General features: G+C 37.1%; 1 long non-coding RNA gene across 1 annotated transcript; it reads left to right on the top strand.

Moving 5' to 3' along the window:
- The first annotated feature begins 29,956 nt into the window (after positions 1-29,956).
- On the top strand, positions 29,957-71,500 carry LOC134730516 (uncharacterized). Its single transcript, XR_010112302.1, has 6 exons — positions 29,957-31,862; positions 50,559-50,592; positions 53,301-53,420; positions 66,865-67,131; positions 67,674-67,939; positions 68,855-71,500. It is a non-coding gene; the product is annotated as an uncharacterized LOC134730516 (long non-coding RNA).
- The last annotated feature ends 589 nt before the right edge of the window (positions 71,501-72,089 follow it).

Here is a 72,089-nt window from a genome sequence, read left to right as displayed (position 1 = left end):
CATCCTGGATTCTTGTCTTTGTCTTTTAAAGATGAATACTACAATACAAATGTAAAACTTTTAGTAATCAATAAAATACTGCATTACAATAGGTTTATAAAAAGTAATGAACTTTGAGCAAACAATCTTACTCCAACTTAAATGAGTGCATATGTTCACCAAAAGACACACTGAAGTACGTTTATTGCACCTTCATTCATAATAGCACAAAGCCGGAACCAATTCAAGTGTTCCTTAACTGTAGAATGGATAAATAAATTGTGGCATTTTTAAAAAGCTTTAGTGAAATATAATTTATATGCCATACCATTCACCCAGTTTAAAATGTGCAACTCAATGATTTTTAGAAAATTTACTAAGTTGTGCAACCATCACTGTAGCCTAGTTTTAGAAAACTTTCATTACCCTGATAAGATCCCTCATGTTCCTTTACAGTTAATCCCTTTTCTCACCCTGAGCCCCAGGCAACAACTAATTTATTTTCTGTTTCTATAGATTTGCTTAATTGTGTTATATTCTTACAAAAAGTAAATTGTGTTATATTTTTATAAAGCAAAAATTACAGCTACATTCAATAACAATGATGAATATCTCAGACAAAATATTGAATATAAGTAGCCAAGCCAAAAAAATGCATAGGCTATATGATTCCATTTATGGAAATTTAAGAACAGGCCAACACAAATTCATTACGATAAACATCACAACAGTGGTTATCACTGCGGTGGATACCGACCAGAGGGGAAAAGAGGGAGACTTCTGAAGGTCGAGAAATATTCTGTATGTTCACCTGTGTGGTGCTTACTTGGACACATACACATGTAAAAATTAATAAATTGGTTCTGCTGAAATTTTTGTATTTTATGGTTCAATAAAAATTTTTAAATAAAGCCACACTTATATCGATTGCTTTATATCCTTGCTTATGTCATCATTCTTCTCCTCCTCTTTCACTTCTGTTTCTAACATCATCTTGCCAAGTTGAGTGTGAATTTTCTGAAAAATGTTACTAAAGTCATACTGTTATTTTGTTAAAAGGTGTGGGAAAATGAAAAATCAAACATCAAACTCATCTTCTTACCTCTCTATTGTCTACATTTCTGAAGGATATAATGGATATCTATGATAATGGATATCTCGTGAGAAGAGGAAATGGGTTTATGTGGAGAAAAAGCCGTACCAAAAACTAGAATAAAACTGAAAATAGGAATACAGACAGCACCCCAACCAAACTGTTTCTTAAGGAAAGAAGGAGGAAAGAATGAATGTCATTCGAGCCATTCAATTACTTAAATTTTTGTATAACTTTTTAAAAGTGTGCAATGTATCATGTACTAAGATAACAAAATGGAAGGATTTTTCTTTTTGAGAGCTACATTTAACATCTTAAAGTGGTAACACCTACTTAGTTCTTAAAAGACTGTTGTTTGAATATTATCACCTATCTGGTATTCCCAAGTCAGCAATGCAATGAGGAGTGCCACCTGTGTTTATTGTGCCCTATATAGAATGCTGCAATAGCAAGTCAATCATGATAACAGCAGTAAAAACCCACCTCTAAACACGCTGTTTAAACACAGGCAATGACACCATCTATTACATAGCCATATTCTCTGGGGAATTCCAGCCATTTGAAACCATTTAATCAATCCCTATCACACACCTTTGTTTGACAGTGTGCAGCTTAAATAGCCACTGTTCATTTGCAGGGACTATGGGAGAGTGCTGTTTAGTGACTTACCAAAATTAACTAGTATCACTCCAATATCATTCTTTAATAATGCAGTCATTTTCAGAATTAGGTAGTCAGCCAGTGACAAATCTAAAAATAATTCTCAGGACCCATTTACTAGGAAACCAGAGGATTGTCTAATTGTTCAACCTTATGTTCTTTCACATTCCATACCTGTTTCCAGATTTATAGCAAGAGTAAAATCTAGCAATCAATCTCTACCCAACAGTAATAATCTTACCATTTCTAAGGCTGTGGCTCTATTGAGGTATTAATCAACAATCGTTTAGTTTCAAGTTACAAGAAATAATAATTCAACCTAGCTTTTTAAGAAAGAGAAAGAGTTAGTCCATTAGATAAATACCAAATAGTTGAGAGTTTAGTGCTGATTTTAGGGCTGACTAGGTTCAGGTCTCCACTCCTCATCTCTTTCTCTGCTTCTTTGCATGTTAACCTCAATTTCTTTTATAAAAGAAAAAAAGAACACAACTTCATAATTCCAACTAATGATTTCAATACAATTTGTCATCCAAAAAAATACGTGACTCTCTCTTCCTCTACCCCAAGGAGTGATGTACCAAATTTTAGGAAACTCATCAACCCAGTTTTGGATCACAGGACTGTCCTTGAAAAAATCACAAAGACCAAAAGGAGGAAGATGTGATCGAATTGGCCATTCTGATCATAAAACATGGAGCAGAGAAAAGAGTGCCTAATAACATATAGCCCCACAGGACTACATGAAGTTCAGGAGAGGATATTTCCCAGAAGAAAATCAGTGTGTTGGTTCTAAGAGACAAAGAAATAGTGATCAAGCGAAAGCAATAGATGTCCACTATTGTCGTCACATGTATGAGCTAATTCCATGTACTCAGCAGACATTTCCTAGCAAATAGAATGTATATTTCTAGTGTTCTTCAGAATAGCAGTGCAAAATATTATTGTTGTGGGCTTTCAAGAAAACAGAAAGTCATTTGAAAAATTCAAATGTGGGGTGGTGGGGCAGGCAGAAGATTACACTTAGTGCTTCACAAACTCAATGCTAAAGATTATAAAATTCCCTCAGGAAGAAGGTATTTCTCCATTCGTTCTGACCTAACAATACATCTTGGCAATTGAATTGACCTATCCTTTTAAACATGAGTACTTTGACTTGGCTACACCAAAATGATGACCAAGAGATGTAAAAACGTGATTTTGCTTTTCTTTTAACCAAGTATTAAGTGAAATGAATGTCTCAGTTACCAACTTTGCCCTGGTGAAGCTGAAGGATGACCTGAGAATGTACATTCTATCTATTTTGATTGGTCAAAATATGAGAGATGAAAATCTAGAAAGAAATTTGTGTAAATATTTCTATAAATATAAACTTGGGATGTCAATATAAGGCAAAATATTAATGCCAAAGATTATAAAGGAAAGACGAATAGATTCAACTATCACAATGAAAATAATCAAAAAAAGTTACAATAAAAAGGAAAACTGTAAAAATATTTGGAGCATATACAATGGAAAGAGGATTAATATTTTTAATATAAGAAGAGCTTTTACAAATCAATAAGAAAAAGACAAATACAGTAATAGAAAGCTGATTAAGAAATATGTACAGGTAATTTCAAAAGAAGTAAATGAAAAAATATTGTTTATTGACATGTGAAAAGATGTTCAAATTTATTATTAATCAAATAAATAAAAATCAAACAATATTTGATTTTACTTAGATTGGCAAATATTAAAACACTTAATAACATCCATGCTGTTAGACGGTTAGATTAGTACAGGCTTTCAGGAAGCCATTTGACATTACGTATGATTTTAAATTTTAAGTTTATATTTTCATTGACCCATCAATCCTGCTTCTGAAACTTAACACCAAGGGGAAAAATAATAATAAACCATGTGAAAAGATTGTGAGTGTGTGTAGGTGTGCATGCGAGTGTATGTGTTTGAGTGTATGTTGTATGAAAAGATTTGGGTGTTGTACTATAAATAGTAATGATAAATTATAACACCCTAAATGCCTCATAACTAGGAATTGATTAAATTAAAAATTGTTCTCTAAAATGGATCTAGAAATTTTAAATGATGGTTTCTGTGTGGACACTTTAAAAGACGCTTATGTGTTTTAGGTAATGCTGGCCTTTTCTTTGCCGGCCTAAACTAGTTTTCAAATATACACGACAGTAAGATCAAGATTCAGAGCAAATATTTATTGTGTTTCTCATTCTTCTGTTGGGGAGATTTTTTTTAATCAAAATTCTTAGTAGGGGGAATACACTTCTCTCCACCAGCAGAGTTTCATCCCATAGACAAACTCCATGAACAGCCAGGTCACTGCCATTCTCTAAATAAAAATGTTACAAAATAGCAAGTATTGTAACGCAATTGTCCTGGACAGAGTACAGAGGACATTCATATTTTGCAGAATATGTTATGCTTCTGATCCGTCCTGGTTGTAACTTGTATAAATTACCTCATAAAATAAAACAGTAAAGGCCAAGCTCTATAAACCAAAGAATCAGGTTATCAACCAAACCTTTCCAAAGAAAGGGGTAATGATGGCATGGCTAACAACCCGGAAGTCTCCCCAGTAGGCAAGTCCGGCATCTCCAAGTGTGCCCTGGCACATGGGGTCAGAGTTAAAAGGGTGGGGGATCCAGATCACCAAACAAAATGAATGGTGTGTTCTCATTTTTATTTTTTAAGTGTATATATGTGAAATGTGTTAGCAATTATTATAACTGGGTGGTAGGATTATAGTTAATTTTTATTTTCTCTTCAAATAATTCACAATATTATTTAAGCTAAAAGGCTACGTCAGTGTTACCTGTATTTTTTTTTTTTAATGAGATGGAGTCTCACTATGTTGCCTAGGTGGGTCTCGAACCCCTGAGCTCAAGTGAGCTGCCCATCTCAGCCTCTCAAAGTGCTGGGATTACAGATGGGAGCCATGGCACCCGACCTAGTATTGTCTGGATTTCTTAAAACAAATATGTTCAATTTTTTTGCATCAACAGACTTATTTGCTCTAGCCCAGAATTTCTCCAACTGTGTTCCATGACATTATATGTGCATGTGTGTGTGTGTGTGTGTGTATGTGTGTATAATGTATCTTTATAAACTATATATACACTTATATTTACACTCAACACTAGGATAAGTAAGATTAGGTGAATTTCATTGCTTCAAAACTTCTCAGAATATTAAATATGCTAACACAATATGTATTATTTCCCAAATTTCTTTTGCTCTAAATGTTTTCAAGGAAGCTTCTCACTGTATTAATGCTCCAAGAAATACAGTTAGACAAGTGTTGTGGTCTATTCTGATCTTCCTAAACTCATAACTCTGTTTACAAACGGGCCCCACCTGTAGGTACAGATCACTTCATTTTCTGTAGGTACACTTCACCTTATTTCCTGAGCCAGTCCTCATTAAGCCAAAGATCAATAACAACTTTTGTTGTATAGTTGAAGATGGAACTTGTTTTTTAAGTTCTCATCTTACTGTATCTGTCCTCAGCTTTTGACAAACTGGACCTCTGGATCTTTGAACAGGTCTTATTTATTGGTTTTTCTCTATTTTCTAGGCATTGTTGTTTAGTTTCTCTTGCAGCTTTTCTTGCACTGTTGTTAACTTCCTCTGTTAGTTTTGCTTCTTAAGTGTGGATTTCCCCTGGGGATTCTGTCTGGCAGCCAGTCTTCTGACTCCAAACACTCCCTGGGTGATCTTGTTCTCACCTATTATTTCAATAACCAGCTCTAAAAACTCATCATTCATAAATCATGAAGAATCTTCAGCCCACATCTCCCTTCAAGGTTTGATGTTTATAAAAACTGCCCTCCTTAATATCTCCCCTTGGAAGCCCCACAGGCACATCAAACAGTATATCCTAAATTGAAAAGTATTTTCATCCCTTCCCCATGTGGGATTTTTTTCCTATATCAGCAAACAATGTCACTCATTCATTCAGCTTCCAGTGGCTTCACTTATTTCTTCCTCCTCACACGCCAAGCCCTGTTAATAATCAATTTCTGTTGATTCACTTCCCAGTATCTCTCCAGAGATCCACTTCTCCCCATCCCTACAGCCATTATCTTAGTTTTCAATACGTTCAGTTGTCACTGGAATTACTACAGGTCTCCCAAATTGTACCTAGTTCACAGTTAGCACTAAATAAAAATTTGTTGAATAAATAAACGATCTTTCTTTAGCCTTTCCCCTTTCAGTCCATTCTTCAAACAGCAACACAATAGTCACACTAAAACTCAAATTAGATAGTTTCATCTCATCTTGAAGCGTACTTGGTGCCCTGAGGAAAATGAACAATTGCATTATGCATGTCATTTCTTGAGTTCCTTCTCACTCACCTCTTCAACCTCACTTGTCAAAGTATATCCTCCAGCCTGTCATACTGAACAATGTACAGTTCCTTAAGTAATACCATAATAACTTTTCTCCTATTTCTTTCTTCATTACCCAGTCTTGTCTGTACTTAAGTCTTATTCAGTATTCCGGATTCAACATAGATGTCCCCCTTACAAAGCCTTCTGATTTGCCAATATTGGATTAGGTGTCTTGTCTATAAGATTCTATAGGACCGTATTCTTTCCCCTATTACTACATGGAACACACTGAAGTGGTTTTCTGATGACTGGGCTGTAGTATCCTTAAGATATGCATAATGTATGCATCATGCTGTATTCAAGAATAGCCCAGGACCTGACACACAGGGGGATACTCAGATTCATCTGTATAATGGGGACATTGTCCTACCAACTTTACAGCATTGTCAGAAGGATCAAATACAGGGTGGTCAAATAAAATACAGGATGGCCAGTTAAATTTGAATGCCAAATACACAATGAAAACTTTTTCCAATGTCTTATGCAATATTTGAAACACACTTACACTAAAACAATTATTCATTGTGTACCTAGAATTCAGATTCAACTGGGTATTGTTTTTTTGTAAATCTGACAACTCTGATTAAACAAGACCGTATATGTATGAAAGTGTTTTACCATCTATAAAAGACTAAAAAAAATGTAAGCAAATGTAAGCTCTGTTTTTCTAAAAATCCATTACAACTTTGAAATAAATAATGAGAAGTTTCCATGTCAGGCTTCTGTGATTTTCATCTATTATTGACAAATCTTGCTGTGTGAGTTTATTTGTTCTTCCTAAATTAAACAATATCCTTCTTGAAAATAAAAGTACATTTCTTGGGGACATATGTTTAATTCCAAGCAACTGGACACCAAGATGCATACTGACCATTTAAAATGATCATTACACTAGAAGAAGAATGGAAGGGAGAGAAGAAGGGGGAAAGAAGAAGATTTAAAACTGTGTTTGCAATCAAGTAATTTCAAGAGGAAAAAACCCTGGGGCAACTCCTCTTTTAGTACTGTTTCTATATTAACCTCCCTAAATGTGGAACCCAGTGATCTAGACTTCTCCACACGGACTAATATTTAAAAATTGATGAAATATAAGTTTTCTAATTACTTTCCAATTACTTGATTTAAGACTTAAGAGTCATACATATAAACTAGAAAAATCTCTGGCATAGAGGGAGTCAAGATACCTACTTTTTCAACTAACTCTTGTGTCTTCATGCTGGGCATTTGCATTCTCATCTCTAGAAAAAGACAGTATTGATTCAGGTGATTTCTAAATGTCTACATACCTCTAACACTCTGAAATTTTATGAAATATTCACTTCATATTGTAGACATTAGCAGAAATAAAACATAAAAACTATTTGATTTACATGTGTATTTGAAGTAAACCCTACCAAATGAAGTTCATAACTCCATTTTTGAATCTATTATAATTATGCAAATCTAATCCACTCACAGATATCAGGTAAGCTAACAAAATGCTAGTGGTAGCAGAATCAGTATGCTCAAAATTTCAGTTAAATGACAGACACACATTGGCAATGTTCATCAGATGGAGGAAAAGACACAGAAGCATCATTCCTCCTCCCCCATCTCCTCTTCATTCTCCCTGAAGAGGACAGAAAAGACTAATTTGGAACTAGCTTAAATGTCACAAGTACTAGGACTCAGACATAAGGACAATTACCAGAATCACTGGACTGGAAGAGATTTAAGAAATCATCCCAGACAAACACAAATCACCCCTGGTAAACTGATTCCTTTACAAGCAACAAAGTTAAGGGACAGATGTTCCTGTTTTATACACACCAACACCATGGGAGAGACTCCCCAAAACATAACTAACTTTCAGTATGTTAATGAAGAAAACATTGCTTGCTCTGTTATCCTTCCTATGTCCTTTCTTTCCCCTTCACTCACCAAAAGCTCTCAGGTTCTCGGACAGCTTGGCTGGGGGTAGTGAGAGGCTGGGAAAAGCTTCTAGGGCCCTAGTACCCTGAGGTGAGATCTGGGAAAGTGATGGAGTTAACCAGGAAAGAAAAAGGGACATTCAAAGGGGCTGTTTAATATTTGAGGAATTATTCACATTCCAGAGCTATACCCTGTGTCTTATAGAGCATTGCTTTTTTCCTCTCTAGTGAGGGATGCTCTAACAAGAAACTGCCATCTTCCTAAATGGTGCTACCCTTGGGGCCACAGTGACTGGTCCAGGTGGCAAGTGATCCAAGATGGGCTGGTCAGCATCTTCCTTCTTGGTTTTCTAAATTAGAAGAAAGAAAATAGAGCCTTCAGCTCTCTGGTGGTAAAGCAAGGAAAATGTCAGGCAATAAGCTGTTGGCAGCCATATTCAAGGCCATGTGGAAACAGCAGAACTGCAGAGAAAAAAATGCAGCCAACAGGCAGACAAAAGCAGAGAAAAGGAGCAACTCGGGGGAAGAGTCTTTTCTCTATTCAAGGGCTGGTTCCAGTTGTATTCCTGCCCTTCCCTGGTTTCCTCAGTTTGTGTGAGCCAGTAACTCTTCCTTTTCTTTTCCTAGGTTTTTTCACATATGAGTCTCTGCTAAGAACCCTGAATCATAACATTAAAGACTAAGGGAACATTTGCAAAGGCAAGGAGCAGTGACCTAACTAATAAAATGTCTAAGAAGGGCCCCCAATTTCTGCCTCTCCCTAAAACAATGAAAAAAATAAGCCACATTACAATAATCCAGGCAGAGTGTGCTTTTCTTTGTTTTCTCTGATGATTTACATTGTTAATTTGGGAGAACTTTTTCTTTCTTTCTTTTCTTTTTTTTTTTTGAGACAGGCTCTCATGCTCTCTCCCAGGCTGGAGTGTAGTGACCATGATCACAGCACACTGCAGCTTCGATCTCCCAGGCTCAAGCAATCCTCCCACCTCAGCCTCCCAAGTAGCTGGGACTACGAGCACAGGCCACCACACCTGGCTAATTTTTGTATTTTTTGTAGAGGTGGGGTTTCGCCATGTTGTCCAAGTTGGTCTCAAATTCCTGGGCTCAAGCGATCCTCCTGCCTCAGCCTCCCAGAGTACTAGAATTAGAGTCATGTGCCACCACATGGGGCCAGGAGGAGCTTTTTATTAGCAGAACAGAAAAGTCCACATTATACCAGGAAAACTTCGATAAGCACAATGATGTATTTTAGTATTGATTATATGCTCATAGATATTTGATCTGACATTTATAATTTGGCTATTCAACATTTAAGCCAATTAAAGATCGGGAAGGCAGGGCTTAAATTTCACTGCACAGTAGGCAGAATTATGAACTCCTCCACACGTCATTTGGTAGAGCAGCCTCTCACAGACTGTGTCCTGAGAAGAGATAGGCATGCTCACATAAGCATAGGAAACACTGCCTGATGAAGTCTTCCTCTTGGAGGTTCACAATGCATATTAACACATAAGAAAAGTGTCAGTAAATATATCTGCTTAATTTTGTTTAACAGCTAAACAAATTTACTTATATAGGAATAGATTTATTTTATTTCTCTCACACTTATTCATAAAAAACCAAAGCAATTTGCCCTTGATACCAGCAAGGGCTGTAAACAGTGTAGATATGGACTAAAGATTTCATCTCTTGTCATGGAGACTCAATGGCAAATTAAATTATGTGCTCCATTACCATAAAAATCATAGGCATATTTTGAAGAAGTCCAGACAGATTTCTTTTCTGGTCAAGTACATTGCTGTTTGTATGCTAATTATAACTTATTGGTAGTGGTCAACTGGAAATTTTATCTCACCAGACTTTTTAAAGGCCAGGTGATCAGATGGAATGCATGAGTTGCACTGGCATTAGTTTTCTTTCTGGAAATGAAGAAGGAAATAATACAACTCATTCAGGGAAGCGCAAGTAGCTCTATTTGACAAGAAAGTAAGGTGCAGAGCTAGGCCAGGGAGTGAGGAGGAGGAGGGTCTCAATTTTTGGTATAAGGATGAAGATAAACCATGAACACCAAAGATTAGGTAAGTACCAGCTGGTTGTAGGAGGGAGTAATGGAGAACTGTGGATGATGATGGAGTTTCTGGCTGGGCCCCTGGCGGTGTGGTAGACTAGAGACTAAATGAGCAACTTCTCATTCGTGTCAGAAAGAAATTCAGGATCCTCTCCTTCTTGTTGCACCAGCTTCTTTTTCTAATGCCCTTCTCCTGCAATATGATTCTAGAGCACCAAGGGCATTTAAATCAGCACAAGGTGACAGAAACAAGTGCACACAAGAAACCTGCTTGTTCCTAGATAAGCACATCTATCCAACTGTGAAGAATCATTCAGAGCCATTCGAAAGCAAATGAACTGTCAATACACACTGGAGATAGCTAGGACAGGTAAAAATTGTAAAGTTAGTCTTGCTTAACCTAGGCAGAATAAATACAAAATTAAATCCACTAGAAGTCACTTAAGATGGCTTTAAGTGACGAGTTTGCTTTGATAATGTGGAGGATGAAAGATTAATTTTCCTCTCAAAAAGGTTTTGTCATGTAATAGCCAGTAGTACCAATCATCAGAAATAATTACAAATAGCACACAAATAGATTCAAACAACCGTATAAATAAGGATTTAAAAAATTCATGAGCTGCCACCTCTTACTAAACTGTACATAATTTGGCAATATTTTAATAATTTGACAGTACTATAATACAATCAGGTCTTCTAGAATAAATCATTTTCATTTTTCACTACTGAAGACATAACCCAAACCGTTTCACTAATCCCACTCAAACTATAGGAAATGCTGCATTCAACCATATCCAGAATGTAATAGAATAACTCTAGAATTAACTCTAGGATAAGGATATTTTCTTTATTCTTTCTAAATGAGTCTTATGGATGTGTCTGATAATTATGTCTTTTCTTAAAAGTATATTAATCATTTCATACTGGTCTCAAAATTGCTTATATACTACCATGTTTTATCTCTTTTAGCATTATTTTGAATTCCTGGGATATGAATGAATGAACTAAAAGCAGGTTCTTACATTAATGCCTTCTTCTAAATTAGGCACATGTGTATCTTTTGTTGGAGTTTCAGTTGCTTTTGACTTGTCATTATTGACAATTTATCAGAATAATAAATTCTTTATAAAATAATTCTACTTACTTTGCTAGTAATGCATATTTAGGAATAATCTATTCTTTACCAGTTCCCAATAAAATAAAACATATAATGACATTAAAGAGTAATTTGGATATTTTACTGACTTTATATTTTGGCAATGTTTCATGCCTCATTTGCCCAAAAACTCATTAGATTAGTGCAACACCATGTTTTAATGCAATAAGTTCAGACTTATTTTTCCAACTAAGTTGAGCCCTGCTTATTTTCTGTGCTTTCATGCTTGAGTTAATGAATTGCAAAGTTTCTCTATTTTGTTTGCTCTGTTTTCCTTTATATACCATTTGCTGGAGGTTCTCTATTTTGAAAGACAGGGATGAGATGAAAAGTAAATTATCCCTTTGGGCTTGTGAAATAAAGTTTACCTCTCTACAATCTGCAATAGCAATCATTTCTTTTATATTATTGAGCCTTCAATTTGTGACAAGTATATGCACCTAAAACCAACATATCAATGGGAACGAACCAGAAAACAGTGATTGGAAGAGTGCCAGGTGAAGACAGCAATGGAGATCACATGATCTCAGGAAGTGTAATCTTTGTAGCAGTGAGGGTTTGGAATACTGGTAAGGCAGTTGACTTTATCATGTCCCAGAACGGCCTTGAAGAACTCCACAACCCTATGGAGGGTCTAGTTTACCAAGCACAGATGTTTTTTGACCTTCCTCCTGGTCATCTAGCTTCATCCTGTTTATAATTAAGTTTCACTTCCATGTAACTAAAACATATATTTTCTTAAGGATAAATTATTCAATCCTGATAGATCAAAGCTTCATCTCAATGAGGTCAGTCATCTGGCAAATGGTCTCACTCTCCTGCATTTTGGAGCCATTTGAGAGTCATTTTTGTTATGAAAGTTTACATGAACACACAGACAAATTATGTCTCCTCCCACCTTCTTGCCATATTCTAATCATGACATATAAGTCATTTGTAATACTCCAACAGAAGATGAAACTTGAGGACACTATGTTAAGTGAAATAAGCCAATCACAAAAGGACAATACTGTATCTTACTATTTAATGGGTATACAGCTTCATTTTTACCAACTGAAATGAGCTGTGCTGATGGTTGCCCACCATTATGAATGTATTTAATACCACTGAACTCTACGATCAACAACGGTTAAGGTGATAAATTTTATGTCCTGTGTATTTTACCACAAGGAAATTTTTTTAAGTCAATCACATACCTTCTTAAGTATCTGATCTACTCTCTCATCTTTGTTGACTTTCCAAACCCTATATCATCTCTCTGGCCCTTATCTGTCCCAGCTCTCACTAGAGGCTCTACCATTGCACTCCCAGTTCAATGCTCTCACCTTATCCTGACCACAGTAGGAAGTATCGCCTGACCCTTCTGTTAGCCAGTAATCACATCCCACATCTTTTATTCCTTTTTACATTGCCTGGCTTTCCATGTGGTGTGCTTTAGCTCTCCAATAAGATAGCAAGTACCTACAATATTGCTGTCATATTTTTATACCCAATCGTGCCCTAAAAAGATTGTGTGTGCAATAAATTATTGTTAATTTGTTTACTTCTCATTTTAGAGACACCATACAGACAAAAATAGAGAATGAAGTTTTGTACTTTTTGTCACCACTCTATCTTAAACTCACATCTGTTATACACATTCATAGTCTTTCTCCAAACACATTTTTTCATGAATATATCAAGAATCAAAATTTCAGTTTCACCATATCTCTAAAAACTGAAATTTGACTGTAACTTGACCAGTCTCTAAAGAAAACTTAGAAAATTTCTCTCCTTTTAAATGTTTCAATGACACAGAGAATTCTCTTTTTTCTCTCTGTAGGATTGTCTTCACTAAACTTATAGAAATCTCCAGTCATTTTTATGATATTTTGGTCATTTACAGTTATTTATGCTCCCCCACCCCCCGCGTTGAAAAACCACTATAGTATGGTAAAACAAAATTTCACTCAAAAGTTTATTACTATCAACTTAATATTGTCCTGTCCTGCCTGCTGTAGTTCAGCAGCACAGCACATCAGCAATTAAGATGGGCAGTAGTCAGTCTAGAGCTCAAGGACACAGTCTCTGGATTCAGATGACCTGGCTTAAATGGCAGTTTATAATCTATGGGATGTTGGGCAAGTTACTTAATCTCTCTGTGCTTCATCTTCATCCATACAATTAAGCAAAACCTGTAGAGTTGTCATAAGGATTAAATGAGATGATGTATACAAAGCACACAGCCCAATACCTATACCAAGCAGACAGTGAATTTTTAAAAAATTAAAATTGACGTTTTGAAGAAGAATGAAAATTGACCCAGAAGTTTAAAGGAGAAATTGACACAGAAACCAGAGGAAGAAAGTAGCCTCATATGAAAGAATTCTTTAGGATCAAGCATAAAGCCTCCAGTCAAGGTTCCCCCAAAGAATTACTCCAACTATTTTAACATGTCTCAAACAATTTTAGCCCAAAAAGTACCTTGTACTAATCAGCTCTTACAGTTATTTTTTAAGTACTTTTATATGCCTACTTACACATGGTACTATGCTGGATGGAGTTTATTACAGTATTTCTATTTTCTAGATAAGGAAATTACACGCAGTGAGGTTAGCTCAAATAGTCCCTGTCACTAGTAAATGACCCTGACAAACTACAGTAGTCTGAACACTTGTCCCAGGATTGTCTCCACCACACCATTCGCATTCAGATAAACCTCTTTCTTTCTATCCGGATCACAGCTAATGAAAAAGAGAGAGAGAGAGAGAGCTAGAACTGCCAATGAAAGGCAAAATATGATATTTACAATGCCTAAATAATATTTCAATATGTTCCACATGAACACAAGATTTGGGTTAGAGAATAGGCTTTGCATTTGTCTACTCAAATAGCTCGAAGATCCTGAGAGCTATGCTGGCCAATAGAATAATGACTAGCCACATGCAGCTACTGAGCACTGGAAAAGTGACTAATGCCAAATGTCAAAATGATAATATTTTGGATATACTGAGTCAAATAAAATACATTATAAAAATGTATTCCCCGTGTCTAATTTTCATGTGGCTACTAAAAGTCCTTTTGAATCCAGTAAGCATTATATTTCTATTAGGCTGAGCTGTAAGGTCATGATAATCTGAAAACTAGGTTCCCTCTCCATACCTGTGTGCCAATGCTCTTCACTGCAGTAACACTGAAGTTAATATGACTGAGACGTAACTCTCTAAGGCCAATTAATCAGCAGTGCATTTGTAAGAAGTAATTGTCTCTCACCATATATCACTTCAGCAAAACAGATTGGTATTTCTTTGTACCTCTACAGCTTAGTTATTGTAGCCCCAGGGAGTAGAGTTTTCTCAATATGTGACGGACCGATGTGCATCTGTTGCTAAAGTAATTTCTTTCCAGTTAACACAAGCAATATAAGACAATGAATGTTAATTTTTTTTCTAACTATCATCATGAAAGAAAGTATCTGAGAAAATTGAGTATTTTACAGAAAGGTCAAGTACTGTTAACAAAGTTAATTTTACTTGGTATCTGCATGTCACAGTAGTCTTCCTTCTGACTCAAGAACAATTGCTAAGAACCCTTTGAAGTTCATGAGTAGATATAATAGAAATAGATTGTGACATTTTTACCTGCTAACTTAGCATTGAAATGTTCACAATGTCAAGTGGGAAATTAATAATTATGCTACTTTTTGCCACTGAATGTCTGTCAAAGAGAACAAAACCATGTCAAGCAGAAGCAAAGTAGAGATGGAAGCATTTGTGACACCATCTCTCATCCCTGCATGAAACAGGAAATCAAAGACAAGTTCAATATATGCCCCCCACACTAAGTTAATAGACACATAGAACTGGTAAAATAAGACAAATTAATTAACTTAGTGTTCAGCCTGCCTTGAACTACGTGTCAAGAAATACATTCTGTCACCTTAAAATTTAGAGAAATTTAATAAGGGGAAAAAATCTCAAGTGGGAAATCAAACTTCTGTAACATAGATTCATCCTTACCTGTATAATATCTATATTCACACTAATAAGAATAAGACAAGTCAAATTTCTTAGTAGACACATTAATAAAAGCACTTAAAACATAGATTTCTTCAGGTAATCTATTTGCACCTGAGTGTTGGGGTCACTTTTGGGTTTCTCTAGCAGTGGATCAAGCCAACAGCCAAATTAAAGTGTATAACTATAAAACATCTTATTCTCTGGGGTTTTGTGAAAATATAGATCTGATTTGTGAGCCACCAGAAATATCCCTTCAATGAAACATACTTTACCAACAGATTCTGAAAGCTCCTCACTTGTAAGAGTCATCCGTAAAACCCTTGCCCCTATCAGAGGTATTTTGGCTATTAAACAAAATTATTTCCTTATTAGGGTATTTGGATCGGGCATCCTTTTTCCTAGGCTGGAGAAAGAAGGGAAGGAGGTAGATGTTCAAATCTAAAGGGAGTGGGGCACCATTTCAGAGGATGAGAGATAGGAAGCAGAGAGTGCTAAAAACCAGCAGCATACTTGAATATTTGCCCTAGGAAAAGAGGTGAGCAATAGTCTTGAAAAAATGGCTAGGGTCTCAGATTCACCCAGATGAATCATGTTAAAGTCAAATGTGCACTTTGCATTCATAATGAACTTAAACTCCAATGGATCATCTCTTAAGTTTCTGATGCTAAATAATTTTTTAAAAATACTAAAGAGCTTGGTGTTGTAAAGGAAACTCACCTGAGTAACAATTTCAAGATGGCAAGAGTCTCAGAGTCCTGCTTTTTCTCACCAGCTGAAAAGCCAATAAGTCTTAATTGTCTCTAAACAATCTCCAGCTGTGTAACCTTCTTTTCATGCAGGATCCTTATAAAAGAAAGGCTCATAAAATAGTTTTCTAAGCACTATATTTATGCTGGAATTTAAACTTCAATTACAAAGAGAAATTATATCCACCATTTGATGCAAATGCATTTGAACACATTATGACTATAAAAGTAAAACCTGCCTAATCCTCTCATAAACTTTGTAGTTTTATAAAACTCTTATTGTTTTGCATGCATAAAATGTGAATGACAATCAGCATTCTAAACAGAATCCTAAGTCAAAAACACAAAACTTCATGATATTCTCAATGTTTTCTCCTCCAATTTATTCTATATAACAAGCAGAGTGAAATGTCTCCCATATTTTAAAAGTAAAAATGGGTTTATTATTCTATTATTTCTGAATCTTATTGATCTACTGTTCTACTGTCCTACACTAAAGACATTCAGAACTATATTTTATACTTTTCCAACACACCAATATTTCCCTAAGTCCATCCTAATTTGCAACATGAATCTGAAAATTTTTAAAACTAAAAAATCTTTTCACTACTTAAAACTCTCAAGGCCGGGCACAGTGGCTCACACCTGTAATCCCAGCATTTTGGGTGGCTGAGATAGGTGGATCACGAGGTCAGGAGTTCGAGACCAGCCTGACCAACATGATGAAACCCTGTCTCTACTAAAAATACAAATATTAGCCGGGCGTGGTGGTGCACTCCTGTAATCCCAGCTTCTCAGGAGGCTGAGGCAGGAGAATCGCTTGAACCCTGGAATCAAAGTTTGCAGTGAACCGAGATTGTGCCACTGTACTTCAGCCTGGGCAATAGAGTGAGACTCCATCTCAAAAAAAAAAAAAAAAAAAAAAAAAAACTCTGAAATTCTTACGGATGTTATGGAAATCCAATAACTCCTCGATTGTCCCTCTGATCTCAAATCAAAATGAAGATTTGGAGCAATTTGGTTGGAAACAATTTGCCACTACTCCTAGGTCCTAATAGTCAATAAACATTTTCCAAATAAACATTTTCTAAATAGCTAATATAGAAAGATTACAATTCAAGGGAAGAAAGGAAGAATTTGCATATGAGGTGGGAGGAAAACTTTTCCTTCATAAGAATGAGATTGCCAAAAGAAAGAATTTTGCCCTATGCAAATTTTAAGTCACCATTATCAACTAATTAGTAAGAACAACTCCCTATGTCCCACAGCCATAATTCAAATCAATCCCTGTGTTAGAGACAAATTTTCTTTCCTCAGCACTCACTCCCCTTCCCCAGTACAGGAAGCTTTGGGAATCTCAAAAAGTTTGTCTCCTTGGTCACATCCATTGACCCTGTCTTTCTGAGTCATGGGGAACAGGGTCTAGGCGAAGTTGTAAGTTTATAGATGTCGGGAGTGTGGGGCCAGGAAGATTGAGAATGAAGGCCATAGAACCTTATGCCTCCTTTCTTCCTCCACACATTTTTCTAGAAATATTAGGTTGATGGTAAAGAATTAAATTATTTATTCATGTTCATGTTTTAGGAAGGTTTTCCGAATAATGTACATGTAGCATATAATAAAACAAGAGATCAACAAGAAATCTAAAAATAGTATCTCTTTTACTGCCTTGCTCACTGTTCCTAAGGAGAATGCAAGCTTACATTCTTAGAACTCACAGTTATCTTTGCCTAAAAATTGGAATGCATGAGGGAAAAGCTGCCATTCACTAACTACATAACAAAGAAAATTCTGCATATCATGCCAAGACATTATACAGTAGGTGGTGTTAACATAGGAAGCCTTTATCATGAGAAAGTAGAAACCCTATTACCTCCTAATAACTGCAACCTGTAATACGAAGTTCTATTTTAGTACAGCTTTGTATATCTTTAAAAAATAAGAAAAGATAATTTGTCTCCCTTTCTATGAACCGGGCCACACAATGAGTTGCCAATGCCTTTTCTTTTTTTATTCTATTCTCTCAAAAAAGAGAAAGCAATAATAGTCCTATAAGGTTGACTCCACATGAATAGACTAAATTCACAAGAATGGAATTTTTCATGAGGAAAAGCGCCTCACAGCACTGCAGGCAGAGATTAATATCTGGGAGTAAGTAGACCACAGAGCATTTGATAAGTGTTGTTTCAAACATTGTCTGTAAAGTATAATTTCAACAAGCCAGAATAAAATCCATCTTTTTAATTTGTAGTCACACCATGTAAATCAGGCTTCTTACAGAAATGCATCAGTCTCTCAGGAATTATTAGGGAATTGATGATACACAGCTGTTTCCAATAGTGCTGCTGAGAGCCAGGTAGGAATGAGGCCTGTGCTCTCACTTTGGGCCAGGTGAGAAAGGTGAAGCAAACACTACCAGCAAACTTCAGGCCACAGCAGGCCACTGGTGCTGCCAGCTTTCCACATTCTTGCTCAGAAAAAAAACAGCAAAGCCCTCTGAAAACATTAATTGACCACCCCAACCTGAGCAGCTCTTCAAACTCTCTAATAGCATTTCTGGAACACTGGGTGCCCTGTGGGGTGTGGCATGACATTACCATGACATGACCTTATCTGGTTTTGCTGTAAAGGGTATACAGTAGTCTTGTGACTCTTACTTCATGGGCACCTCCAGAGTCAGACCCCAAAGGGAAGAGGGTTTACTGATCTGGACATCAGCAGAGCCACTGAAACAATCAACTGGGCACACTCTGTTAACGCACTTCTCTGTAACAATACTTGAAGAGCTTTTACTTGCAAGAGCTCTATAAGAACAGGAACAGGACAGGCTGAAAGGAATTTCCCCCTTGCAATGGAATAAACCATGTACATTTACAATGCTTAACTCAACTATAAGTTCACAAAACGAAATGCAAGTAACACCCATAGTAACTATACTTTGGGCCTACTGTTAGCTGCCAATCATTTTTGAGGAAGATAGTGCTAAAATCCTATTATTATAAAAGCCTAGGATGATATTTCTGCCCTGATTGTGAACAAAATCTTTTTTATCTCTCTTATTATGCTTTTGTAAATTTAAATTATCATTAAGTACTCAAAAAAGTTGTCCTAAGCACTGGAGAATATAATGATGTAAAAGATGCATATAGATGTGTCTACCTACTCTGGCTGACTCATATTAAAATGCACTGACAATATTTAAAAAGAAGGAGACAGAGAAAGAGAGAGAAATGAATGAATTAATTAATTAATTGGCCTAGGGGCCTGCATTTCATCAAGTCTGCCTCCCATTCTCTGCTGCCCTAACTCTCCTGGTTCTTTAACCCCTTCCTTTCACCCTGTGCCCTGGCTACCATTGCTCAGCTGACCCCTCTTGATAGGCTCCTAGGTTTGGATTCACTTTCTGTGTTTTGACTTCAGCACTTCCCACCCCACGACCTGACTTGGTATCCATTCACTTGCTTACCATGTGCAGTGTGACCAGGGGATAAAGGCATCCAGGACCTCACACCCCACTGAGTCCCTGTGGGATGAACTAGAAGAGGAGACCCTTTTCTCAATTCCCACATGGGGAAAGGACCAAGCAGGAGGCTGTGGAGAGAGAAGTTCAGTGAGACTAGAAAGCCAGAGGATGTTGGTCTTGCCCTTCCTAGCCCCATCCAGCTAGAGGAATTAGATGTTTAGATAGCACACTTAGCCTGATGTAGTCACTGGGTCTAGACTACAAGCCCAGAAGATTATTAGAGACTTTGCCCTTCCAGCACATGGGATCTAAAATAATCTTGCTGTCTGAAGCCCAGCCTCCATATTCACCTTAGCCACAGTCTTCCCCCAACTCCTCCAGTGGCTGCCCAGTTCTATACCCCAATTCCTGATTCCTCAGAAGCTCTAAAGTGAGAGTGGAGACCTGCCATAATGCTAAACAATTGCCTGCAATGCTAACAATACACCTAATCCCGGACAGCCTTCACACCCAACATGGAACTTAGTTGCTAAGCTGTCACCTGCTGGGTTGGGATCCAGCTTCAATCCGGAGTGACCTTCAGTCCCAAAACATGACCACTCGACTTATTTCAGCATCACTGAAGCCAAAAACTCCAGCTTTTGTGCCCTAGCCACGCAAGCGAACTCTTAGGTATCAACACTAAGCCTTGTCTCTTGAACACAGCGAATGACCTGCTACTTCTCTGCGGAACTAAACCATCCAAACCTCCTGGAATTCAAAGTCAATCCCCATATCGCTGGCTGCACCCATTGCTAACGTTCTGCCTTTCCTTTATGCTACACCTCATGATAAAATCAATATGGATTATAATTTAAAAATTAGGAGACAATTCTCCAAGAGTAGAAAACAAGTTTTCAGACTTCAGATATACAGTATTTCTCAATGATGATAACAAGGTCTAGAGATTAATATCATTTAAGCAAAGTGAAGGAATTTGGAGGCTGATGCTCAAGTGGTTAGCTGATATGGGGACATGGCCTGGAGGTTGGTGGGCAAGGTAGGCAGAATTCAAAGATGGTCCTCATACCTCAAAGACGGTATTATTCCTGTGATTAGGTTGCATTACCTAGCATAATGCAATTATAGATGTATTTAAGCTTACTAATCGGTTGACCTACAAACAGGGAGATTATCTAAATGGGTCAAACCTAATGACATGAACCCTTTCAAAACTGAAACTCTTGTCCAGCTGGTTGCAAAGAGGAAGTCAGAGAGTAGAAGCACAGGGAGGTTTTGGTACATGAGAAGTTCTCCAATGCTAGCTCAAAGAAGGAGGCAGGCACATGGGAAGGACCTGAGTATAGACTGTAGAAGATGAGGTCAACTCACTTTCAACAGCCAGCAAGAAGATGGGGATCTCAGTCCTACAAGCAGAGAATTAAATTCTGCTAATTACAAAATCAGATTGGAAGGTTATCCTCCCCAACCCCCATCATCAATCCTCCAGGAAAAAGCCCAGCCCAGCCACACTTTCATTCTGGCCTTGTGAGACCCTGAGCAGGGAAGCTAATCAAGCCTACCTGGACTGTGACCTACAAATCTGTGAGCTAATAAGTGATTGTTGCTTTAAGCCACTCACTTTGTGGTGATCTGTTATGTAGCAATAGCACACTAATACAGTAGTGCCAGTGACCAGGATGGAGAAAACTTGATATGGACAAATGACATGAATCTCACAGGGAAGAAGGAAGTGTCGCTTAGACATCAAGATATTTAGAAGCACCACAGATGAGTCTCATGTGACATCCATGACAAAAACCTTTGCCCTAAAGGTTATGTGTTGCATATCCAGTGCTACAGATCCTCACATATTTAGGACCATCAATTAATTGAAAATAAATACTAGATTTTAACATACAGAATGCATTTTTCCCTTGCACAAATTTTTCATTGTCGCCCATTAATTTTTAAGAACTAAAATTAATTGTATTTAAAGGTTGAGTCTTGGTGTATTTATATAATATAAATTTTATTTCAAATATGAACTATCATAGATAAGTAAGTGGATGGATAAGCACATAGATTCAGAAAAGTAATAATCTGATAATATTTCAGCATTTTATCAGTATTTTCTTCTTATGAAATAGATTTCCATTTATTTCATGAACTATATATTGGTAAAGCAATTTCAATTTATCATTTGATGGTCTTATTGTTTCTAGGAGAAATCTCAGTTAATTTAGAGAAAATAGTACTTCACATATGAATTGATTAATTAAATCAATTGTAAGTTTTTAAGGTAAAATTATGATTAGAACTTGTATGCAATGATCCATTTTGTAACTTGTAGGGGGAATGAAGAGGTCTTCTTTATAATTGCTGTAATATGAGGGAGCATCTGCTGCCATGAACAAATTTTTTCTATCAATTTATCATTTTAAATGAACCAAATAAAACTGTTATATCAATGACTTGCAATTTATAGGACTTTTACATCTCCACAATTAGGCAATGTCAAGATGCCCTTAGAAAGACTCTGGCACTTCTGAGTAGTAAATAGTCACTTCTGGATTTATTTGCAATTCACTTATTCAGGTAATTTTGCACTAAATTCCCTGCCTTGGAATTTACTATCCACTTAGAATTTTGCTATTTCCTGACTGTAAAGGATAGCCCTCCCCAAAAATGTGTATTTTAATTTTCTCTTATTAATCATAGATGAAAATGCTCCGCATTTAGCCTCCCTAACATGAATACTTTAAAATGCTATGGATTATCAATGCAAATATGACTAATCTACAAGCAGAAATGGAAATATGGACATCTTAAGAGAGTTTTAGAGCTACAAGAAGAACATGGATAAGGTAATATGATACAATCCATGAAAAAGAAAAATTACCTGAAGCAAATATAATGGAATGTTACCATTTTTACAGTAAACAAAATAAAAGAAACAAAAGACAGAAAAAGATTGAAAGGGATTTTATAAAATTATCTTTAATTTCAGATGAAATGATTGTAATACAGCAAATCCTAAGAAATCTACAAAGCTACTACTGAAACTACTAAGTGAATTTAGCAGTATCATAAAATACAAGGTCAATATGAAAAATTCAGTTGTATTTCTGTACATTGGCACCAAACAATTAGATGTAAAATTTAAACAATAATTCCATTTATTATAGCATCAAAAACATAACATCTACACTGATTTTAAAAATTGAGAAAATATTTCAAAGATCTAAATAAAGAGATATACTATGATAGTAGGTTGGAAGAATCAATATTATTAAAGTGTCAATTTTTTCAAAATTAATTTGTGGATTCGATTTTAATTATAATCCCAAGAAGCTGTCTTATATTATAGAATATTATAAGCCAGTTCTAAAATTTACTTAGAAATACAATAATCCTTGATAACCAAATCAGTCTTTAAAAAACAAGGTGTAGGACTTAGACCACCTAACCTCAAGACTTAAAGAAAAGCTACAGTAATCAAGATAGAATTGTATTGGCATAAGGACAGACAAATAGGTCAATATAGCAAAATAGAGAATTCAGAAATAGACCACACTAAACCAATCTATTGATTTTTCAATGAAGACGTCAAAGAAAATATTTGAACAGGAAAAGAAAATCTTCTCAATGAATGGTTCTGTGATCGCTAGTCATCCAGATGAGAGAAGAAAATGAGAACCCTGAAACCATAGAGAAAATTAATTCAAGCTGAAAAAAGCTAAAACTTTAAAGTTTCTTTTTTGAAAAATAAATTGGAGAACATCTTTACAAATTGGTATAGACAAAAATGAAAATGTCAAGTCCCTGATTGGGGAAAAATATTTGCAATATGTATGTTTGACAAAGGACTTGTATCCAGAATATAAAAAACTCCTACAACTTAGTAATAAAAAGACAATGAAATGAAAAACAGCAATAAAAAACACTTGAACAGTCACTTAGAAAGAGAAGATATACGAATGTCCAATAAGTACATGAAAAGGCACTCAACATCTTTAGTCATCAGAAAAATGCAAATTAAAAATGCTAGAATGGCTAAAATTGAAAAGACTGACAATACCAAATGTTGAGGAGGATGTGAATCAACTAGAACTCCCACATATTACTGGTGAAACTGTAAAATGCCATAGCCACTTTAAAAAATAGTTTGGCATTTTCCTATAAAGTTAAACATACACCTACCCTCTGACCCAGCAATCCCACTCCTAAGTATTTATACCACCATCACCATCCCACCCAAAAAAAAACACGAAAACATAGTTCCACAAAAAGACTTATTTGTACAAGAATCTTCACAGTAGCCTTAACTAGAAACAAACTAAATGTCACACATCAACAAGGAAAATGGACAAATGCAATGAAATACTAATTAGCAATGAAAATAAGTAAATTATAATATGCACCAACATGAGTAGATCTCAAAAATATTATGCTAACTGAAAGAACATGGACACAAAAGAATATCTTTTGGATGATTTCCCTTATTATGAAGTCCCAAAACAGAAAAATATAATCTGTTATGACAGAAAAGTCAAGAAGTGGTTGCCCCTGGAGGGGCAGGGAATAGACTGAAAAGTGGAATGAAGAAACTTTTTGGACTAATGAGACTGTCATATATTTTAGTTTGGGTGGTTGTTAAATGGTTCATACAATTGTCAAAATCCCTCACACCACACACTTAAGGTTTATATATCTTATTGTATGTAAATTATAATTCAACTCTTCTTCTCCCAACAAAAAGATGGAAGAAAATATGACAGAAAGTCACCCTTTGTTAATGCTGATTGGTGGATATATGGTAAAGAATAATTCTCTACACTTTTTGTATTTACCAAAAAAAAACTTTAAAATATTTGAAAGTTAAAATTTAAAAATATATGTCTAAGTCAAATAAATACTTTGTGCTTCCAGGAAACTTGCAAAATGATACAGAGCCAAACAGTAAATAAACCTTTGCAATTCATAAAAATCAATATACCAGCAAGGACTTTGATTCTCAGGTTTCTGAGATACGAGTGTGGCTAGGATACAAGAGATCAGATCTGAAACAGGAGACATTCACAAAGCTCTGAGGCGCTTACTTTGGGATGTGACTACAGTGGACTAGAGTACCTGGGCATTTGTCTTGGGCCATCACAATTTAGAATTTAGAATCAAGTAATAATTTTATATATATTACATATATATTTAAATTTGTTCCTTTTAAAATATGTGGCATTTACTTGTTTACAGTATATGTCCCCTTTCAGCAACACAGAAACAAGTGAGCTCAGCACTTAGCTGCAAAAATAACCAGTAAAAATAGGCAGTGACCAGATGGTACCCTCTGATAATAGCACTAACTGAAAGCGACATCATAAATTACATAGGTGACAAATTTGCTTTTCATTCTACTTGTCCTGGGCTCCAAGACTGCTTTGCTCTCAACTCTAAGGTCATAATGTAATGTTTTTTACTCTAAACTAAGTGTGTCAGCAACTAGATTCCAATTAGTGGTACAGGAGCTCCTAAATACCAACATTATGCTGGGATGTGTTCTTGTTGGATGGACACCCCTGACCTCCATTCAATCAAAATCAAAGTGTTCAGTTCAACTGAATGCTGACTTGACTTCTACTCCTCTGGATGTCTTAAAAAAACCATTCCTGGTTCAAGCCACACCAGCAAAGAACTCAGGACTTGAAAAACATGGCTTTGGCCCCTTAGAAAATCACCTTTCATGAACTGCACTTGATAGTATTAGATAATTTTTAGAAATTCCACTAAGGATATTGCCCATAAAAATCTTAAGGTCCCATATATGAAGAAGTACCAGAGACCTCTCTGTGAGGCCCCGATGGTGGGGAAATTGTGCTACCTCTGAACAGTACTGTGTTGACACATGAATCCCTCAGTAGAACATGATCTCCTCTTTGCTTTGACTACTGAAAATCTCAGAAGCAAATTTGCAACCCAGTTCTGGCAATTTTCCATAAACTTACTTATGAATTTTTTAATGATATATTACTGTATTAATTTCTGTTAGCTTCCTAAAATTCTCCTGGAGGAAATAAAATTATAAATAATGTAATTTACAAATCCATCAGTCATATGATTTATTTATTTATTTATATCTATATCTGTTTGCATAAAGGATTTAAGATGGCTCCATCAGGTATATCTAAAAATAACTGAAACTCAGATTATATTTACCGCAGTTTCATTCTTTTTTCATAGAGATATTACATACGTACAGAACAGTTGGGTGAATACTTAACGAGATACCTAAAAGAATGAACTGCAGTAAAATAATACATTATTTAATGCCTTGGGATATTTTAAGATGGTAATTGGTTTTTATCTTAGGATCATTCAAAACACGAATAAAAGATATCTTTTCTGATGTCTCTATGAAAGGACAGATAGCATTTGGAACTAGACAAGCTACTTTCCAACATCTTGACAGAGTGGAGACCCCTACATCTCAGTCATCAGTCTGAGGGATATGGGAGGAACGCTTGTATTTATAAGTATAAATTAACCCCACTTGACATAGAAATTATGGTTTTAGAAAAATAAAGTTATATTTCCTGCAGACCTCATTCTATACACTGGGGTCCATATTGAGACTCAAAACATGAAACAGGATGATATGATTTTTCTATATACATGTATATGGGAGTTCCAGTGGCACAACAGGCTAGCAGGTGATGCTTATATACATGCATATGTCCAGCTACATGAATTCATATATGTACAGCATTTCTCAGAGCAAACATTGGTAGGAAAAATGTGAACCAGCTGCTATTTACTACATTTTACAAAGAAAATCTTCCTGTACATTTTCTGTGGGGTTAAAATTGTCATTAGGTTGTTGTCGTTGTTTTTATCAAAAAGATAAGGTGGCTTGTTTTGATAATACAGTTATTTAAAAATAAGCTCTAGGAATATCAGTTGGAGCATTTAAGTAATTCATATAGTGTACTTCCGAAAAGTCTTTTTCCATAACTTCAAAACACTTTCAAGAGTTTTTTCTGATCAATCTTGGCCACATATAATGAGGAAAGAACAGACATTTTTGTTTTCAAGTGAAAAACTTATAGCCTAAAATGGTTAAATGACAAATGGCTTATTGAAGTTGGCCCAGTGGGTCCCTGACAATGGAATGATTAAAATAGTCTACATACTGTTTGACCTTCAACATTAACATTCATTGATTAATATATATCAGTTTTACCGTAATGAGCTATTTCTTCTTTGCCCTTTTTACATTGTTTCCTCCTCTTCTATAATTACGACTGACTTTTGAATTCCATCTACAGAGTAGATAAATTCTTTATTATGGTGATTCTATCTAAAGCTGAAATGACTGCTAAACTATTCAAAACAATTAGCAGGGACAACTGCCATGAATGTGGTTCTCAAGGCCCACAAACAGCCATCAAAACTAAAGCTACAACCTACAGTCTTCCATGTATCCTTCACCTGGTCAAGTTTATGGCTTCATCCCTGTGCTTCCTGAGGCTTGATTTGGATGTCTGCCACAGGACTTTACCCATCTTGACTTATAATTTGCTGCCTATATGGGCATCTCCCTCCTTGGACTGTAAGCTCCTTGAGGGCAGTAACAATGTCATGTCATCTTTGTATTGTGTCATCCCTCACAGTACCCAGCGCAGCTTTGTGTACAACTGGTCCTGAAAGCTTCCTCAGCTCATTCCAGCCCTCAGATATCTTGTTCTCCTCTGAACTGCTGTGGTACTTAAGCATGCACTGAATTAAAATAATTTGTAGTATAACCCAAAGGGAGATTCTGTTTACACAAAGTCTCATTTACAGTGATTCATTCAGGTGGGCAACAAACAGTCCAGCCAAGAATTGGCACTGTACCGGAGCCGTGGAAAGCATCATGCTGCCTATTCATGTTTTCCCCTCTGCTGCCTGTCACGCGTCTTCAGTGACGGCACAGCCAAGGCTCTGATGGAGTGCCCTTGCCATTAGCCTATGGCCATCTGTCATGCCAGGTTGTAAATGACAGCAGGTCAAGGGAAACAGGCAGGCAGCCGGAACCAGGAAACTGGGATACAGATAAAACATGAGGGTCACAACAACAACGGAGTTAGTCAGAAGTCATTAACCAAAAAAAAAAAAAAAAAAAAAAGTCAAAAGGACACTGACAGCAGAGGACAGAGAATGATAAAAGGCCAACAATGAACAACCAGAAAATCAGCAAGAGTTGAAGGTTAGCCCAAAGTAGAGGGTTATTACACTCAGATGAGGTTACACACACAGCTGCAGAGACATGCTGACAGGATTGAAAGAAGGCACTTGTCACACAACTTTAAATAACAGTCCCGTGACTGAACCTACTATCAAAAGTGCACTTTGAACTAACTTTTCTAAAATAAATCTTGTAACATCTTATGAAAAGCACAATTATATTACATTGTGTTCATACCTAAGGAAAGCCTTCATTTATGAAATTTACACATTTTAAATAGTCCACAATTTTTTGCTATCCCGTTTTGTGTTTTCTTCTGTTTTATAACACATCAGGAATTTTACAAATTGTAAGATACTTAAGGAATACTTGATTCATTGTACACACTGCTTTTATCATGCTGACAAACTGACATACAAACCAACAAGACTTGAACCATCTTCTAGTTCACTGAGGCCACACCTAATCTCCTCACTCTGATTTTGAAGGCCCTCTGTAACCTGGCTCCAACCTCTTTTTCCAGCCATAACTCCTACCGTGCATAAGAGTAAGACACTCCCTTTCAACTTTTCCTCTCCATGGCAGAAGTAAGGAAGAACCTCAGGAGTTTCATGAGCTCTGGGTAAGTCTGAGCCTTCCCTAGGCTCTCCCTCGCCATTGGCAGGAATAAAGAGGGGGCCTTGGTCTCTGCATACTCCTGGCAAGACCCCCACCCTATCTTCTCCTCTATAGCCTTGCCCCCATCATCTGCCTTGAAACCTTTGAGGCCAATCTGGCCCTGCTCTGTATCTTTGCATACATGTGTCAGAAAAGCCAGTTCAGACCCCCAGGTCTAGATATCCCCAGAATCACAATGCCTTCTGTATCATACTGCCTCTCCCTTTTCATTATTTTCCCAATTATATTTGACATTAGATATATTTTCCTTATTTATGTGGCTATCTTCCTCTACTAAAACACAGCCTGTATGAGGACAGGAATTTTTACCTGTCTGGTTTCCTACAGTATCCCTATTTCCCATAACAGTTGCCTAAGACATAATAAGCCACAAAAAATATTAAGCTAATGAGTGGGTGAAAAAAAAAAACAGTATTTGAACAGTCTGCCCTACTTCCTGGATACAAGCAAATATTTTACTGCTCCATGACTTTGTTCAAATAGTTCCTGATGCTACAGCTGGGGCCCTCCCTTGCTCCTGTTTGTCTCTGCAAATCCTATCTGTCAAGATCCATCTATAATCCCTCCTCTTCTGGAAAGCTTTCTCAGCTTGTTCCAGCCCGCAGGTATCTTGTCCTCCTCTGAACTGCTGTGGTACTTACTGTCATTTAACCATTAATCATAACCTCACCTGTGCCAGCTTTGCAGCGTTATGTAGAACCACTGTTTCTATCTTCTGTGGTTATTTAACTTATCACTTTTCATTTGTCTTCCAAACTAGATTGTAAAGTAATAAGAACAAGAATCTTAATTTTATTCCCTCTCAGTTGCCCTGAAAAGCCTCCCACAGAATAGAGGTTCAGCAGATTATTGTTGAATAAACGATTGAAACAATTTAGAACTGAGTCTTGAAGGGGGAATAAATACAAGTTTCATTTATCTATTCTAAAGGATGAGATTGGAGCTTCATTTTGTTTTGGTTAGACTCTTAGTACAAATGGAATAATAGATGTGCAAGTATTTTGAAGAGTGTGTCATAAGTCAGGAACAATCTAAACAGTGTAAAAGTGGCATGGAGCAGATTTATTCTTTCTCCAGGCAAATGCCTACTTTGTTCAGGTGTCCACTTTCATCTGCACAGCTCTGTGCTTTAGGGGAAATTATACATGCCTCATCCCCAGAAAATGGGTTCTTTTTTCCATAAGTTATTGGGGTACAGATGGTATTTGGTTACATGAGTAGTTATTTAGTTGTGATTTGTGGGATTTTGGTGCACTCATCACCTGAGAAGTATACACTGCACCGAATTTGTAGTCTTTTATCCCTCACTCCTTCCCATTCTTCCCAAGTCCCCAAAGTCCACTGTATCATTCTTATGCCTTTGCATCCTCATAGGCTAGCTCCCACATATCAGTGAGAACATACAATGTTTGGTTTTCAATTCCTGAGTTACATCACTTAGAATAATAGTCTCCAGTCTCATCCAGGTCACTGAAAATGCTGTTAATACATTACTTTTTATATCTGTGTAGTATTCCATCACATATATAAATATATAAAATATAAATATATATTATATATCATATAAATATATATGATATTTATATAACATATATATGGTGAGATATATATATATAACTGTGAGATAGATAGATAGATAGATAGATAGATAGATAGATAGATAGATAGATAGATAGATGATAGATCGATCTCACAGTTTCTTTATCCACTTGTTGGTTGGTGGGCATTTGGGATAGTTCCATGATTTTGCAATTGTGAATTGTGCTGCTATAAACATGTGTATGCAAGTATCTTATTCAAATAATGACTTCTTTTCCTCTGGGTAGATACCCAGTAGTGGGATTGCTGGATCAAATGGCAGTTCTAATTTTGGTTCTTTAAGGAGTCGCCCCACTGTTTTCCATAGTGGCTGTACTAGTTTACATTCCCACCAGCAGTGTAGAAATGTTCCCTCTTCACCTCATCCACACCAACATCTACTGTTTTTTTATTTTTTGATTATAGCCATTCTTGCAGGAGTAAGGTGGTATTGCATTGTGGTTTTGTTTTGCATTTCCCTGATCATTAGTAATGTTGAGCATTTTGTCATGTTTGTTGGCCATTTGTATATCTTCTTTAGAGAATTGCCTATTCATGTCCTTAGCCCACTTATTTACGGGATTGTTTGATTTTTTTCTTACTGACTTGTTTGAGTTCATTGTAGATTCTGGATATAGTCCTTTGTCAGATGTATAGATTGTAAAGATTTTCTCCCACTCAGTGTGTTATCTGTTTACTCTGCTGATTGTTCCTTTTGCCATGCAAAAGCTCTTTAGTTTAATTAGGTCCCAGCTATTTATCTTTGTTTTTATTGCATCTGCTTTTGGGTTCTTGCTCATGAAATCTTTGCATAAGCCAATGTCTAGAAGGGTTTTTCCAATGTTATCTTCTAGAATTTTTACAGTTTCAGGTCTTAGGTTTAAGTCGTTAATCCATCTTGAGTTGATTTTTGTAAAAGGTAAGAGATGAGGAACCAGTTTTGTTCTCCTATATTCCAGCACCATTTGTTGCCAATTATCCCAGCACCATTTGTTGAAAATGGTGTCTTCTCCCCACTTTATGTTTTTGTTTGCTTTGTCAAAGACCTGTTGGCTGTAAGTATTTGGGTTTATTTCTGGGTTCTCTATTCTGTTCCATTGGTCTACATGACTATTTTTATACCAATACCACACTGTTTTGGTTACTATGGCCTTATAGTATAGTTTGAAATTAGGTAGTTTGATGCCTCCAGATTTGATCTTTTTGCTTAGTCTTGCTTTGCCTATCTATGCAGGCTCTTTTTTGGTTCCATATTAATTTTAGAATTGTTTTTTCTAATTCTGTGAGGAATGATGGTGGTATTCTTATGGGGATTGCGTTCAATTTGTAGACTGCTTTTGGCAGTATGGTCATTTTCACAATATTGATTCTACCCATCCATGAGCATGGGATGTGTTTCCATTGTTTGTGTCATCTATGATTTCTTTCAGCAGTGTTTTGTAGTTTTCCTTGTAGAGGTCTTTCAACTCCTTTATTAGGTATATTCTGAAGTTTGTTTTGTTTTGTTTTGTTTTCTGCAGCTGTTGTAAAAGGGATTGAGTTCTTTATTTGATTCTCTGCTTCATCGCTGTTGGTGTGGAGAAGAGCTACTGATTTGTGTGCATTAATCTTGTATTCCAAGACTTTGCTGAATTCTTTTATCAGTTCTAGGATCTTTCTAGAGGAGTCCTTAGGGTTTTCAAGGTAAACTATCATATCATCAGCAAACAGGGACAGTTTGACTTCCTCTTTACCAATTTGGATGTCCTTTATTTTTTTCTCATCTCTGATTGCTCTGGCTAGGACACCCAGTACTATGTTGAAGAGGAATGGTGAGAGTGGGCACCCTGGTCTTGTTCCCATTCTCAAGAGGGAATGCTTTCAACTTTTCCCCATTCGGTATTATATTGGCTGTGGGTCTGTCACAGATGGCTTTTATTACATTAAGGTATGTCCCTCATATGCTGATTTTGCCGGGAGTTTTAATCATAAGGGAATGCTGGATTTTGTCTAATGCTTTTTCTGCAGCTATTGAGATGATCATGTGATTTTTGCTTTTAATTCGGTTTATGTGATGTATCTCATTTATTGACTTGCATATTTTAAACCAGCCCTGCGTCCCTGGTATGAAACCCACTTGATCATGGTGGCTTATCTTCTTGATATGTTGTTTGAATCATTTATCTAGTATGCTGTTAAGAATTTTAGCATCTATGTTCATCAAGGATATCTGTCTGTAGTTTTCTTTTTTGGTTATGTCCTTTCCTGATTTTGGTGTTAGGGTAATGCTGGATTCATAGAATGAATTAGGGAGGGTTCCTTCTTTCTCTATCCTGTGGAATAGTGTCAAAAGGATTGGTACCAATTCTTCTTTGAATGTCTGGTAGAATTTTGCTGTAAATCCATCTGGTCCTGGACTTTTTTTGTTGTTGGTAATTTTTAATTACCATTTCAATCTCACTGCTTGTTATTGGTCTGTTTGGGGTATCTAATTCTTCTTGATTTAAGCTAGGAGGGCTGTATTTTTCCAGGAATTTATCCATCTCTTCTAGGTTTCTAGGTTTTCTAGTTTGTGTGCATAAAGTTGTTCATAGTAGTTTTGAATGATCTTTTGTATTTCAGTGGTATCAGTTGTAATATCTCCTGTTTCATTTCTTAGTGAAGTTATTTGGATTTTCTCTCTTCTTTTCATGGTTAATCTTGCTAATGGTCTATCAATTTTATTTATCTTTTCAAGAAACCAGCTTTTTGTTTCATTTATCTTTTGTATTTTTTTGTTTCAATTTCATTTAGTTTTGCTCTGATCTTGGTTATTTCCTTTCTTCTGCTGGGTTTGGGTTTGGTTTGTTCTTGTTTCTCTAGTTCCTTGAAGTGTGACCTTATATTGTCTGTTTGTGCTTTTTCAGACTTTTTAATATAGGCGTTCAGGGTAATGAACTTTCCTCTTAGCACTGCCTTTGCTGTATCCCAGAGGTTTTGATAGGTTGTGTCATTACTGTCATTCAGTTCAAATATTTTTTTAATTTCTATCTTGATTTCATTTTTGACCCAATGCTCATATTCAGGAGCAGGTTATTTAATTTTCATTATTTGAATGGTTTTGCAGGTTCCTTTTGGAGTTGATTTCCAGGTTTTTTTCCACTGTCTCCTGAGAGAGGGCTTGATATAATTTCAATTTTCTTAAATTTATTGAGGCTCATTTTGAGGCCTATCATATGGAATATCTTGGAGAAAGTTCCATGCACTGTTGAATAGAATGTGTATTCTGCAGTTGTTGGATGAAATGTCCTGTATACATCTGTTTAGTCCATTTGTTCCAATGTATAGTTTAAATCCATTGTTTCTTTGTTGACTTTCTGTCTAGTGCTGTCAGTGGAGCATTGAAGTCCCCCACTATTATTGTGTTGCTGTCTATCTCATTTCTTAGGTCTATTACTAATTGTTTTATAAATTTGGGAGCTCCAGTGTTAGGTGCATATATGTTTAGGATTGTGATATTTTCCTCTTGGACAAGGCCTTTTATCATTATACACAGTCCCTCTTTGTCTCTTTTAACCACTTGCTTTAAAGTTTGTTTTCTCTGAGAATAGCTACCTCTGCTCAATTTTGGTGTCCATTTGCATGAAATGCCTTTTTCCGCCCCTTTACTTTAAGTTTATGTGAGTCCTTCTGTGTTAGGTGAGTCTCCTGAGGGCAGCAAATAGTTGGTTGGTGAGTTACTATCCATTCTGCGGTTCTGTGTCTTTGAAGTGGAGCATTTAGGCCATTTACATTCAATGTTAGTATTGAAATGTGAGGTACCTTCGTTTTGCTGTTTTCATCCTGCTTTTTGTTGCCTGTGTACTTTGGGATTTTTGTTTGTCTTTTGTTTTTGCTTTTTAACTTGTATTTTTGTTTTATAGGTCTTATGCGATTTATGCTTTTTTTATTATACTTTAAGTTTTAGGGTACATGTGCACAACGTGCAGGTTAGTTATATGTGCCATGTTGGTGTGCTGCACCCAGTAACTCGTCATTTAACATTAGGTATATCTCCAAATGCTATCCCTACCCCCTACCCCCACCCCACGACAGACCCCAGTGTGTGATGTTCCCCTTCCTGTGTCCATGTGTTCCCATTGTTCAATTCCCACCTATGAGTGAGAACATGCAGTGTTTGGTTTTTTGTCCTTGTGATAGTTTGCTGAGAATGATGGTTTCCAGCTTCATCTATGTCCCTACAAAGGACATGAACTCATCATTTTTTATGGTTGCATAGTATTCCATGGTGTATATGTGCCACATTTTCTTAATCCAGTCTATCATTGTTGGACATTTGGGTTGGTTCCAAGTCTTTGCTACTGTGAATAGTGCCGCAATAAACATACGTGTGCATGTGTCTTTATAGCAGCATGATTTACAATCCTTTGGGTATATACCCAGTAATAGGATGGCTGGGTCAAATGGTGTTTCTAGTTCTAGATCCCTGAGGAATTGACACACTGACTTGAGGTGCTGTTTTGATGTGTTTCCAAGATTTGCTTCGAGATTTAGAGCTTCTTTTAGCAGTTCTTGTAGTGGTAGTTTGGTAATGGTGAATTCTCTAAGCATTTGTTTGTCTGAACATGACTGTATCTTTCCATCATATATGATGCTTAGTTTCTCTGGATACAAAATTCTTGGCTGATAATTGTTTTGTTTGAGGAGGCTGAAGATAGGTCCCCAATCCCTTCTAGCTTGTCGGGTTTCTGCTGAGAAACCTGCTGTTAATCTGATAGGTTTTCTTTTATAGGTTACCTGGTGCTTCTGTCTCACAACTCTTAAGATTCTTTCCTTCATCTTAACTTTGAATAACCTGATGTGCCCAGGCAAAATCTTTTTGCGATGAATTCCCCAGGTGTTCTTTGTGCTTCTTGTATTCGAAAGTCTAGGTCTGTGGCAAGGCCAGGGAAGTTTTCCTCCATTATTCCCCCAAATATGTTTTCCAGGCTTTTAGAATTCTCTTCTTCCTCAGGTACACCAATTTTTCTTAGGTTTGGTTGTTTAACATAATCTCAGACCTCTTGGAGGCTTTGTTCATATTTTCTTATTCTTTTTTCTTTGTCTTTGTTGAACTGGGTTAATTCGAAGACCTTGTCTTTGAGCTCTGAATTGCTTTCTTCTACTTGTTCAATTCTATCGCTGAGACTTTCCAGAGCATTTTGCATTCTAAAAGTGTGTCCAAAGTTTCCTGAATTTTTAGTTGTTTTTTTTTTAAGCTGTCTATTTCCATGAATATTTCTCCCTTCACTTCTTGTATCATTTTTTGGATTTCCTTGCATTCGGTTTCACCTTTCTCTGGTCCCTCCCTGATTAGCTTAGTAACTAACCTCCTGAATTCTTTTTCAGGTAAGTCAGGGATTTCTTCTTGGTTTGGATCCATTGCTGGTGAACTAGTGTGATTTTGGGGTGGGTAGAAGAGCCTCGTTTTGTCATATTATCAGGGTTGGTTTTCTGGTTCCTTCTCATTTGCGTAGCCTATGTCAGAGGGAAGGTCTAGGTCTGAAGGCTGTTGTTCAGATTCTTTTGTCCCACGGGGTGTTCCCCTAATGCAGTACTCTCCTCCTTTTCCTATAGATGTGGCTTCCTGTGAGCCAAACTGCAGTGATTGTTGTCTCTTTTCTGGGTCTATCCACCAGCGAGTCTACCCAGCTCTGGGCTAGTACTGGGGGTTGTCTGCACAGAGTCCTGTGATGTGAACCATCTATGGATCTCTCAGCTGTGGATACCAGCACCTATTCCAGTGGAGGTGGCAGAGGGTGCAATGGACTCCATGAGGGTCCTTAGCTTTGGTGGTTTAATGCTCTATTTTTGTGCTGTTTGGCCTCCTGCCAGGAGGTGTGCTTTCCAGAAAGCATCAGCTGTAGTAGTGTGGAGAGGGACTGGCAGTGGGCAGGGCCCCAGAACTCCCAAGATTATATGCCCTTTGTCTTCCACTACCAGGATGGATAAGGAAGGACCATCAGGTGGGGGTGGGGTTAGCCATGCTTCTTTGGATTTTGTTAATAAAATAATACATTTCTTTATTTTTATCCTATTTGAGGTGGCTTTTCTGTTACTTGTTGCCACAAGCATTCTACATGATACAATGATGCTCAAAATGAACTAGAACAAAGATCTACAAGGGAACGCTCATAGCAGCCTTAATGACACCTCAAAACTGGAAACAACCCAGGTGTCCACCAACTGGTATATGGATAAGGAAACTGTAGTATATCCATACAATGGAATATTACTCAGTAATAAAAATGAATAAACTCCTGATACCTCCAACAACATAGAAAAATCTCAAAAGCATTAGGTTAAGTGAAAGAAGCCAGCCACCGAGGGCTACTTATTGTATAATTCCATTTGTCTAATATTCTAGAAAAGAGAAAACTTACAGTATGATGGTTAATTTTGTGTGCCTGCTCAGCTAAGCCATGGTACCCAGTTTTTTGTTGTAATTTTTTTTTAGAGAGAAAGATCTTGCTATGTTGCCCAGGTTGTTCTCAAACTCCTGGGCTCAAGTGATTCTCCCATCTTAGCCTCCCAAAATGCTTGGATGACAGACGTGAGCCCCCGCGCCTGTCCTGGTACCTAGTTTTTCATCAAATATCAGTATAGATGTGCTTTGAAGGTGTTTTTTGTTGTGGTGGTGGTAAAATACATGTAACATAAAATTTGTTATCTTAAATATTTTTGACAGTACAATTTAGTAGTTTTAAGTTCATTCACATTGTTGTACAACCTATCTCCAGAAATCTTTTCGTCTTACAGAACGGCAGCTCTATACCCATTAAACAATAACTCTCCACTCCCCTTCCCCCAGACCCTGGAAATCAACCTTCTACCTTCTGTCTCTGTGAATTTGACTACTCTAGTTACCGCATATAAGTAAAATCATACACTATTGTCTTTTTGTGGCTAGCATATTTCACTTAGCATGATGTCTCAAGGTTCACCTGTGTTATAGTACATGTCAGAATTTCCTTTTGTTAAGGCTGAATAACAGTATATGCTGCGTTTTGTTTATCCATTCATCTCTTGATGAACACTTGAGTTGCTTCAATCTTTTGGCTATTGTGAATAATGCTGCTATAAAAATGGGTGTATAAATATCTCTTTAAGACCCTGCTTTTCAATTCCTTTGGGTATATACCCAGAAGTGGAGTTGCTAAATCAAAAGGATGGGAAGGTGTTTTTCAGATGTGATTAAAATTTAAATAAGTAAACTTTGAGTAAAGCAGATTGCCCCCGACAATATGAGTGGGCCTCATAAAGGCCTTCAGAAAAAAAATTAAGGTTCCCATAAAAAATAAGAAATTCTGCCTTCAGACTGCCTTCTGACTTGAGCTACAGCATCAACTCTTCCTTGAGCCTCCAACCTGCTGGCCTGACCTGCAGATTTCAGATTTGCCAGCCTTTACAACCACAGGAACCAATTCCTTAAAAATCTCTCTCTCTTTCTCTCTCAGGTCTGTTTTTCCAACTCTGATAAATATATACAGGGACAGAAACAGATCAGTAGTTGCAAGGAGTCAAGCAGGATTGGGGAAAACAGATTGACTGCAAAGGGATACAAGAGAACGTTTTGGTGTGATGGGAATAATCTGTATCTTTACTGTCTATTACAATACACACTGGACACATGTGGCTATTAAGCACTTGAAATGTGACTAGTCTGAATTGAGATGTGCTGTAAGTATAAAAGACACATCAGACTTCAAAGATTTGAAAAAAATGTAAAATGTCAATAACTTTTATATTGATTACATAGTGATATATTTTTATATATTTGGTTAAATAAAACATATTATTAAAATAAATTTCACTTGTTTCTTTTTACTTTGTTAATGTGGCCACTAGAAATGTAAAGTTACATATGTGGTTTATTTCTACTGGACAATGTGGTTTATTGGACAATGCTCTTCTGTATCTTGATTGTGATACTGAATGCATAACTCCTCAAATTATACACTAAAAAGGGCAAATTTTATTATATGTAAATTATACCTTAATAAACTTAATTTTTAAAAATGGGCTAGGAAATTAGAAATGTTATGATACAAAATACAATTTAATGATACAAAAAGAATTATTATAATATTCATATTATGCTCATCCTCACTGTTATGTCTTTGCTCACTCACATTATTCCCAGTGTCCATAAAGTAAACTTATTCATCTCTTAAGAGCTGATTAAGTCAATCTCATGCATCATCCCCATTCCAGCTCTTCCCTGCTACTCTGATGTGTTTTCTCTAAATCCTTGCTGCACTGTGAGTCAGTCTGGTGCCTCCTTCATGACATGGAATTTCAGCATGTTGTGTCGGATAGCAGCCAAGAGAGTAGAAGGGACTCAGCGGCAGGGATTGCCTTCAAAGGGTGATAAGTTCAAAAGCTTAGATCCAGCTGAACTGGTTTTATAAGCGAAGGCGGACAGCCAACTGCAATGGCTCAACATCAAAATGTTTTCTAAGTTTTTTATGTATGGTAGGTATGCTTCCTACCTGGCAGAAGTTACCTAAAGCCAGGAACGATGTCTCATTCTTCTTGGGCAGTTTTCCACAAGAATAACTAACCTAAGCTGCACATGAAATCCACAATCCCTGGGATAGCCACTGCCACTTGACCTGGAAGTGTAAGACTATTATGATCTAATACCAACAACACCTCCTGCCTTAACTGAAACCTGGCTCTCCCAGTACTCCATATCCCCCTATGACCCTCTAAGGGGTACCCATTTGTTCTCTCACATCTCATGGACCTCAGGATCTATAGATGTGCTGAGTGTTTTGTTCCCCATTGCTGCTTTTAGAACCAAACTCCCTCACTCACTTCAAAAAAAAAGTCACATTCTTTTAAAGAACATGAGTCTTTGCTGTTTCACTCTCTCTCTCTGCTCCCTGTCATGTCTAAGAAGCACATCACACATACCTCATTTTGTCAATATCTTTGACCTCTGGCTCACATCTTCCTCTTCACTGCAAGTCCTGCTATCAGTGTCCCAAAAGGACAACTCATCCAGCCCAAACATCAATTTCTAGTGGTTACATTCAGCAGCTAATCTTGGAAAGTATGGATACAATGAATTCATGTCCTACACCTTCTGTTCCTTAATTCCATCCTCTTTTTCTTCACCAGCCTATAGTATTCTAGAAATCCACTGAAAGAGGAAGGCTTTTGAAAGAATATGGAGATGTTAAAAGCGATGGGCCTTTCTAGAAGCCTTCAAGAGGATTATATGTTTTCTCTTGTAATTTAAAGATGATTATCCAATCAATACATTTTAATGTGAGAATGTTGAACAACTATAGGCAAGGATAAAAATTTAAACGACACGTAATTTCAACAGCTAGGGGAAATTTCTATTAGCATTTTCATGTATATCTCTTCCCAGACTTCTCCTTCTTAGTATCTAAATTCTTTTTCTTTTTAATAAAATGGCAACTTAGTGAATACACAATTTTGTAACCTGCTTTTTACATTTGCTGTAACATGAATATCGTTCCAAATTAGTAAATACATTTTACATCATCGCTTTAATTTTATACTATAATTTATTTAACTAATACACAATTGTTGGCTACGTAGCACATTTATAGTGTTTTGGTATTATAAACAGAATAAAATGAGCATCTTTATAGCTAGGTCTTTATGCACATTCTTAATTTCCTTAGGATAAATTTCTATAAGTAGCCTTTCTGGGTTAAGGAATTTCTAATGTTAAGTACCTATTAATATCTAAGCATGTTTTGATAGAAACCTCTAAGATCTGTGAATAACTACCTCCTTTTACACATTCTTAGACTATTTGACAGGATTCCCCTTCTGAGAGACAGAAGTAACTAAACTTCCATCAGGATTAGAACGAAGTTTTTTGTTTATTTATTCTTAAAGCTGCCAGACTTTTATATTCATTCAACAAACATTTATTTAGGACCTGTTATGTGCTGGGCACCATGCCAGATGCTAAGGATAAGAAATGAGTTGACACAGTACAGTCCTCAGGCTGTCACAGTATCAGGTGTGAGATAAACACATTGAATGACGGACACAGTGTAATTCAATACACTTTTCTTGCCTGCATGGCACTACAGAGGAAGGTTGATAAAGGCTTCATCCTGTCTGAACTGTGATGTCTGAACCAAGTCTTGCAGGAAGTCTTCTGGTGGCTGAGATGGCGGCCGAGGTGATCAAGATGAGGAAGAACAGTCCAGGCAAAGGGAAAAACCATGTGCAAAAGCATAGAAGGGCTGGTTGAGGTGGCTCACGCCTGTAATCCCAGCACTTTGGGAGGCCAAGGCAGGTGGATAACTTGAGGTCAGGAGTTCAAGACCAGCCTGGCCAACATGGTGAAACCCCGTCCCTACTAAAAATACAAAAATTAGCTGGGCGTGGTGGCAGGCACCTGCTACCCGGGAGGGTGAGGCACGAGAATCGCTTGAACCCAGGAGGCAGAGGCTGCATTAAGCCAAGATCGTGCCACTGCACTCCAGCCTGGGTGACAGAGTGAGACTCCATCTAAATAAATAAATAGATTGTTTAAAAGTACAGAAGTATAAAGGAGCAGGTCATTTTGCGTGCCTGAACACAGGCTACTAAAGAGAGCCTTGCCTGAAATCTAATAAATGCTAAAGATGCCTGTTAGTAGTGAGGATGCTCCATATGGAGACTATATTATTGGATTGCTAATATTTTTAATTAATGACTACTCTTTGTTTATTTTTCATTAACCTTCCTCAGTACTATTAATTCAGTATAAACTCTTAATTCGATTTTTGTTTGTGTCAAGGAATTGATGTTTCCCCTAGCCAGAAGAAAGTCCCTTCCCACTGTCTCTATGTATATTTTGGATACACTATATAAGAACACAAAGGATTGAAGTCCAGACTGCACAAACCCCAAGAGAATGCATTTTCCAACTCCAGCAGACACTCTATTTGACCAACATACCAGACCTATTTTTCAGATGTTACACCCTTCTGCAATAAGTAGGAGGAAAAACTTCTTTCAGTTCTGTGTTTAATCAAAACAAAGAATCCATACTAGATATTTTTTCTTACTAAACACTGCTAAAATGCATTATTATGCCAAAGAACACATTTTTTCTACACTTTAACTGTCGCTGAAAAAGTATAAGTTTTCCATTCATATTCAGTTTTTGAGTATTCAAATCACTCTTACTTTTACATATATTTGAGCTTCAAAACATTCTTGGAAGGTCCTGAAGCTCCGAACAGCCTCGTAATACTATCCCTATTTTTATAGACAAGAAAATCAAAGCTGAACATATGTGGCTTACCCAAATTCGCACAATCTTTATGACCAAAACGTGCTGCTCACAAGCCAGTTTAGCTGCCGTCTAGTCTAGGGAGCCTTCTGGAAACTTTCAAGTCTAAGTGTCCTTTCTTTGAGTCCTCATTGCCCCCTGCCTGTCCCTACAATACCACTCATTTTACCAGGGCTTCTCAAGCTTTAATGTGCCCACAAATCACCTTAGAATCTTGTCAAAAATGCAGTCTATGATTCTGTTGATTTGAGAGTGGGGCCTGAGATTCTGCATTTCTAACAAGCTCCTGAGTGACGCTGATGCTGCTGGTCTGAGGACCACACTTTGGGAAATAAGACATTGCAGTGTATCCTCACAGCCTGGTTATATTTCATTCTCTTCCACTCTACCGTATGTTCCATAGGGCCCTGAACTATGCATTGTTAATCATAACATGTCCAGCATTCAGATTTGACAGTCTGTAAAATCTCAATAAATATGAAATGAATGAATGAGTGAATGAATGAGCAAATGAATGAATGAATGAGCAAATGAATGAATGAACAAATAAATAAGTGAAATCCATGTTTTCTAGACTAGAGTTTTTTCTACTATATCATGCTGAGTTGTAAAAACATAGGCCAAGTCTATCCTTCCCTTTTAACTGCCACATTAAAGGTAAACAACAGCTGCCTTAAGAAAACTCAATATCTCAGTGGCTTAATACACTGAAGGGATTTTTTTTTCCTTTTCCTACTCAAGGTAGGAAAGGAAAGGTAGGGAGTGCTCTGCTCCGCTCAGTCATTCAGCATCCAAGCTGACAGAAGCTATATCAACTTCAATATGAGGCTTTCAAGGTTATCCCAGAATTTAATATCTAACTGGCACATGAGGCCTGGAAATAACCCATCATTTCTGCCTCCATTCCAAAGTAATATGGGAAATGTAGTCTTTGATTGGGTTATAACTCATATACACTAGAGAGGGGAGTAGGAGGCTTAGATGGGCAAAGATCTGTCTATTCCTCTATAAGCCCCCAAGGCCTCAGCCATGACTACCCATTCTTTTTCAATTGCACTTCACACTTTCCCAGATTTTATAGCTGAATTCATGATGTTCCTTTTTCCTGGAATTCCTTTACCCTGAACAAGCTCTGTCTTTTCAAATCCTACTCACCTTTCAGTGCACATCTCAAAAGATATTTTTTCATGCAATTTTTCCACATCTTCTAAACAAATGTTTCTCCCTTCTTTTTGAATCTATTTTTTTGTACTCCTCTGAGAATCTCTAGCACATTCTGCCATGCCTTTCAGTTATGGGTGTACTTACAAGCTCCCTCCCCCACCAAAAAAAAAAAAAACAGGAGCTATGTCTTAATCAGCTTGGTAGGCCTCTTGGCATCTAGCCATAAACCTTACTTACAGCAGTAACTCAGTAGATATAGGCATTTTTGAGTTGAATTGAAAATATATCTAATAAATACAGAAAGCTTATCTGGTAACAGCCTTGCTCTATGTTTTTCCAACAGAGAAGACAGCTATAACTCCAAAAGTGAGAGAAAGTAGAAGACATGCCAGTGCTCAAAAGCTACAAACGTAACCAGAGCCGTGGCATAAAATGAAATACTTCTGGTTCATATACTTCCACTGAGCAGCATTGCATTTTATACACTTCTTCTTTAATGGTTCAGACATATAGTTCTTAACATCACAGGGAGACTCATAACCTTCAGAATACAGCATGAATCAGCTGGCTGCACTGCAAAGAGAATATAAAATACCATCAAGAATGTCCTAACTGGAACAGTAAACTTTTAAAGTACAAACAACTCATCTGTTAGCAGCCTGGCATTTTGCTTTCTGGAAAGTAAATACATTAGAGAGATATCTTTAAAGAGAGTCTATTACCTGTGGAAGTCAGCAATTTTCAATCATGACTGTAGCAGATCCAGGTGAGAGACACTGCGACCTGGCCTTACAGCAGGACCAATAAGCATAAGCAATCCCTTGGTCCTAAGATGAAGACTTACTAATCATTAGTTCTTGAATCTATAACTTCCTTAGGTTAAGTCAGATTTGTCCTCACTTACTCAGCTTATGGGGCATGGATTCTTATATAGCCAGTCTATAGAGAGAGTATCAATAAAGTCATAAATCTGGGGAAAAAAAAAAGTCCTCATTATCGCACCTGTCTGGTTTTTCAAAATCTTGCCTAAGGTGGTCTGGTTCGCTGAAGGGTGCTCCAGGGAGTGCAGTCTTCAGGTGTAACAGCCTCCCAGAGAAACAGTCTCTGTTTTGGCTGGAGGAAATTGTTGATTTTCCTCCGAAGCCTGGAATCAGGAGTTCTCTGCTGCTAAAACTCCTGCAGGGTTTTAGGGGCAAGTAGCTACCTTAGAATTGAGCAGATGGGGTAAAGGAGATAAGGAAATGTAGTTTAGAGAGTCTTCCCACGAGAAGGCATCCTTTTCATTCCTTAAACTTCCCACCACCACCTCACACACAAGTGAAAAACGGGTGCAGAAGAATATACGGGAGAAAAACGGTAAACTTGGGCAAAGTTCCCTGCAGAGGGAGAAGAAAAAATAGGATGAGACTTAAGAATTTTATAGTCCTAAACACTGGAAAAATTATGGCGAATTCTTCCCTGCCCCCAATAATTATCATGTGAATCATTTTGATCTTTATTTGTTAACAGTAATATATAAAACATAATACTTTTTCCAAACAATTTTGGATACCATCATTTTATGGTTTTACTAAGGACAGCTAGTCCCCTACAGGAGTCAGAGACTTTAGGAAGTATTTAAGACCTAATTCTATGGTTATCTTCTCAAAATATAGGATTCCTGGGAGCTATGACAGGTAATCTAGCAAAGTGAACTCATCAGTTAAACTTAATAGTTAATTGGCCAGGCACAGTGGCTCACGCCTGTAATCCTAGCACTTTTGGAGGCCGAGGCGGGAAGATTACTTGAAGTTAGCAGTTTGAAACCAGACTGGCCAATATGGTGAAACCCTGTCTCTACTAAAAATACAAAAAAAAAATTAGCCAGGCGTGGTGGTACATGCCTGTAATCCCAACTACTCGGGAGGCTGAGGCAGGAGAATCGGTTGAGCCTGGGAGGCGGAGGTTGTAGTGAGCTGAGACCACCCCAGAGCACTCCAGCCTGGATGGCGACAGAGCAAGACTCCGTCTAAAACAGAAAAAAAAAAAAAAGCTTAATAGTTAATTTATCCATTAAACTTAAATTATCAACTAAGGACACTATAAGGGCTTTTCATATGGCTGCACAAGATATTGCAACTGATACCAAGGTGAGTAAAGCAGCAGTCCCTACCTTCAAAGGGTTAGTTGCCTGTTTAGAAATTTTTATTATGGTTTTAAAGTGAGGATAAGCTGCAGAAAGGCATTTTAAATACAAAAATAATTGTAGGTCACACAGGAATCTAATTTATAAAAGAAAAGGGAGCATCTGGAGGATTCAGAGGAGGGAAAGCAGACACCTGGTTGGATGGAGTAAGGAAAGACTATAAATGGGAAGGATTTGTGGAAAGACTTAAGACTTGAAGGATGGCATGTGTTTTGTCAAAAGAAAACAGAAATGAGGGAAGTTGTATGTAAAAGAACAGCATAACCAAGAGCATTCATCGTCATCATTATCATCATCATAACTGACATTTACTGAATACTTAATTTGTATGAGGCTTTGTGCTAAATCCTTAACATGTGTTAAATCCTGTAATCTTCATAATCACACTACAAAGTCAAGTCTATTATTATTCCCATTTTACAGAAGAGAAAACTGATACTCTGGTTAATTGCCCAGGGCCATATAGCTAAAAGCAGCGCAATCTGAAATTGACCAAGATTCAGGTAACCGTGAGAAATCTAGTGTGAATAGAACATTTAGCATACACATCAATAAATAAAAAGACTAAGTCTAGAAATGCAGATCAGGATTTCCCAAGGCTCCATATGCTGGATTAAAGGTTTCATGCTTAGTTGACAGGCAATGGGCAGCCATTGCAGGGTTATGAGCAGGTTTTTACGTTACCCAATCTGTCAACACATGGAGTGGAGACATCATGGAGGGGAGAGGTCTAGGGAGACAGTGAGACCAAGAAGTCCTCTCAAATTTTTCAGGTAACAAGCAAACTTAGAGTGAAATTTTTGTTAATGAAACGGGGTAAGAGATAGGAGAAACACAAAAGGTCAAATCTACAGAAATTGTCAACTAATGGATTGAGTGCTGGAAGTGTTAGAGAAAATAAGAAGTCTGCAACAACTTGGAGAGCTGGGGTCTTGCCGCTGAACTGATGGTTTCATAAACAGAAATTTGTAAGTGAAGATTGTTGAAAAGAAGATAATGCCTATGCAGTGCTCTTTTTGCTGCTCTTCCTCTTTGCTCTTCCTCTTCCTCCTCTTCATCATCATCATCATCACCATTACCATAGTCACAGTTTACAAGTAGATGGCATTTCATCTATGCCAGGCATCATTCCAAGCCTTTTACACATAGTAACTAACACTAAATGAAAGCTCATAAGGTACATACTAATAATATTGTCATTTTATAAATGAGAAAATATTTAGAGATAGAGGTTAAGTGACTTGTCCAAGGTCACATCATTAATAAATAAGTAATAGAGTCTGAGTAGTCTGACTCCAAAGTCCACCTTGAAAATTTTTAAAATTGAGTGAGGGACAGACATCAAAACGTTGCTTTTGTTGGAAGAACTTTTCTTCTTGGTGTTCCTCAGTAGTGTACATAGGGGAAATTAGGATCAATAAGCAATCACCTACTTATAGGGAGACCTTTAGCCCTCATATTGCAGGATATCTGTACAAAAGCCTTTCCTCTTTTCTCTAACCCAATTCACAGGTGGCCAGGATTTTTTTCTGCTTGCACCTTCCAGTGCTCCATTAATTTTCCAGGGGCAGCCTGTCTGTATCTGTCTCCTTCATGCGCATAATCCTCATTCTGCCCTTTATAAATAATAGAGATATTCTCTCCTCTTCAGAATAGAGTCTCTGACCTTTTGCACTTTCATTCTTCTGATCCGATACATCTGGGCAATGTATGACTCTGCCTGGGTTTCCTCTTTTCTTTAACAAGGCAATTTAAAAATATTTACACACAGAAAGAGTGTTTCACATGTGTCAGAGAGCCCAGCTCCTGCTGTGGTGCTGGCTACAGAGAAATTGTTTTAATTTTGCTCAATTCCAGACTCCTCCAGTGAATTGGGGTGATATATTTATTTTTCTTGTTTCTCTTTCCCTTGTTCCAAAACAATGGAGTTGAACCACTTGGTGCCATGAGAAGGGGCTGAAGAAAAGGAAGGCAGTGTCCAAGGTGAGGAGAAAAGGAAAAGTAAGAGGTTGGCAAGTGAGAAGTCCGCAAAGGGCAGCCTGACATCTGGTAGTCCGAGGGGGCAGCTGGCCTGGGCCTTGTGTTCTGACTCCAGGGAATGTGAAATGAGCTGATCAAGATTTGGAGGAAACAGGCAAAACAACGTTACATATCACTCTGGCTAATATACATAGCCATAGGACCTCAGGCACATAAGCCACATGGAGACAAACACTAACTCTAAAGCCTCAGAATGTTCTTTCCTAATTGACTATGATAAATATTTGTAAACATACAAAAAGTCAAAAGATTGGCACATTGATCATAAGTATCCTAAATTTGACAGTTGTAAATATTTGTTAGCATTTGACTGTGTTTGCTTTCCCTGTGTGTATACACATATATATATGTATTTATGTATGCATATGTTTCACTGAACCATTTCAAAGTATGTTGCCAACATCTTGACACTTAACTCATAATCCCTTCAGTTTACCTCTGCTAAAAATGAGAACACTCTCCTTAATAACCATAATACCATGATACAACAAAAAACTAAAAGATATTTTAATGTCATCTCTTATCTAGATAATATTCAAATTCCCATATTGTGCCAAAAACATATTAGCAGTGTCTAATCTAAGTTCAACTTTGCACTTGAGTGTTCTATCACCTCATTTTTTAAATTTTCTTTTTATTGAAGTGTAACAAGTGTACAGAAAAATGCAACAAATCCTGTGTCCAACTCAATTTTCACAAAGTGAACACATGTAACTATCACCCAGACTGAGAAATAAAATATTACCCACACTTCTCTCTCCCCAGTAGTTTGGCTGCCCAAAGGTAACCACTGTTCTGATGTCAATTACCATCCATTATTTTTGCCCATTTTTGAAGAGTATGTAAATAGACTCATACAATATGTATTTTATTTTGTCTGACTTCTTCTGAGCAACGTTTGTGAAATTCATCAGTGTTATTGCATGTAGTAGTGATTTCTTTATTCTCATGTTATATACTACTACATTTTGTGAATATTCTACAATTGATTTGTTCACTCTTGATTGGCCATTTGGATATCCTTTTCTCAAATGCGTGTTCAAGTCTATGCATATTTCTAACTATGTTGTCTATCATTTTCTTATTGTGAATTGGTTTTATACTGAGAATGTGTCTTTGTTAAATATGTATCCCAAGTATGTTTACCCATGGTGGCTCGCCTTCTCATTCTCTTAACCGTGTATTTTTCAGAGGCGCTGTTTAGTTTAATGAATTCCAATTTATCAATCTTTCCCTTTATGACTAATGCCTTTTGTGTCCTCTTTAAGATAAACTCTCTGCCTACTCCAAAGTCACAAATATATTCTCCTATGTTGTCTTCTGTGAGCTTTATTGATTTACCTTTTACATTTAGAAATATAATCCATCTGCATTTGATTTTTGTGTGTAAAGTGACATACAGGTGAGATTCACTTTTTTCCACATGGATATCCAATTGAAACATTCCATTCATTGAAATGACCATTCTTTTCTCTCTTCACTGCTGTCAATGTCATCATATATCCGGTGATCAGGTGACCACATACTAGTAGGTTTATTTCTGGACTTACTGTGTTACATTACCCTATTTATTTATCCTCCAGCTGATACAACATTGTCTTAATTACTATAATGTTGTAGCAAATATTAAAATCTTGTAGTGTGTATCTTAGCTTTTTTTCTTCTTCAATTAGAAAAACTGACTAATACTTTGAGTATTTTCGGCCCTCTGAATTTCCATACATAATTAAGATTTTAACTTGTCCATTTCCAGGAAAAATATTGTGCTGGGATTTTGATTGTTTTTTCACTGAATCCATAGACCAATTATAAAAAATTGAAACAGTTACAATATTGAAATTTCTAATCCACAAACATAGAATGACTCTCCATTTATTTGTCTGCTTTCATTTCTCTCAATAATGTTTTTGTAGATTTATGTATAAAATCCTCATATAGCTTTTGTTAGATTTAATTATAGGTATTTGATGATTGCTGATGCTGATGTCAATATTTTTATTATTTTCTTTGCAATTATTTGTTGCTAGTATAAAGAAATACAATTGAATTTGTACATTCACTTTGTATCTAGAGTCCCACTTAAGTTGTCTTATTTGAATAGTTTGACCATAGACTCTTTTCTATTTTCTATAATGTTTAGATTTCTATGCCATCTAAGAATAAAGACAGTTGTATTTCATGCTTTCCAATCCTAACACCTTTTTCGTGCTTTATTGCTCTGGCTAAAACCTCTGTACAGTGTTGAAAAGAAGAGGTGGTAAGGCAATCCTTGCATTGTCTTAGGAGAGTTTTAAATAACTCACCACAAAATAGAATATTTACTATATATTTTTTGCAGATATCATTTATCAGGTTAAAGAAATTCCTCTGTAGTCCTAGTTTTCCATGAGGGGTGGGGGTGGTGGTGTTAGTTTTATTTTAAATCATGAAATGACTGTTGAATTTAGTCAAATATATTTTACTGCATCTATTGAGATGAGTATGTGATTTGTTATTATTCTATTAATGTGATTTATTACATTGATTTTTTTCATGTGAAGCCAACTTGCATACCTGGAATACCTGGAATATACCCAGTTTACTGTTAATACCCAGTTTACTGTTTATGTATTATCCTCTGCATATACATCACTGGTTCAAATTGCTAGCATTTTGAGTAGAATTTTGCATCTACATCCTTGAGAGAAATTGGCCTGTATTTTTACATCTTTCTCACATTTTAGTATCAAAGTTATGCTGACTTTGAAAGGTAAGTTGGAAGGTATTGCTTGCCATTCTATTCTCTAGAAGAGCTTCTTAAAATTGATGTTATTTCTTTAAGCGTTTCAATTTCACTGATGAAGGCTCTGGACCTGGAGATTTTGGGGATGGGGGGAAGGTGTTTGTGTATAAATACATGTAGGACTATTTATATTTAATTACCTTTTGTATAATTTTTGGTAAATTATAAGCTTTAATTTTATCTATACTACCAAATATATTGACAATATATCATTATTTTAATATATGTCTGTGGAAAATTTAGTTATTTCCTCTAATGCCTAATTGTAGTCATTTGTACTCTCTGTTTTCCTTGATCAATCTTTCTTGGGGTTTATCAATTTTACTAATTTTTCAAAGAACTAAATTTTGACTTTGGTAATTTTTCTCTTATTTTATTTTATTAATTCCTATTTTACATTAATTATCTTAATCTTTCTACTTTTCATGTTTAATTTCCTGTTATCTTGTAACTTTTGTAATGGATACTTATATCATTGATTTTCAGCTTTTTTTCTTTTATAGTAAAGCATTTAGAGCTATAAATTTTCCTCTTAACGCAGGTTTGGTTGCATTCCACAATTTTTAATATGTCTAATTTTCAAAATTATTCAATTCAAAATATTTTCATTGCCATTGTTATTTCCTCCTTGACCCATGGGTTGTTTCCAAAACATTTGGGGATGTTCTAGTTATCTTTATATTATTGATTTTGAGTTTAATTACAATGTGTTCAGACACAAAGATTGTACTCTCAATGATTTTAATCTTTCAAAATGTTGAGACTTACTCTATGACATATTATATGCTCAATTTTGATAAATGTTTCACATGCATTTAAACGAAGTATGTGTGGTGCCATTGTTGAGAACAGTGTTTCATATAAGCCAGTTAGGAGCATCAGAGAAAGAAATATGATGAGAAAAGCAGAGGAGAGAGTGATATGATTGCTGGAATAGGGTCACAAGACAAAGAATGCAGGCTGCAAAAGGCAAGGAACAGATTCTCTCCTCTACCCTCTAGAACGAATGCAACTCTACTGATACCTTAATTTCAGCCCCATAAGATCAATTTCAGATTTTTGCCTGAAAAAACTGTAAGATAATACATTCATATTGTTTTAAGTAATGTTTTTGGTGGTTCGTTACAGTATCAATAGCAAACTGATACACTTAATATATTTTTTGATTCACTTTTTTCAGGTTTGTGCATACTTATATATACATGATGTCTCTTGTAAGTATCACAGAGAATTTTTTAAATATAATCTGACAATCTCTGTCTTTTGATTGGAGTATTTAGATCCCTTTTATTTACTGTGGTTACTGATATATTTAAGTTTGGATCTATTATTTTACTATTTTTTATTTAGTCCACCTGTTTTTCCTCCCTTCTCTCATTTCTTGCTTTTCTTTGGATTTAACCCGTATTTATTTTATAATTCTACTTATTGTCCTCTGTTAGTTTCTTAGGTATACTTTTTATATCCCTAGAAATTACTACATGCCTTTTGAGTTATTAGGACTAAATTAGTACTATTTCCACTTCCCAAACCATATTACGATCATAAAAAAAATTTAACATCATTTCCCCCTTGCAAACTTTTGTGCCAATATTGTCATAAATGTTAATTATGCACATATCTCTTATTGCTTTGTACAACCAATATTTATTTAGGTTTTCTTTCATACAGTCAGTGCTTCTATAATGCTTGCTTTGAAAACATGAATTTGTTTTAATGCAATTGATATACTAGAAAATCACGTTAGTATAATGTAAATTTTGCATTTGCTTTTGCTCAATTTTATCCATGAGAAACACAGGTGAATGCAAAAAAAGAAAAACTGTGCTCAGCTTAACTGAGCAAAATAAAATATAAAAATGTACACAGGTATTCATCTCAAACATCTGTCAGCTGCCTCAGTTCACCGTGTGTGTTATGAGCTATATCCATTACAACTTTTTGTCAAATTTCAGATAACCTTACTTTTACCACTTCACAAGCTGCAAACTTTCTGATACCCACGTTCACACACACACAAAGTTTTTTTCAAGATAAAACGCCATATTTATTGTAGAACTGATATGTTTCTTAACCACTTAATGTGTAAAACTTTGCTAGTTTTCATTAGGTTTCTGTCTATATTTTCGTGTCAACTATGAAATTTTTAAATGCTGTAAATGTAAACTCATTTTCCCTCTAAGCCTGCGGTTTTCATTATTAATTTTGTATAGTTTTGTGATTTTTAGAAATGTGCTGTAACAGAACTGACTGTATTGACCATTTCTGTTGCTTTTCCTTTCCTTTTGCTGTTGCTGTTGTTGCTATTGTTATTGCTTTCACTTTGTTTCTGCTGAGATTCTTTCTGCCTGGAAAGCTCTCTTTAGTTACTGAGTATTTCTTTTGCATATTTTCTGCTGGTGATAATTTCCTTCATTTTGTCTGGAAATATTTCTTATTTCATCATAATTATGAAGGATATTTCTGCTGTATATAAAATTCTAAGTTGGCAGACATTTTCTTTCAGCTTCTGGTATTTCTTTTAAGGAGCCAGCTGTCAGTCATGTTATTACTCTTTTGAAGGTATTGTGCTTTTGTTTTTTCTAGATGCTAATATCTAATCTATCACTTTGGTTCTTGGCAGTTTTTCTGTTAAGTATTTATCTATGATTTCTTTGTACTTACCTTGCTTTGGGTTGCAAGTGCATTTTGATTTTGTGATGTTGTCTTTCATTGGTTTTGAACATTCTCAGCCATTAATGCTTCTTCTGTTGAAGTATCTACTTCAATCTCTTCTACTCCAATCTCTCTCCTACCCTTCTGTGACTCCAATTATACATATTAGTCCATGCCCCATAAATCTCTTACACAATTTTCTCTACTTTTTATAATTTTTACTTTTAACTCTTCAATCTAGATATTTTGTACTGATTATTTTCCAGCTTATTAATTCCCTTTTCGAGTATGTTCAGTTTCCACTTAAACCCATCTGAGTTAATTAATTCAAGTAATTTTGTTATTATATTTTCTTATCCAGAATTTCCACTTGCTTTTTAACAATTTCAATTCTGTAGTGAAAGTCTTCATTTTTGTCATCTATTTAATCAAATATGTTAATCTCAATTATTTTTAAGTCTATATCTAATAAGCCCAATATCTACAGTTCTTTCTTAGGGCCCTTCCTCCTTACCAATTCCTGAACTCCAGTTTTTGTCTCTCCAGCACACGAGGCTGCATAAAATTCCTTTTTACATTCAGTTACTTTTTGCTTAGTTTTTTAGCCTCTTGCCTTGCATATCTTCATCAGTAAATGTCTCAAGTGTTGGGCTCACTTCTCTGTACTTCATTTCTCTCTAGGATCTTGGCTTTTTAAGCGCTGCCTATTATGGCAAAGTAGAATTCTAATTATTTTTGTTTGTTTGTTTTTTATAAACAGAGTCTTGCTGTTGTCCAGATTGATCTCAAATTTCTGGCCTCAAGTGATCCTCCTACCTCGACCTCCAAAAGCAGCGGGATTATAGGTGTGAGCAACCATGCCTGGCCAGAATTCTAATTTTTTATTCACATGGCTATGCAATTGCTTAAAGTTCTGCTGGCCTCATTATCTCTTAGCTGTCACCTTCTGCCCAGCTTCTAATATTGTGCTCACCTTAGTTAGTTTCCCTTCTTTCTGTGATTCGCTTTTCAAGTCTTGACTGCCCGGACAATTAGCCAAGACTTTAAAACATACGATTTTTCTATTTTAGCTGGATTTTTTAAGCTGTTCCCATCAGGAGCATTTGTCTGCAACAAGTTGTTCATTTATAACCAGTCTTAAGATTGGTTTTCCCACAACTTTTTTTGATATAGTGGCATTGGCACTGGCCTTGTTTCAGCCCAGTATATAAAATTCACCTAGTTTCTTGCTCTTCTTTTCCTACAAATAACTACTTTTCTTGCATAGGGAGCAGAAGAAGCAGCAGAAATGCTGCACTAAGAGAGATTTAAGGCCTAGATTTCATTTTCCATATGCCAGCTTTGTTATATTTCTCCGAGCTTCAGATCCTCTGTTTTCTAAACTGTGGTAAGTGCATTTAAATCACACACAAAAATTAAAGTAATTGAATCCAATACTCCCTTGGAGACTCATCCATCTCATTTTTTTTCTCTAATGAACAAAAGCATTTAGCCACACTGAGTGAAATGGGGACAGTGATCATAACTATATTCACTGCTACCTCCCAGTATCTGATAATGTCCAACCAGCTAGTGACTCCTTAAACCTGGGGAGAAATATTGGGAGACATCCAAACTTCCTTGAGTGTAAGATCACAGGCTGCCATCAGACATGGAATACCGACTAAATAAGAATATGAACTGCAGGAGCCCCAGCTGGGTTCCAGACCATCCATCGCAAATTTAGGTGATCTTGAGCAAGTCAGTCAGACTCTTTAACTCTCTGTTTCTCCTTCCATAAAGTAGTCTAAATAATAGTGCTTGCCTCTTTTGTTTGTTGTGAAGCCTAAATGAAATAAAACAGGTGAAATGCTTCCTCTAGTGCCTGGCCCATTCGGTACATAATAAATGTTAGCAATTTTTATTTCAATCTCAACCCATTAACACTCTAGTAGGACTCTCACAGGGGCACTAAAGACTTAGAGGGACACTAAATCAGTAGGTGGGTGGAGACCCAAATAAACTTTAAATTCTGGACACCTTTGCCCTGAGAGTGGTGAAGAGACTGCAAAGTTACTTCATGACACTTTCTTGCTTCTGTTCCCCAACCACCCAGTCTAAAAGTCAGATGGTAGCAAAGGAAGAAAATATCTGCTGCGTTGGAATAAGGAAACACAATGTATTTGTAAATGTGCTCCTAAGTCATGTTCTGTGGGGGCACTCCAGGTGCCTCCCTCTATGCCTGTCATTGTCTATATTCACTTACAAATATCATTGATCATCTCCTCTGTGTCAGTCACTGGGCAAGGCAGCAAGCATACCAATAAAGAGTCTATGTCAAGTGCCTGTGTTCTATTTTCTGGCATATATATGTCATTTAGTCTTCACTAAGGCCTCTGAAGTACGTACTACTGTTATCTTCATTTTAAAGATTAGGACACAGGCACAAAAAGATTAAGTAACTTGTTGAAGTCACACAGATAAAAATTACCTCATTTTCATGGTGCTCACAGTCTATAAAATAGAAAGTTTTTTAGTACAACATTTTAAAATTCCATTAAATGTAATACTCCCCAAAAGTCAGCAAGTATCCAAGTAATTGGAAGTTAACTTGATGTTGAATTTTTATTTAGGCATTTGGAGTTACGTATTCACAGCCTGTGGCTGTGTCTGTAAGTGTTCCTGGTGTCTCTATTTGTCTACGTAAGAAATATAATCAGTTTCCTTGTCTAAGTACTATGACCTTTTAGTGGGCAAAACTGGAATTTTTTTAATGCTATGAGAAATACTAATATAATTCTGGTCTAAAAGAAAAAAAATACTGTGAAGTGTGTTGATGACAAGTGTAAGTACAACATTATTAGAAGTGCTGTTAAGAAAGCTGGAATATTTTGTATTCTGTTAGCAAGATGCCAGCATAACCAAAATTTGTTAAGAATGGCTAAGATATAAAACATAACATGTGAAAGGATATTTAATCACTATAGAAAACTTAAAATTAAGTATAATGCTTAGGAACATATGATTCAGAATATTACTAATTGATTTGCAATCTGGTTAAGAATTTTATTTTACCAAGCCTGTGTGTGGCACGATTTCCACAGGGTGAATTTAATCAGTGTTGATAATATGGATGAGTCCATGTAGGCTACATCTGTCTTTGTACCTTAAATGCCATGCTACATTTTTAAGAAGTAACATAAATATTGTTTTAAAGGAGATCATTCTTAAGAAACCACAATAATCCATCAAGGAAATGTTAGGAAACTGGAGCTGTGTAATGCAGCTTGCCAGAGTCAAAAATGATCTTGGAGTTTCCTTAGGAGCTTTAGGGAAGAAAAGAACTGAAAGCGAAAGTAGTAAACCAACATCTGAGCACCTTCTCTATGTAAGCAACTGTGCTGATGACTCTTCTCCCTATTTTTAAGATTTGTTTTTGTTGTTTCCTGGCCTTTCTCATACTCCTACCACTCCCTCCCCCAATACATACATTAACATATACTATAATTTAAAAATATATTTTATTATATCTTTAATAGCTAGAAGAGTGCCCATCATTTGTGATCAATACATAATTGATAGATGAATATATGAAACATGTGTAAGATACTGCCTGATATGGTTTGGCTGTGTCCCCACCCAAATGTCATCTTGAATTGTAGCTCCCATAATTCCCAAGTGTGGTGGGAGGGACCTGGTGGGAGTAAATTGAACCATGGGGGTGGGTCTTTCCCATGCTGTTGTCGTGATAGTAAGTCTCAGGAGATCTGATGGTTTTATAAAGGGGAGTTCTCCTGAACAAGCTCTTTCTTTGTCTGCCACCATATTAATATGTGACTTTGCTCCCCATTTGCCTTCTGCCATGATTGTGAGGCCTCCCCAGCCATGTGGAACGGTGAGTCAATTAAACCTCTTTCCTTTATAAATTACCCAGTCTCAGGTATATCTTTATTAGCAGCATGAAAACAGATGAACACACAGCCTATGTTCTTACAAGGAGGTAGCACAGGGTAGGAGAAAGAGCACTGAACTGGGAGGGCAGATACTTGGCTCTCATCTTTGTTTGGCCAGTACTTCATTTGCCAACCACAAGCAAAGGACCTCAATGCAAGACAATTAGACTGTCTCTAAAATCTCCTTTTATTTTGAATTTCTGCCATTTTATGTCAGTCTTCAAGTATGTAAAGTGTTCACTTTAATTTATAGAAAACAGTGTTTGTTCAGAATTGTTCTGGGAGACAGATCTCTAGCAAGATGAATTTGAACACTATTAGTTTTCCTGTGGCTGCTGTAACAAATTAATACAAACTTGGTGGCTTAAAACAAGAAAAACTTAGTCCTTCACGATTCTGGAGGCCTGAAGTCTGAAATCAAGGTGTCAGCAGGGTCACACTCCCTGCAGTGGGTCCAGGAGAGATTTTGTTCCTTGCCTCCTCTAGCCTCTGGTCACTATCAGGATTCCTTGACTTGTGCCTCCATCTGCACATCCTTTCTGCTTCTGTGTCTCTCTTCTGTGTGCCTCTCATAAGAATACTTGTCATTGAATTTAGGGCCTACCCAGATAATCCAGGATGATCTCCTTATCTCAAGATCCTTAACTTAATTACATCTGCAAAGATTCTTTCTCCAAGTAAGTTAATATCCACAGGTTCCAGGATTAGGATGTGGACATCTGTTTTGGGCAGGGGTGATGGAGGGGGCACGATTCAGCCTAGTACAGACACAGAATAAGGTAACTGTATAACCATGCTTACTTTCCATATAGTGGGACCAAATTCTCAGACACTAAATTCTCATACAAATAAATATACCTTCCTTTTTTTTTCTGTAACTTTATCTCTATTTTGAATTCCCCCATTCTTCTGAGCAATGAACTTCAAGTTTCAGTCAATACAGGATCTCTCCCCTTGGGATACTGTCTATCCATGGCAGCATCAGTGAGATGCCCTCGGGCCCTGTGGTCTTTTCTCAGCAGTCCTCACAGGTCACTGTCACCCAGAGGACAATCACATCCTCATTAGCCCGTCTCTTCAGGCCCACTCCTCTCCTCACTGCTTCAGTATCCTGGCGGGCACATAGAACTCATCTTGTAGGCAACTCTGCTGGGGGTTTAGAAGACTCTTTCTCCCTTGTTTTTGTTGTTTTCTGGGCTTTCTCATACTCCTACCATTCCCCTCCGCTCCATACATACATTCATTTTGTAGTCTCAGTCCCCATTTCCTTGCCTGGTATGGAGCTACAGAGATAACCAGGAAAGTCTTCTCAGCTACCATATTGAAATTAAATGTTTCTACATAGATATCTCCCCCTGGCCCATCCCCTCCACTCTTTCTTATCCTCTCTCCCTCTTTTCCATGCATTTGTTATTTCTCCTTTTACTCCTTCTTTATTCCCAGGCATTGCTTTTCCCATCGCCTTCTCTCCCTTGGTTTCTCCCCTTCTTTTTTCCTAATTTTTTTCTTCCTCAATTATTTCACTCTTCCTCAAAAGGCCATAATACACATCATTTAGTTACTTTTTTTTGTTAGATCAAAGAGTACATCTATTTTCCTTTTTTGGGGAAGAGCTAAGCAATTTAAAATTTCCAAATTTTCACTCCCTAGAAGGAAAAAGGCCCAAAGTTTGTTTCAAATTGTTCTTTATGTGTTCAGGACCCCATGTTATTATTTTTAACCTATAGTCCAATGACTCCCTAAAGATAAATAGATTCCACATGAGACCTTTTGACATCCTGTTTTCTAAAGTACTGTCCCCAAGAAGGGCCAGTTCTCTCTGTTTTGTATTCAAATAAAAAATATACAATTTGAGTCTGTGGAAGAAAATTCATATCAGTAAGATTTTGGGAAGGTGGATGCTAGACCAGGCAAGGAGATGCACGGTCTCCTGCTCTTGCGTACTTCATGTCAGCCCATGACGGAGTGCACTGAGTGTGAAAGGGTGATGTCTACAGGAGGTGAAGGGTTTGCCCACACTGAGGCACATGCCTCTTTCTTTGGTCTCTTCCTTAGTCCCTGAGAGAAAGAACTTACAGCTCTCCAGGGAAGGCCAGGACATTGAGTTGGAGGACAATTGCCTTATGTGCATATGTTTGGAGTTGTTTATTTTGCATGGGTATCTCCTAAAAAATAAGACAGGATTAGGATATTCTGGATCTGAGTTTCCCACCAAACACTATAACATCCAAATTAACATTTCTTTTATATAATAGTAGCTCCTTTATTAAGCACCACACTATGTGGTAAGTACTGTACACACTTAGGTACGTCACTTCACTCATTTGTTTTTTCAGCAAACATATATCTAGGTAAGTATCATTATCATATTACAGATGGAGGAAAATGAGGCCTGAGGAGGTAAAATGTTGGTCAAAGTTAACAAATTGGTAAATGTTAGAGATGAGATGTTAACACCAAACCTCTTGTTCTTCCTACTACACTATATTTATCATCTAAAAGTAACCTCTCATGCTCCTTCCATATCTGAAACAAAGAGATTTCGTGACCTCTGTAAAGTCACAATTTTCACAGATTTCAAACAATATCTTCCTCAGGATCAAGCTTTTTTTTTTATTAGGGTTGGTTTTAAACTCCCAATCTGTGTTCTCTTCAAGGAAATTTTCTCAGTCATGCTTGGAAACCTGGCTTTCCACTACAATTACTTGTTTTAGGTGGCAAACGCTTTCTCTAGCTAAATCAGTCACTATAATAATATTCCCACAAGTATGCAAGGCTGAGCACAGTGTACTGCCTATGGTAGATAACTAAAATGTGTGAAGAAGTGAATTCCATCTGAGAAGTTCAGAAAACATGAAGACTAACCAGCATGGATAAAATAGAGAGGAGATTGGTCTTTCCTAAGGAATAGGTTTGTGCCAGATAAGATACGATCAAATTATGAAGGGCACTGAAAGCCAGGCAAGGAGTTTAAACTTGATGCTGCAGGCAAGAGGAAGCCAATAAAAGTATTTGATCCAAGGTGAGGCAATAATAAAAGCAATGTTTAAGAAAGAGTCACCTCACAGTGTGATGCAGAATGAACTGGTGCTAAAGAGAATGGAACCAGGTGCATCAGTGAACCATTGGTACAGAAATCCAAACATAAACTAATGAGGGCCTAGACAAGAACCAGAGAAACATGAATGATGTCTCACCACTGAACTAAGCTGCATTGCTTATGTTTCCTTAAGACAATTATCTATTTTAGTTACTGAGAGTTTAAGTGTGATGTGGTTGCTGATGTGTTAAATAATAATTTTTAAAAACCCTCTGATATGTCATACTTGGTAATCCCTTCTCAAGGCCTTGCAGTACTTGAATGCACTGGAGTCATTATCTACTTGACACTCTCACAATATATATATATCTTTAGAAAAAGCTAATACTTGGGAGAAAAACCAAGTTTTCAAACAGTTGATTAACAGGAGCAGATGTGAGGCGGTAGCTGGCATCAGAAGGCCTGGGTTTCCATCCCAGTTCTACCAATTAGTAGCTGTGTGGCTTTAGGCAAGTCATTTCACCATACTGAGCTCCAATTTCCTCAGCTGCAAAATGAAGATTTCAAAACCTATCTACAGGATTACAGTCAAATTTAAATGAAAAAAAAATACATGAAAGTACTTCATAAATTTTTTTTTTTGAACTGAGACTTCATTTATTAAGAAGCAATTATTGATAATTTTGTATATGATTTTAGACTATAACTAATATACTCCAAATGCAATAGTAGACAAGATAGAAATGGTCCCTTCCTTCATACTCGTGGTTGAAATACATTGTATTGCTGATGTTCCATAGCTTTTTTACACATGTTGTTTTCATTTGTTTCAACTAACGGTAAGGAGTGTGGATATTTGAATCAGCCAGTGCAAAATGCAGTGACTTGGAAAGAGGGAATCACTGTTAGTGAATCATAACAATATTTGAAGGTCCTTCAGTGGTTTATTAACTTCAAATAATATAACTAGATGAGTCTCGGTTTTACAAGTAACCAGGAAGTAATGCAAGAATCCTAGCGGGGGTGGTATCAAAAATATAAAGTTTATGTATAAAAAGCATTTGAACTCAAGAATTTGACATAGACCTTAGTGAAAATGCAGCTATTTCTTGTCAGTTTAAAAAAAATAAATAATTTGTTAAATTGAAAGCAAGGGATCCCTAATCAACTTAGCTCACAGGCAATTTCAAATAAACATAATGCTTATTAACAGTTCCAATATTTGACTTTTTGCTCAACCTAAATTCAGCAATGCAATGTGCTGAGATATATCCCAATAAAGAACAGCTGCTTTTGTTTTGTTTTATTTTGTTTTAATTTATTTCACAAACAAGTTTCTGCATGAGCCTGAATCTTTACAATGTGAAAGCTGTTTGGATTCAGGTAGGAAATACGTTTGAACTGACGCATACCAAATTTCCAAAAGTTCACCTTTTTATCTTACTGCTTAGGTGTTGAATAACACAACTTTTGCTTAGTCAAGCCTTCTTTCGTTAACAAGTTAGGAAAATATAATTTTACTGACCAGAAAACCTAAATTTGGTAATCTTTTCATACTCTAGAAGAGTAATGCTCTTATTTGCATTTCCCCAACCTGTTCTTCAGGAGTAACTCAAGAATTACATTTTCATCTTCAAGAAAACGAAAGAAGGCTTGACTACTTCATAAATTTTACAGTGCAATATGAGTACAAGATTTTATTTTTGTGAGCAATTACACATAAGTTGAAACTAAAGCTCCCACTCATTCAAAATGAAACTTCATTAGAAATCTCTACAGTTATGTACTTCCTGTAGCTTTGGGTGGACCCAACAGCAGAAAACAAGAGCAAGTGGCAGGCAAGCAGGTGATGTCAGAAATACTGCCAAGTAGCAATAGGACCCACACAGCTACGATGCATCACAGACAGATAACACACTAAGACGTGAAGAGATGTGATAGGTATCTGGGAGGTCAGGCATCCCCAGGGGCTGAAATCCTAGAGAGATGTGGGCACTTGAGTTCAGGCCAAGACTGTGGGCTCAGGAAAGAATGGCAAGAGTAAAGGCCAACTCTGATTCCAGAGAAACTTAGGAACAGAAAAACCAGGTCAGGAGTGTGGAACACGTGGAGACACAGGAACAAAAGGTGGTGAAATGTTACCAGAGGTAGGTGACAAGGAAAGAATTTGGCATAAGGAATAAGTCAATAATTTTGTTATAGAACCCAGATTTAAGGCTAAACCAGGCAGCCATAAGGCTAATACAATGCTGAGCTGCCTCAGCTACTGGCCTCAGGTTCCTAAAATTTCCCCTCTAATGGTAAGGTTGATTTTTTTAAAAACTTAAGTGCAGGAAGTTACATTTATACCTATTAAATTTCATCTTGTTTCATTTGGCCCATCAGTCCAGCCAGTCAGTATCTTTTTGATTCCTGACTCTGCTGTCCCAGTAATTAGTTATTGCTCCCAGCTTCATGTCATCTTCAGATTTGAAGAGTGTACTTTCTGTGCTTTGCCACTGGTTGATTAAAAGTTCGACAGAACGTAGTGGCACATCCCTGAAAGTTTCTTCTAGGAGACAGCCAGCTTCAAAGCCACTTAATACACTCTCAGTGAGTTCTCATTTCCTCACCTTCCAAAACAAATATCAAAAGAGGTACTGTCAAGTGTCTTGCTAAAATCCTGAAACACTGAAAGCCATAGCACTGCCCTCCATTTTCCAGTCCCCAGTCTTCTCTCAGGCACTTGCAAATTCTCATCCCCTCTTTCCACCTCCTCCCACTTCAGAACTACTTCACTCTTTTTGCCAGGTCCACCTGTATCATGAATCCCAGCACTTCCCATCCCCTCCAGGTCCTCTATGCATCACTTTTTTCTTCTCCTTTATTTTCCACATCCTCCTTTCCACCAACTTCTTCTTTACCTTAGGAAAGTGGTTCTCAAACTTTAGCATGCATCAGAATCATCTGGGAAACTTGGTAAAATACAGATTGCTAGGACCCAAGAGTTTGCATTTCTAGTGGTTCTCAAAGTGTGGTCCTGAGACAAGAATCATACCTGGAACTGGTTAGACATGCACAATTACCAGGCCCCACTTCAGACCTACTGAATCAGAAATTCCAGAGCTAGGGCCCATCAGTCTGTGTTTCAACAGGTATTTATCTCCAGGTAATTCTCATACATGCTAAAGTTTGAGAACCACTGCTCTGCATATTGAGTACAAACAGAGATTTGCAACCAGAGAAATCTGAGTTTGGAGCCCTGCTTTGCCCCTTCCAATCTGTGTACTGAGGTCATATGACTTACCATCCCTAAGCCTCAATATTTTAATCTATAAACTGAGAATGATAGTACCTACCTCCACAGATGGTATGAAGATTAAATGGTATAATGTAGGTAAAATGCTCAGCACAATGCCTAAAAATTCAATAAACAGAAGCTGTATTTGCATTATCTATTAGAAAATGACTACATCTGTATCATCATTTGAAAGAAAAAAATCTCTCCATCTACCTCATGCCCTACTCTAACCTTCATAACCAAGACCATAAAAATCTTCATTCACTCTCTCCACATCTTGGTCCATTTATTTGGGGCTATAACAGAATACATGAGACTAGGTAATTTACATATTTTTAAAAAGAGGTTTATTTGGCTCATGATTCTGCAGGCTGGGAAGTCCAAGATGCATGGCATCAGCATCTGCTTGGCTTCTGGTGAGGGCTTCATGCTGTATCACATCATGGCAAAGAAGTGGAAGAGGAAATGGACACATGCAGAGAGAAAAACGTGAGAGGCAACTTCACTTTATAACAACCCACACCTGCAGAAATTAATCCAGTCTCTCAAGAAAGACTTAATCTATCTCAACAATCTAATCATCTTTCAATGGCCCCACCTCCCAAAACCACCACATTGACAATTAAATTTCACCATGAGTTTTGGTGGGGACAAACCACATCCAAACCATGGCACTCTAGTTTCTCACATCCATCGCTCTTTAGGTTACTGCTATTGGCTGCTGTCCTCACCACTCCACTAAGCTGTCCTAGCTAAGATCATCAATGATCTAATTCTGGAAGTAGTAGACTCTGCAGAATTCATCTTTCTAACCTCCATATCCTTTCCTTTGTGATGGTCTCACTTCCCTTGGTTTCCACCTGGCAGCCTTTCATGGTCCTTCTAACTTTCTGCTGATTCTGTCTCAGTCACAGTAACGGGCTCCTCTCCTGATACCTGTATTTTGAGCCCTTTCCATAATTCACTCTCATTTCTTCTCAACATGACCACAGCTTTACCTACCTCCTACCTATATTCCCAGACAAGAGCTCTGTCCAGAGCTCCAGACATCTCCAAATGACTACTAGATATCCCAACCTGGAGATCCATGGCACCTCAAAATCACCACACCCAAAGACCAAAGTCATCATCTACTGACCCAGATCTGTTCTGTTCTTCACAATTCCTTATGTTCTCAAATAGACTGGGAGGTCTCAAGGTCAAAGTCAGGGTCTGATTATCTCTGTCCTCTCAAACTTGGACTCAGAGCCAGGTAAGTACTTAATATGTATGTATTTATCAAATGCCTGAATCAGTAAAGTAAATAATGGCATAGTGTGCAGCAATTTTTATAAAAAGAAATTAAATACTCACATAGAAAAAAGGAAACGAAATACTTTCTAAATCCATGCTGATACTAGGAGTCATTATGTCCCTTTCTAGATCTTGATTTCAAATTAATCTGTCTTTAGTGTCTAAAATCCACTTTCTCCCCTCATTAACCATTAAGATGGGGCAACATGATGAGCACTGTGCTCAGATGATGGACAAGCAGACACGAATTCAACATGAGGTCTCTGCAACACCGTCGCCAGGACAACTGCTCCACATGACCAGCGCCCTCTCATCTTTTGGAGCTAGTCTTTTCATAACATGTTTCAGGGTGCCTAATATACATTATATTAGATATAATATATATTTCTATCATCTATTTTTGCAATTTGCTGTATATATAACAGACACCAAATATAATATCAAGTACAATATCCAAAAAAAACAAAAAAAATTAAGATGTTTATCCATCTAGTCTTTCTGTATCTCTCTTCATAAATTCTCCACAATTACCAAGAGTAGTTTTGTAAACACTGTAATTCTACTAGAACGCAGTTTATCCACAGACTTGAATGCTTTGTCAGCTAAGTGTTTTCTCACTATCACTTTCCTTATCTGGGGTTTCTGTTCCTTCTTAACTATGTTTGCTTTGTTCTTTCCAGTTTGAAGATCATTCTCCTTGCTACAGTAGACGAAGGTGAATTCAAAGTTGAGTGGTTCTGTTTTCTCAATCATTTTGCCTTACCCCACCCATCTCTACTCCATCAAGCCTTTATTTCTTCCTCATTCTTTGGTTCAAGGTACAGTTTTGGACATCCTTTTATATTATCTTTAGCACTTTTATGATGCAGGTTAGACTTGCTGATTATATTCTTGTATTTTTAGCCACGTTAGCAATATTCATCCTTGGAAATTAGCTCATCCTTCAATCGTTTGTATCTTGGCCAAGGGTGAAGACACAAAAGCGGGTAGGGAGCAGGGCTAAGAATGGAGCAGGCACCCTCTGCCCTGGAGAGATGCAGTACAGGTTTCAGAATGACCCAAAAGCTCAACATCAGGTCTCAGTTGCCAGAAAAGGCAAGACCTGGGCTTGCCAGATGTCCCCTGTTGAACCAGACAGTCAAGTATTTTAACTTCTTGTCTGATAAAATGAAAATTTCAAATTGGTTGTTATTTCAATTTCAGATTTGCCTTATCTTAATTCCAGTTTTCTATTTAATCAACAGTGGTTTGGAACATTTTCAGCTTTTAGTTTCTTACTAAGTTAAATATTTAATGATCTGTAAACAAACACTTGAGAAGCTGCTACTTAAAGGGACTCTCATCCCTCTTTACTTTGTAAAGTGAATGAATTCACTCTTGAATTTATCTTTAAATTTTCAGGTAAGTGTTTGAATGTAAAAAGTGGAGCTGGCATGGTAGGGTTGATGAGAAGGAAGCATCACTGTAGAAAGCTTCCGAATCTTTCAGTCCCCACCCCTACTGAGGACACAGTCTTTCTGCAGAGTCTTTCTGGCCATCACAACAGGGAGCAAGGGTTAGGGAAGGGGAAGAAGAAACCAATAAAGTGTAAGTATGGTACCAGGAGTATACCAAGACCATGAAGGAGAAAGAGATCACATGCAAATATAGGTTGAAGTAGGTTTGAAATCCAAGGAGAGATATTCCAAGAAACAAATATAGAGATGAGAGAGAGTGAGAGACAGAGAGAGAGAAACAGAGAGAAATTTAAATACATAGGTAAATTCACAGGCAGAAGGAAATCAAAAGCCAGAGGAAGCATTAAAGGGCAAACAAAGTAAACTGAACAAGGGTGAGTAGGAAAGACATGGCTTGACAAAACAGCTACTCATTATCTACGCTCACTTTAGATTCCAAGAACAGGTTTATGTTCTGTATTAGTCTGTTCTCACACTGCCAATAAAAACATACCTGAGACTAGGCAATTTATAAAGGAAAGAGGTTTAATTGACTCACAGTTCCACAGAGCTGGGGAGGCCTCAGGAAACACAATCATGGCAGAAGGGGAAGCAAACACGTCCTTCTTCACATGGTAGCAGCAAAGAGAAGTGCCGAGTAAAAGGGCGAAAAGCCCCTTATAAAACCATTAGATCTCGTGAGAACTCACTATTATGAGAACAGCATGGAGGTAACTGCCCCCATGATTCAATTATGTCCCACCAGGTCCCTCCCACGACACATGGGATTATAAGAACTACAGTTCAAGATGAGAGCTCACCTGAGAGCTCCCTACTTCTTTAGATGATTAACTTTTATCCCTTATAAGAACTATTTCTTGCAGGACTATCAGAATTTTATTTTATCTTATTTTTTTAATTTTATTTTTAAGAGCCACTCATGCCTCTTGGATCCCTTCTGGAATATTAGGTTTTAGAATTTTGCTTTTTGAAAAATCTGCCTCTCCCCAGAAGTTGAGGGCTCTTTCCTCTGGTTAGTACATATAGGATAACATAGTCACTTCCACTTCAGCAACGGCTTCCCTTATTCATCAGAATTAGATCCAAGATGGCAGCCCCCCTTTTTATTTATAAGAAATGAAACTATCAGGAGGGCAAATCAAACAATTCTCAGAAGTTTTTCTTCCAATTTATTGTCATCCTTGCATTATTGTCTCATATTTGAATATCTGTCATGGTGGGGTTTCAGCTACAGTCCCCCAAATTTCTCCATGTAATTTCCCAGCTGCAATCATGGAAGTAGAGACAGATCCACATCACTTCCAAGGGGACTCTGTGGTCACAGAAACCATCACCATGCAAGCGCCAAGATTTCTGGGTGTCAGGGCATGGGGAGGTAGAAACGGGTAGGTCTTTTAGGGCCAGGGTCACCTGCAGTAAGTCCTAGCCTGAAGCAATGTGGGAAGCAGAAGTCAAAGAGAAGTGCAAAACTGAAAGTGGTAAATTGTGTAAAGATCCTTAATGCCCAGAGGTGAGTGGCAAAGCTTCAAATATGGTATGGCTCCCAAATGGTGGGAGCCAATGCTTGGGTCTAGAGCCAGGAGTTCATTAGAGGGGGGAAAAGGCAAGGACAAAAACATCTGGAGAAAACCAGTAGGGTTTATTTGATTCTTGGCTTTGAGTCATCTAAGTATGTTATTTCACAAGTTTATGAGAGCAGGCTCTTGTCTTTTTGTTCACTGCTCTATCCCTGGGGCCCAGCACAGTCCCTGACATATATAGCAATTGTTCCAAAAATTAGTATCGAATCACTCAAACAACAGTGCTTTCAACTTTTTTTTTTTTAACAGATCAGCATAAGTGTGGCTAACAGTGATTGGAATGGATTTAAAGCATCAATTCCAAAGTAGAGATTATGAGTCAACTTTTTTTGCAGGGGGCTATCCTCTGTCAGAGTTACATCAATTCATAATTTTCCTGTAGTCTCAATACCACTAAGCCATCTCTACTAATAGAGATAAGAGAAAGAACCTGCATTATTTATCAGTATGCATCTCACATTGAAAACCTAACCTTACCAACGTTGCCTGGGAATGCTAATGTCTTCTGTGCCATGGGTAAGTGGTAAAAAATGATAACTCCTTTGAAATTATAATAAAATAAATTTGAAATCAACTAGAAGCTTCAAACAATTCTTCTTTTGAAAGATCTTTCCAAAGCAAACTTAATCTAAAACTTTAGATAACACAAATATATTTTCACCTTGTTTAAAACTGTTACTAGTGGGAGTCTTTAGGAAGGCATTAAAAGACTTTTTTTTGGCTCTGGTGCTGCAAAAATGAATGGATTCAATACTACTCTGAACTGTATAATAATTTAATGATTCTCAGATTCCAAGCTAAAACTTCTAACAGGGGAATGAGACCACTATCATCATTTATGTTGAAGTCTGCTCAATATGTTCAAAAGATCCATGCTTATTATAACACTGCAGAAGAAGACTTTCATTTGATAATCTTTGAAGTAATAGAATGCTAAAATCTAACTCTTTGTAATATTAAAATGTTGTGAGGCTTTGAACCCCACTTTTGTAATAACCATGAGTGCCTTCTGTGCTGGTTTGCCTGGCTCCTGATTTCCACATGCCCGTGTCCCTCAGGAGAGCACAACAGGGCACTGTGTAAGCACTGTGTAAGAAGATGTGGTGAAGAGTGACCACCTATGAACACATTCCCAGTGGACAGACCTTTTCAAGTTCTCCTCTTGACACTGGCTTGCTTTGGGGATGACTGTCTGGTGGTCCTGCCCTTGCTATGGTGAAAACAGAGCACAAGGAAAGCCATGGAAGGCAAACAGGGAATGCAACCTTAGATCAATCCTTCCCAAACTGTCACTGAGACACAGAAGCCACAGAGACACACTCATGTGAGTAAAAGATAAATGCATGGATATCATGAGAGAGTGGTCTACTTTATAGAGTGAAAGGAAAGAGGCTTAAAATGAGTCTTAGGTAAATGAGTAAGAAAGCTCCTCCTTATAACTCTCTATCTCTCCAGGCATGCACAACTTGCTAGAATTCTGCACATAGCTTACAGATACTCATGGCCATGATTCGAACAAAGGAGGATGAAGAAAAAGCATTTTCTTTTCTCTACAGCCTCCCCTTCCTTTAACTCTGACACTGGCCACAGTCCCTTGAGGCTGTTGCTGGTGATGAGCACCAGTAAGGAGCAGGGAGAAATCTGAAGTCACACAGAGGTAAAGGTTACCCATGGAAGCAGGACATAAAATCAGAGAGGAGCAGTCATCCTAGACATGAGTATGCTGGAAGGCAAGGGAAAGTCTAAAGCATCAAGGCCAAGGCCAAGTAGAAAAATGGGATCTGAAGCTAGAAGTCTGAAAGAATGAGAATAGGCAAGACCAAGAGAATGAGTTCAGGAGACTGAGCTTAAAAATGTTCCTTGACACAACACTACAGATAAAGGGTATGAGCGTCTCTGTATCTGTTTTCTTGGCAGGAGGTTAGGTGGGAGTAGTTAGGGCATTGTGCTTCTCAAGAAATTCTCAGGATTGTACCCCCATTCTTCTCTTCACATATAGTACTGTCATTTGGGGAGGGGGGGTGGTGCTGAAGATGTTTCTACCCTACCCCTTGAAGATCCAGAATGGCAGCTAACAGTCTCCCTAAGTAAGCAAGTCATTCACTCTATTACTTGAGCATAGGGAAGCCTAAGGTTGGGCTAGAATAAATGTTATTCTTTATAACTATAATCCATGCTCAGAGAATGCGTTTTGTTCAGCAAGAAAAGTGAGCTAAATGGAGGCTTTTTTTTTTTACAGATGTTATGACACTTGAAGAATTATGTAGGTTATTGCTGACACCATGTAAGCACCTTCTAAAATAACCCAGAAAAAATGCTCTGAGAAGACCTGAATTACAAGTGTGTGGAATACCTCCATCTTCTGCTTAACTGATGTGAACCACAGGGAAGGGATAATTGTGGAAATGAAACAGGAAACAAGCAAAACCATTTATAACACATGAAAATGAGTAAGCAAGCAAGTTGGCATGCATGAGATATAGAAAAAAGAGCGAATTTGTATCTAGTGCTTCCAGTGAATTGTTCAAGAACACTTCATCCTTGGAGAAGAATTTCCTCTAATTCTGTCAAGGGTGGTGTCTGCATGGGTTACGTGCCAAGTAATTGTCCGGTCACAAGCTAACAGTGTCAAGCGGCTATTTTAAAGATGAATGGGAACATAAAACATATTTTGTCCTATTCACCACTTTGAATATGTCTCAGGAACAAAACTTGCACTTGAAATGAAATGGAGAAATGCGATTTTTATGAGTTACTGGCTTTTCCCCCCCTTCACACCGACAGAACAAAAACATTTAGAGGAAGACAGCCCAATGTCATGTAAGTATTTGTATATTTGTTCTCACCGTGGTACACAAGGGACATATCGAACCCTTTCCCTGACTAAAAACAGGACATTATTTAAGCTCTGCCATCACACTCCAATGCTTTTCAATAGCTAGAAGAATTTTGCATTCCTTCCCATAGGAACTGTAAGCTCAAAAAGAAAAATTCTTCTGCAACACACTCTGTCAATAACTTGTATTCATTTTGCTTTCTGAAAGAGTTACTTTTTAAAATGTATATGCTAAGAAAAAGTGAAAGAAGAAAAAAGAGGCCTTCCATCTATGAATTGTGCTCTTTTTTTATTCATATGATTTCCAAGACCAAGCAAATTATCATAATCTTCCTAACAGAGATACACAATTCCACCTAAGAATTACCATTTACTTAAACCAGTGAAAAGCAGTTTCTATTAGATGCTGAGACAAGTCATCTGTATGTGTTCATATGTGCTCCCTAGAAATTATTTTTGAATTTCAAGGTTATAAATAATTCCCAAACTCAAGTTCATGCTGATATTCTAATATGGGTTATTTGTACTCCTCTGCTGGTGTCATTTCTTTTGATTTAATCATTATTCCTTACAGGCTAGCACTGGTCTATTCAGTATACTGACAGGACCAAGCCATCATCCCACCTAAGAATATCAATTATGCTTTCAAAGCATACAATTTGATTCATGCAGAAGCTACTGTATATGCATCATGGTGTTTTCATAAAGACTCCCTTATTTACTCTAAACAGTGTTATGCCTTTTACCATAAGATTCTGTAGTAACTGTTTAACCTTTCTAAATCTTTTCAAGAAATCTTAAAAGAAAGGAAAGCTTGCCCTCAAGAATACACTTTCTGTTCTTATAAAAATCAGCTCCTCTATAAATAGCTGCAGTGAGGCAAGGCTTCAAAGCTTCAGCCTAAAATGCCATGAGTACTGTCCTGTAGAGACAGCTTTCAACCATGTCTGAGTCGGCACAAAAAAGGAACTTCCTGCCAGCTGAATGTGTGTCTCCCAACTTTCTCTCCTCATGCATATCTAAAAAGGATACTGAGCTAGAATCCCTAGTAGTTTTCCTATTTAAGGCCTGTATGCAAGTCGTTCCCGCAGTAGAAGCTGGAAACACACACACAGCCCACTCCTTCACTCACTCATAACCTAGCAGGACCAGCTCCGGGCCCGCTCAGCTCCCTGTGCTGCCTGATTTCTCATTTCTCGAAGCACACAGAGGCTGGAATGAGCCCACCATCTGCCCCAACCACCAGAAACAAAAACATGCCTTTTTCTATCCCTGTGTGTGCAGGCAACGTCCACCCATGCTGCTCAAGCCCTTTGATCCTACAAACCAAGCCACCACATCCTCTTCATACCCCCTCATGCACCCATGAACACAAGCATGCACACACACACACACACACACATGCACAAACACACATGCCCACACAATGCTCACAGTGATGTCAGGAGTGGTTACCCTTCCTTCCATATGCCTATGTACCATATGACAGAGACAGCAACAAGGAAAAACATTACTTCGCCTCCCCAAACCAATCCTAATGTCTTTCTTCAGTGAAAATGGTTCATCTGCACTGGGGTCCTCCATGTAAGAGCCAGAAGTTCTGGGCTTCTCCAGATATGTGCACATCAAGAAATAATAAGCACAACTGTATGGTAGTGAAGACAAACAATTGCAGTACAATTGAAAACTGCTCTGTGTGAACTGATTACCCACAGAGTACCATGCTCTGCCAGGGTCGGTGTGGTAGAGGGCCATCTCCTCCCATGCCATTCTTCTAGGATCAGCTGTGTCAGCTCTTGTTAAAAACTCCTCACCAAAAAGAATCAAAAACAGAAACCAAGATAGCACTTGAGAGAAGATGGAGGAGATGTTCATTCCTGTACCCATCTCTGGAGGGCCACATGTTTGGAGACTACAGTACAGTTTGCCTCTATCTGCTTACTATAATCCTGAGGATGGATTTTGAAGCATAGTTAAATGGTGTTGGCCATTTCCCCTCACTTTAATTATTCAAAATAAACAAACAAATAAAATGCCTTTCCGAATGCTTCATCAATGTTTTTATAGGCATATATATGCATCTTTAAAAATTAAGATCGTACTATATATGCTTTTGTTAAGCTTTTTCATTTAAATATTTTGCTTTTCATGAAATATACATTGATAAGAATTTTCTTAATTACATGTTCCTCGACACAACTTTTTTTGACATTTATCAATTTAATTAGATATTAAACATCTAGGTGTAATTGGGGATGAACTTATCTGTGGCACGGATCAGGTACAGTCTGCAGAAGCCTGGATTCTTACTAGCACCTAGGAGGCTTATTTTTCTCTGTTTTATAAACCATATCCAGAAAATGAATTTGTTTGTTCTCACTGATGGCTCTCAATTCTTGAGAATTAATTGGTCTTTATTACATCTAGGTGTGATATTTGCTAGCTAGGTATGAAATATCAGTTGTCTCATTTGTAAAAATAAACAATCCTTTGCTTATTCAAACTACAGTCACATTTGTAGATAACCCATATGTCCATTTAGTTCTAAATTTTTAGGCTAAAAAAGCATGAGTCGAGCTGGTAATTTTCAGTGTTCCCTATCTCAATGTAGACCCTGTTAAACTTTAATCACCTTGTG

The sequence above is a fragment of the Pan paniscus genome, chromosome 5, assembly GCF_029289425.2.
Source record: "Pan paniscus chromosome 5, NHGRI_mPanPan1-v2.0_pri, whole genome shotgun sequence".
Classification (NCBI taxonomy): Eukaryota; Metazoa; Chordata; class Mammalia; order Primates; family Hominidae; genus Pan; species Pan paniscus.
Note: the sequence above shows the minus strand (reverse complement) of the source record. Positions and strands in the feature narration are given on the sequence as shown.